Source organism: Lissotriton vulgaris, chromosome 12, assembly GCF_964263255.1.
Source record: "Lissotriton vulgaris chromosome 12, aLisVul1.2, whole genome shotgun sequence".
Lineage (NCBI taxonomy): Eukaryota > Metazoa > Chordata > Amphibia > Caudata > Salamandridae > Lissotriton > Lissotriton vulgaris.
Genome location: NC_141700.1, coordinates 56914590 through 56986678, shown reverse-complemented (window position 1 = coordinate 56986678; position 72089 = coordinate 56914590). Strand labels below are relative to the sequence as shown.

At 46.4% G+C, this 72089-nt stretch overlaps 1 protein-coding gene across 1 annotated transcript; it reads right to left on the bottom strand.

Moving 5' to 3' along the window:
- Positions 1–13342: 13342 nt before the first annotated feature.
- UBXN6 (UBX domain protein 6) lies at positions 13343–71798 on the bottom strand. The gene is made up of 11 exons (XM_086947066.1): positions 71131–71798; positions 55043–55200; positions 54858–54922; positions 51288–51413; positions 49275–49372; positions 24485–24560; positions 24310–24394; positions 22226–22445; positions 14701–14831; positions 14372–14517; positions 13343–13907 (listed from the first exon to the last, which is right to left on the bottom strand). Exons 1-11 carry the CDS (start codon positions 71211–71213, stop codon positions 13779–13781), a joined length of 1317 nt encoding a protein of 438 aa, XP_086803192.1. The 5' UTR covers positions 71214–71798; the 3' UTR covers positions 13343–13778.
- Positions 71799–72089: the final 291 nt, after the last annotated feature.

The window sequence follows — 72089 nt, the reverse complement described above, 5'->3', positions numbered from 1 at the left end:
CACGATTCCAAGCACTCTGCCTTCAGGATTGTCAAGGCTTGCCATAGGAGTGACTGATAGGAATCTGTGTGTCCATTTTAAGGTTAGATATAGGTATACTATATCTAAAGCAAAGGGTGATTACACCACCTTGCCCCAGCTGTCGTGCAGCCAGTTGTGTCAGATTTAGATGGCCAGCCAGGGGTGGCATAATACATGCTGCAGCCCCTGGTAGGCCCTGGGTACACCTATGCCCTGAGTTACAGGGTCTGATAAGGTGGCCCAGTACCAATTAGATATGTACCTAAGGTACATGGAATCCATTTTAGAGAGAGAGCAGTGGGCCTGGGGCCCTGAATAGCAGGGTCCCAGATCAACTAAGTCGGAAAACCAGCAAAACACCAGGCAAAAAGTTGGGGGCAACCATAGTCCGGTATCCACCTTCCTACACCAAGCCACTTACTACACTTAGCGGAGTCTGATGAAGGCTCTTTTGGAACAGCTCACTGCCCATTGGAGCTGCATATCAAGTACCAGGAAGAGGAGGATGATGATTAATATAATGCACAAGAATATCAAAGGCAACAATATGTAGAAAAATCGCATCAATGTATGGAGCAGTTCCATCATTTCGCTCCACCTAATGCACATGAGAGCATGGTTCAAGACCCCATAGCCCTGGTGCAAGACCCACAGGGCATTTTGCAGGACAGCTCCAATTGTTTCCCTACGCCGGCAGGGACAACATAGTCAGCTATGCATCTGCCCCCTCCAGCACCTAGATTGCCAGATCCTATGTCACCACCAAAGTGGAACATTGCCATGCCTCCTAGGCACGACCTCTCCTCTTCGGATGATGATGGAGTGGAGGGTGACATTCCGGATACCCAGTCAGTGGCCAATGAGTGGGATGACTACCTCAGCGCCACGCCTTCTCCTCTGGCACCTCAACCAATAGATTCTGCACCAGAGGATATTGGTAGTTTTCATACATTTATAGAACAAGCAACTACATTTGTTCAGCTCTCAATCCGAATGCTTCCTTCCTGATTTTAAGGAGGAGTCAGGGAAGACCGTTAGAGCAAGCCCTATAGTAGATTACATTTGGGAAGAAGGGATTAAAATAATGAAAACCCCAGCCACAGTGACAGATTCTTCTGAGAATCGTCAGTGGTAAGGCGCCTGAGGACTCTCCAGCATGTCTAGAAGGATATCCAAAACCAGACTCCGTTATTAATTAGGCTGCCCAGCGAATGTCAGCACCACCGGACAAGGAAGGCAGACCCCTTGATAATATAAGGAAACAGTTCTCCACCTTCACAAGCTCTACCGTATGTGCTGCGAACTCTCTGGCAATCCTGTGCAGGTATTACTGTCAGATTTGGTTGGACATTGCCACATATCTGGATTTTCTGTTGGATGACAAGAAAGGGGAAGCAAAAAAGATTGTGCTAGAGGGAGAAAGATCTACGTCAGAGGTCCTAGATTGTGCTACGGACATAGTTTCCTGAGGTTTCCGGCAGCTCGCAGGATCAGCAGTCCTTAGACGCCAAAATTGGCTTGAGACAACATATCGTCCTGAAGTCCCCCAAAAATCCTAGACATCCCTTATGATCGCAGTGCCATATCTGAAAGAGACACGTTAGTGATAGATTCCTTACCTTAGAATATCCCCAGGCGTCAGACTGGATCCGGAAATTTTTGCGTAGCAATACCCCTGCGCGCTGTTAGGCGTCGTCTGCGGCTCCGCGTCCGTCGTCGGCGTCGTGAGCGCCGGGATGACGTCATCGGAGTATATAGACGGCGCCCATGCGCGCTGACGTCAGTTCTTCTTTTTTCCGCGCCAGCTAGCGCAGATCCGGAAGAAGCTCTACCCCCAGTCACTTTTTGACTGAAAACTTTTTTGATCTTTTGATCCTACTTAGTCGATTCTCGACTGTCGGTGCCAGGGATGCCCGGGTTCAAGCCTTGCTCGAAGTGCGGCCGACTCATGTCGGTCACGGACCCCCATCGCCGGTGCCTGAAGTGCTTAGGCCTCGACCACGACGATCGAACCTGTGACGACTGCCGGGCCCTGACGTCGAAGGCTAGGCGGGAGCGGTCCCGCAAGCGTCTCGAGCTGAGGCAGTCGGCCCCGCGCCGCTCCAGGTCCCGGTCCCGGTCCCACGGGAGGTCGAGGGACAGGTCGCGAGGTCGGAGTCATCGACGCTCCGGGAGTGGTCACCGATCGTCTGGATCCAAGTCCTCAGGTAAGAGGCATGAGAGGTCGGAGCGACACCATCGGTCCTCCGACCCGCCCCGTCGCTCGCTCGATGCGACCGGGGATTCGGGCGACACCGCCCACGCGGCTCCGCGGGAGTCGCTAGCGTCGCCGCCTGCCCCACACCTTCGGGTCCCTGGGCACGGCGCGTCGCAGGAGGAGGTCGAGAGGTACCTCATGGCCATGAGGGCCCTCCCTCCTCAGTCGGTTCCCGTGGCGCCTTCGGGCCGATCGGCTCCGTCTGGAGGTCCTTCCGGGTCGGGCGCTTCGGCCCCGACGACGTCGGGTTCTTCGGGCCCGGCGCCGCTGGCGACTTCGGTCCCGGCGCCGCGCGACCTCGCTGGATCCGGCTCCGGATCCGGGACCTCGCCGGTCGACCTTACGACCTCACCGGCGCCGTCCCTTCAGGTGTCGTCCCCGGCAGCCGTAGTGGTTGCCGACCCCAATGCTTCCTACGGTCCGCCTCAGGCGTCGGAGGGGCGCCGCTGGGCGCCGATTCCGTCAGCCGTCGGAGAATTCTATCTCCACGAGGAGGCCCTGGCTGTTGATCCTGGTCTCCAGGAGCTGGGTGACGAGGAGCAGTGGGAGGGGTCCGAGGACCCTCTGGCACGTGATTGCCAGTCTCATCAGGACTGGACATATGAGCTTGGGGAGGCCAGTGGTATTGACACATCGCCAGACACTGGATTTACGTCGCCCCCGACTGTGGCTTCGGAGGCGGGTTCTGCCTACAGTGTAGTGTTGACGAAGGCAGCTAAGGCCCTACACCTTGAGCTCCCCGTCGCGGCCGTGAGGACTAATCTCCTCACTGAGGTACTCAAACAGCAGTCCGGCTCCGCGGAGCCCCTTCTGCCGTTCAATGAGGCCTTGTGTGACGTTCTGCTGGGCACTTGGTCCAAGCCCGCCACAGGTCCCCCTGTGGATAGGAACGTGGCCAGACGCTACCGCCCGGCACCGGGCGACCCTTGCTTTTTGTCCACCCACCCCACCCCCGAGAGCCTGGTCATCCAGGCCTCCACTTCCCAGACCGCATTCCCGACGGCCCCGCCCGATCGGGAATCCAAGAGATATGAGCAGTTCGGGAAGAAGGTCTTCTCGTCTGTGAGCCTAGGGCTCCGGTCAGTCAACACCAACTGTCTCTTGGGCCGCTACACCCACACTCTGTGGGACACGGTTGCGGAGGTGCTGCCACAATGCTCTGAGGAGGTCAGGGCTAAACTCAGCCAAACCCTTGCGGACGGCCGAGATGCAGCACGCTTTTCCATCCGGTGTGGGCTGGATACCACGGACTCACTGGGCAGGGCGATGGCAACGACGGTGGCGGTTCGACGCCACGCCTGGTTGAGGTCCGCCAATTTCTCGGCCGATGTCCAGGCTACTCTCCTGGACATGCCGTTTGATGGCCGTCGCCTCTTCGGCGACAAGGCAGACCATGCGCTGGAACGTTTTAAGGACTCCAGGGCCACGGCCAAGTCCTTGGGTCTTGCGGCCCCACGCCAGCAATCAGGTGCCTTTCGCTCCTTTCGTGGCCACGGAAGGGGCGCCCCACCACGGACCGTCAGCCACGCGCCGCAGAATGTTCAGCAACGCGGTGGCGGCCGTGGGAACCGCCGTGGCGGTGGTCGGGGCCAGCGGCGAGGCCAGTCCACACCTCCCTCAGCAGCCCCCGCCTCAAAACCTTCCTAGTCCGAGTTTTCAGGCCCATGTGACGCCTGTGGGAGGCAGGGTTCGCCATCACCTCTCCCACTGGCATACAGTCACTTCGGACAGGTGGGTGCTGCAAATTGTCCGAAGGGGTTTCTCCCTCCCCTTCGAGTCTTCCCCTCCATCCATGCCACCTCAGTGCCACCGTGTGTCGGGGGATCACTTGCGACTTCTGCAAGAGGAAGTTTCGGCCCTCTTGGCCAAGAGGGCCATCGAGCGCGTTCCTGGGCCAGAAGTAGGACGTGGCTGTTACTCCCACTACTTTCTGGTACCCAAGAAGGGCAAAGGGGGCCTACGCCCTATCTTGGATCTGCGGAACGTCAACGGCTTCCTCCGTACGGAGAAGTTCAAGATGCTCACTTTGGCTCAGGTCCTGGCTGCCCTGGACCCAGGAGACTGGATGGTAGCGTTGGACTTGCAGGACGCCTATTTCCACATCCCCGTCCTGCCGGCCCACCGGCGTTACCTGCGGTTCACGGTAGGCCACGAGCACTTTCAGTTTACCGTGCTCCCCTTTGGCCTTACCAGCGCCCCACGGGTGTTCACGAAGGTGATGGCGGTGGTCGCAGCCCATCTGCGCAGGCAAGGGGTGTCAGTCTTCCCCTACCTCGACGACTGGTTGTTGAAGGCGGGCTCGCCCCAGTCAGTCGTCAGCCACCTCCAGACTACGGCCGACCTCCTGCACTTGCTGGGGTTCTCCATCAATGTGCCGAAGTCACACCTGTGTCCCTCTCAGAAGCTCCTTTTCATCGGAGCGGTTCTCGACTCGGCGCAGTTTCGGGTTTACCCACCCGAGCAGCGGGTTCGGGATATTCAGGCTCTGATTCCTATCTTCGGGCCGTTATCCCGGGTCTCGGTCAGGTTGACGCTGCGGCTTCTGGGACTGATGGCCTCATGCATCCTTCTGGTGCGTCACGCCAGGTGGCGGATGCGGGCTCTGCAGTGGGACCTGAAGTTTCAGTGGGCCCAGCATCAGGGCAACCTGTCCGATCATGTCCTGATCTCGGAGGGCACTGCGAGACAACTGCAGTGGTGGCTCACGGATCGCGACTGGGTCTGTGGCAGACCCCTCTCTCTACCCCAGCCGGAGCACGTAGTTGTGACGGACGCGTCCCTCCAGGGCTGGGGAGGCCACATGGGAGAGGCGGAGATCAGAGGCCTCTGGTCTCCGGCGGAGTCCCGGCTCCACATCAACCTTCTGGAGCTGCGGGCGATTCGTCTTGCACTGAAAGCATTCCTCCCCTCTGTCAGGGGGAGCGTGGTGCAAGTGCTCACCGACAACACCACCGCCATGTGGTACTGCAACAAACAGGGCGGTGTGGGGTCGTGGACCCTTTGCCAGGAGGCTCTGCGCCTCTGGCAGTGGCTGGAACATCAGGGCGTGACTCTGGTGGTTCAACACCTGGCAGGTTCTCTGAATGCCAGGGCGGACGAACTCAGCCGCCGGTGCATGATGGATCACGAATGGCGTCTGAACTCGGACGTGGCGCAAGGTCTCTTTCGACAGTGGGGAGAGCCTTGGTTAGATCTATTCGCCACAGAAGAGAACGCGCAATGTCAGCAGTTCTGCGCGTTGGAGTTTCCAAGGCGGCACTCGCTCGGAGACGCTTTTCGTCGCGAGTGGAGCTGCGGCCTGTTGTACGCCTTTCCGCCTATACCACTTCTGCCCAGAGTGCTGAAGAAGATCAAGCGCGACCGGGCCCAAGTTATCCTTGTGGCTCCGGACTGGGCTCGAAGATACTGGTATCCCGAGCTACTCAGCATGTCAGTCGATCCCCCGATTCGTCTGCCTCTTCGGGAGGACCTTCTGTCGCAGCAGCAGGGGACGGTCCTGCACCCGAACCTGTCCAGTCTCCACCTACAAGCTTGGAGATTGAGCGGCGGCAGTTGAGGCCATTTGACTTGCCTCCCGAAGTCTGTGACATCATTCTGGCAGCCAGGCGTCCCTCCACAAAGTCGGTATACGCCTGCCGGTGGAATAGATTTGTGGCATGGTGCGCAGCAAAGGCTGTGGATCCCCTCTCTGCACCCCTTTCGGAAGTGCTGCTCTTTCTTCTTTCCCTTGCCCAGCAGGGCTCTGCTCTGGGCACTCTTAAAGGGTACCTCTCCGCTCTTTCAGCCTTCTTGAGGCTACCTGATCAGCCTTCTTTGTTCAAGTCCCCTATAGTGAGTAGATTTCTGAAGGGCATCACACACATGTTCCCTCCTGTTCCTTTCGTGATGCCCCAGTGGGACTTGAACCTTGTTCTCACCTATCTGATGTGTGCTCCCTTTGAGCCACTTCATAACTGTCCTCTTCGCCTCCTTACGCTGAAGACGGCCTTCCTGGTTGCCATCACCTCTGCCAGGAGGGTGAGTGAGCTCCAGGCTCTTTCTTCTTCTCCGCCTTTCCTGTCTGTTCATCCTGATAAGGTGGTGTTGCGTACACGACCTTCCTTTCTGCCCAAGGTTGTCACGGCCTTCCACATCGGGCAGTCTATCACCTTGCCCACCTTCTTTCCGCCTCCGCATCCCTCGAAAGAGGAAGAGAGGCTCCACCGTCTGGATCCAAAACGTGCGCTCTCCTACTACCTGGACCGCACTCGCCAATTCCGGGTGGATGACCAACTCTTCGTTGGTTACGTGGGCGCGAAGAAGGGAAAGGCTGTACACAAGAGGACCATCTCCAGGTGGATCATCTTGTGCATCCAAGCATGCTATTCCATGGCGAGGAAGGAGCCCCCGGCTGGATTGCGGGCTCACTCCACTCGGGCCACGGCAACGACAACTGCCCTGGGCCGCGGTGTCCCCCTGCAGGACATCTGTCAGGCAGCCACGTGGGCCTCGCTGCACACGTTCGCGAGACACTACTGCCTGGACAGTCAAGTCCGGAGGGATGGCTTCTTTGGCCGTTCCGTCCTCCAGGACTTTCTGGTGTGATATTGGTTCGCAGACCCACCACCGGGGTTGGTATTGCTGGGGTATCTATTCTAAGGTAAGGAATCTATCACTAACGTGTCTCTTTCAGATGCACAAGTTACTACTTGTGTAACGATATATCTGTAAGAGACATTAGTTAGTGATAGATTCCTTACCGCCCTCCCATCCTCCCCGTTCTGCGAACCGATAATTAGGGTTAAGGTCATCCCCTTTCAGGGCCCTAGTTTCAATGGCACCAGTGTTGGTTCTATCATGGCTCTGCGTATCTGGCGCGGAAAAGCTGTGTTATCAGAACTGACGTCAGCGCGCATGGGCGCCGTCTATATACTCCGATGACGTCATCCCGGCGCTCACGACGCCGACGACGGACGCGGAGCCGCAGACGACGCCTAACAGCGCGCAGGGGTATTGCTACGCAAAAATTTCCGGATCCAGTCTGACGCCTGGGGATATTCTAAGGTAAGGAATCTATCACTAACTAATGTCTCTTACAGATATATCGTTACACAAGTAGTAACTTGTGCGTTTGGCAATCACACTGACGATGCCTTACAATCAAGACGGACACCGCACCATCATTGGATATCTTACAATTTCGAAAAACACCTTTCAGAGTGGTCCACAGAAGAGGTACATATACCTATCGTTGAGGATACCAACTTGATCAACAGCCCTTTCAGACTGCTCATCAGAAGCACCAGCCATACCGTGCACCACCACCCGCCGACTACTCCATGCAACAATCCGGGAGGAAATAAACAATACCAGGAAGAGACACTGGCAGTAAACAGTGACAACATCTTAGTGCCGGTTACACCCCATTCTGTGGGAGCACAAATTTCCTAGTGTTAGCATCAATGGCGAAAGATCACAACGGACAAATGGGTCCTGGATCTTATTACATGAGCATTCCCTGGAGTTCACAAAAAATTACACCTACCAATCCACCAAAACGAGTGCCTACACCCCACCTCCATCTTCTCAGGAAAGAGGCACTAGTCATGCTGAAAAGGATGCCATAGGGAAAGTCCCACATTCTCAGAAAGGAATGGGTTTCTATTCTCGTTTTTTCCTGGTCAAGAAGAAACCGGGAGAATTCTGGATCTCAGGAAGCTCAACAAGTAACTGAAAAATAAATCCTTTTGGATGGTCACTCTTCAAGAGATCCTGCAGCTCCACCATCACTGAGATTTCATGGCGAGTCTGGATTTGCAGGATGTTTTTTTTCCATGTCCCTATCCATCCGTATCATCACACGTTTCTCAGATTTGCGGTGGCCAGTCCTCACTATCAATTCAAAGGGCTTCTCTTTGGTTTCAGGTCAGCCCCTCGGATATATACAAAATGTCCCAGTGGCAGCCCATCTAAGACAGAAGCCTTCAGGTATTTTCATATCTCAGTGACTGGCTCATAAAAGCACCATTTGTCCAACAAGCGTTGAAGGCTACAACAATGTGTCTACAGATGTTTCAGGCCCTGTGGCTCACAGTAAACACAAAAAGTCTCTCCTCTTTCCCTCAACAATGATACATTTCCTAGGAGCAATCCTAAATACATTACAGGAAAATGTATTCTTGTCCACAGACAGGCAAAACTCATTACACTGGTTCACACAGTCTAAAAAAGAAAGTCTGTTTCTGTTTGTCTTCTCAAATCCATTCCCGGCATGATGTCATTGGCCATTCTCACAGTGCCTTGTGCTCGTCTAAGAATGAGACCATTCCAGGAAGAACTGGAATGGTCCCAGTGGGTTCAGGTGGAAGGCTCCTTCGATGATGTCATCCTGATCACACTGGATATACAAAAGGCACGTCCTTGGTGGAAGAACTCCAACAATCTCTCCTCAGGTCTAATGTTGTGATCTCCAGTTCCCGATTATGTAATCACAACAGATGCTTTTCTGGAGGAGTGTGGGCATCTTCAAATAACTAGCAAACGGAATCTCTCAGTCCAAAATGATCATATACTTCCTAGAACACAGGGCGATTTCTCTTGCCCTTCAAGCCTTTTTACCCAGAATACATGGATCATCGGGGTTGATACGAACAGACAACACCACCAGTATGCATTACCTCAACAAACTAGGAGGTACAAGATCTCAGATCCTGTCTCTGGAGGCACAGGAAACCTGGAAATGGGCATTATCGCACTAAGTATCCATAAGAGCGGGACAGCTTCTGAAGAGAATCGGAAATGCGTTTTCATTCAGCTAGTCAGGGAATCTATGCATATGCTATTCCCCCTCATTCCCAGGCTCCTCAGGAAAAGCGAACCATGTCGGCTGATACTCATTTTACCATGGTGGCCCAGACAGCACTGGTCGACTGAGCTTCTGCTGTTACTGGAAGACAATAGCATTCAGCCGGAGCCCCTGAAGGATTTGATCTCAATCAACTGCTATCCGACTTCTCTGAATGTATCGGCCTAGCTCCTGAAACCATGAGTTGCAACACCTAGATATTTCGGAGGACTATAGAGATATCTAAGCAAGAGCCTGAGCTGACAGTACAAACAAAACTTATCGCCTGAAATGGAAGTGGTTATGCCTGTGGTGCCCGCAGTCTAATGTCCACCCAAATTCTTCTCCTCCAGAACATGTTTTGCTATACCTTCTCTCCAGATAGGGCCTGGTGAATTCTTCCACTAAAGTGCATTTAGCGGCTATCTCAAGGTACAGATGAACATCCAGTTTGCTCCGGGCGGCACAAGTTATGGTGGAATCGCCAGATCCCCCTCCAACTCTTACATGTGTTTGCCCCTGCGGCAAAGAAACGCAGGAATCGCCAGCACCCCTATCCCCCCTGCGGCCGCTGCAAAGTGGCAAAGACAGGGACCGCCAGGGGCGGCAAAGTGTTGAGCTACACCACTGCCGGTCTCCTTCTCTGTGGTTTAACAGACTTATCACGCAATTTCGTAAAGGCTTATTCAGGATTTTTCCTCCAATAAAATCACCTCCACCAACCTAGCAACTGAACACGGTATTGTCACAACTGATAAAGAGTCCTTTTAAATCTATTCACAGGGCAGAACTAAAATTCCTAACGTGGAAGGTTGCTTTGCTTTGGGCTTTTACATCCCACAAGTGGAACTCCAGCTGTCACAATAAAGAAACCTTTTTACAATTCAATAATAATATTGTGGGTCTCCTAACTAATCCCAAATTCATACCTAAAGTTCCAATAGATTTCCATCTCCACTAACCTGTTGTGCTCTAGACTTTTTCCCCAGATTCACAAACTTTGCAAAGCCTTGCTATAAAAAGGTGCTATCAGTTCTGTTTGCATTGCACAAAGCATCTGTGCATTACAGACCGGATATTTGTGGCATATAGAAACCATAACAAGGGAGATCTGGTTTTTATAGCCACCATTGCAAGATTAATCTTGGCAGCCATTCAGTTCTGCCACTCTGCCTTGAAGCGGAAAGGCTAAGGCACACTCGACCAGGGCAGGCTACAACTGCGGCCCTGTTTGCTGGAGTGCCTATCGAGAGTACATGCCGTGCTGCAACGTGGAGAACCGGGCATACATTCACCTTACATTATGACCTGGATCCGTGCAGCGATTCAGCTGTGGGGAAAGTGGTGCTTCGACATCTTTTCCACATATATATATATATATGTGTGGGAGAGAGAGAGAGAGAGCATATATACCCACCATGCGCTTTTGGATTTTATAACATGATTTTACAATATATGGTATGTGACTTTTAACTATTCTGATTTGCGTATATGAATCTATGAAAGATCCAATACTGGAGAAACTTGTTACTTACCTATAATTCTCATTCTTAAGTATTAATATCTTTCATAGCATCACATGCGACACACCTTCCTACCCTTGGAGGTTCTCCTTCTTGGCAAGTGGTGATCCTTTCCACTTGTGTTAGAAAATATGAGGGAAGATGCCTCTGCTGGGAGTGTTCCACAGGGTGCTATTGCATGATTGGCTGGAGCTTAGTTCATTATAAAGGATATAGCTAAGCTACTAAAGTCAATGTCTTTTACCACTGTAAGCTATATATGTTACTTCTATTGCTTTAGAATGTTTGACTTAAACCACAAGACAAATGTCAAAGATGTGACGCAGCACTGCAGATTTCCTGGACATGTCCCCAAATCCATGAATACCGGCCGGAAATTACAGACACACTCACAACTATGCTGACGGAATTGATACCGAATGCACCGCTTATCTGTTTATTAGGAATTTACAAACTTAGACCAGCGAAGAGACGGAAATTTCTCGCTGTTGCCCTATTGCTTGCTTAGCGATGCATTTTCAATCAGATGGGGAAGTAAGCGCCCCCCTAGATTTAAAGACTGGCTTACTGACATGACATACTGAAAGGAGACACTAGAGGTCTATGCGGAGGAGTTGCTGCTGGCGTCCAGACCCAGAGATTTTTGGGAACCTCTAACACAATACCTTCAGGCAACACAGGCGGATGACTAAACCACAGCATAATGTTAGATCGTATATGGTATACTTACACTATTAGTTTATACAAGCAAAATAGAAGGTTTCTACAACAGTTGTTAATATCAAAATGTCCCTAATGTGTAAAAAGGTTACGAACTGCGTATAGTTATTAATGTTAGATGTTCGTGATATGCTAGATTCATGTGTAAGTTTTTTTAATGTCAAGACTACTTATGCCTTTCGAATACGCCATTCTGTGGAACTGCTATATATGTATATTTTCATTCCTGACTGGAATAAAAAAAAAGGAAATATTGAAAGCAAAAAAATAAATCAAAAAAAGAATGTATCATGGGACTCCCCCCTCGACAACTGGGAAGATTTAAGCATGTGAATCTATGAAAGATACCAATGCTGGAGAACAAGAGTTACAGGTAAATAAGTTTTCATATCACATAAAAAAGTAATTCTAACTATTTCCAGTACCTCTACTCTGCAGTCCGCTTTGGTACTATGGACTCGCCACACAATATAATGCTCCAGGCAAACCTGTATTAGATAATTTGTTATTCATGCCCTAATGATCTTTGAATACTAGTCTGTCTATCTTTGGTAGTTTAAAGTGATGATTTGCTATTTAATCACATTGTGTCCATTTTTCTGTGGGTGTTTTATATCTGCTTCAACATAATGTTTTATCAAACAAAATCTACTTTTCAGTTTTTAAAATAAACTTGAAACCTCAAGTGAAAAAAATGATTACAACAACAGTGACTGTCTTTTGGTACATGGAGTAAAGCCTATTTCGGAGCAGAGAAATTTGACTCCGGTGTTACTTCCATTACTTTATCCCAACTTGGGACATTTCATGCATGACATGATAATTTTGTCTTTGAAGGCTTTTTTAATCATTATTAAGAAAATGCTTCCTGACGTCTCTTCAACTAAGTTACACTTATCAGGGCAAAGCTTGTTATTCCCTTTGATCTAGTCCTTCTGGGAGGAAAGGGCTGATGTCCTGCATTGTTGCCTACACTTGCAGTCTGCAAATCTTGGCTCGTATTTCACAGGAACAACAGAAAGAATGTCACCCTTGTGCTTCGGTCGCCACTATAGTGGGTAGACCCCGCCGAAAGACTGTTTTCTTTGGATCTGTTGTTATACCAGGCAACTGGTGCCAGATGCTTCTTTGAAAGGCTGGGCATGTTTCCACCTATTCAGTTGATAGCAAGAGGAAGGTCAGAGCTTCAGAATCAACCATAAGTGTATTTTCAATAATTTGGCAGGTAGGGAAACCATACTTTGTACTACGTGGTCTCGTCCTATCCCACTACCCTGCAGATAGGACTTGTCCAGGAACCATGGCAAGATTTTTCTCCATTTAACAGACACTTTACATCTACAAATGAAGTGTAGGAAGTTTCTGAATGCGATGAGGCGTCCTCCCCACCCCCAGACCTGCTGCTCACTGATGCTTTGCTTGGTGCGTCTCTTCCTCCACCCAGTGTAAAACAATTTTTTGCATTTGGCTAATAGTCCAGTGGCAGTCTGAGCACAGATCCTTTTACGCCATTTGCCATTCATGACTTTCCCAGCACTGGATCTTTTGTAGGTTCCCATGCTTGATCAATTCTCCATCGGTGGTTTACAATAATGTTTTATAGTAACATACTTGAAAAGCTGCTTTGCATTTGACTAATCACTTTATGAGGAGGGCATAAAAACTTCAACCAGTGAGGTACGCATGTGCTTAATTCCGCACTTCTGAAGATGTGTACTGCATATATTTTGTATTTCATGGGCATGTCGAAAAGAATTGCTTAAAGCCGGGACCAAGAATGATCTTAATTAGTAGACTTTATGGCTGTATCACCCGAGGAAAGTACTTTTTAAGCCTTGTGACTGTGAGGGTAGGTCTTCCTGTCCAACGGATGCAGTCTTTGTTGGTATCACAATTTCAGGAAACTAAAGTCAACTACACCACATCGCACTACACAGCATGATGTTCCAACAGTCATTGAGCAAATGAGAGAGCAATGAAAACATTGTACACACAGTGTTACATATTGTTATTTTAGTTAAAATAAATTACGCTGCATCAAGTACATAAATATATTTGTAGTGTTTAAACATTCTGGTTTTAAACTCATTTTACAAGCAAAGCCATGGGTCCAGCTACATCCAAAGCTTTGGATTAAGCGTTAATACTATCCCTCGATGGGACTGCGCACGGGGACTTTAAGCACAAGGTAAAGCGAAGCCTCAGAGGAACACTTCCTGTACATCATTTGCAGTGCACTTGGCATTCAATAACCTGTAGACAAGGGATGGCATCTCACATCAAAAAATAAACACAGGCTGCCCACAGCATTTATTCATTTCTAAAAGTTATGCAAGACATCCCTTGAAGGTATTGTTATGTCTTTTGCAATTACAAAAAGATGGGGGAATCTCACGACGGGAAACCAGCCTCCGAATTAAAGGTCAACTTTCTTTCAAGACAGTGTCTGGACATCAGAAAGTAGTTCCGGCTTCAAGACATTCATACCGCTTGTTGCTCCAGCAGCCTCCACATCTTTTATCACTGCAGTGTCCCACTGAAATGTGAGCAAGGCAGCTGGAACCTGTAGCGAAATCAGGAAACATAAATTAAAAGATCTCCCATGATGGAGACACCATTTAGAAGCCTTGAACATTTGTGCTCCTGCAAAGATGCACAACAACAAACTGCAGCATTCAACAGAGAGGAAGACTGATGAAAATCACAATAGGAACAGTAACACAGACTGGCAAGTTGCTGTGAAAAACCATCTCTCGAGAGACACCAAAATCAGTGATCAGGAAAACTAGAAAGCAGTCCCTGTGAAAGAGCATGGAACCAAGCATTTATCTGAAACTAATAATTTGAATACATTTGAAAATTGAAAATAAGCATGATCGTGAACTCGGAAAATTTCCTTTAACGGTTTGGAAAAAAATGACTGTCATCCACAAATTAAAGTTGGACTGCTGCAAGTGCAATTCCCTGGCCTAGGCATTTTTCACTGACGTTTTTTTTCTTGGGTTTATCAAGCAACACATCACTTACTAGTCCACATTCATTGAAATGGGTGTTCTCATCCTCCAGTTTCAGTCCCCCTGGGCCGAGTAGCTCAAAAGGCATCCAATCATTCTCTAGCGCTGCCCTCACAAAATCCATGAGAGCAGAAATACGCTCACGGGCATAGAAGGTTCCTGAAAGAGCACACAACAGAACATGAGGAATCCTTTGACGATTTCAGGAATGATTCTTCGATCAATTGCAACACTACCTAGGGCTCTAATAAAACGATGTGATGGTAGCTTGCAATGTAAGTTCACTCTGCACCCAGATGCTAGAGAAGATGGCGTCTCTGTCAAGACAACTTGCTTCTTTACCTTGTACGATGAGTCCATCAGGTAGCCGGACTCGGAGCAACGTGTAATTATATTTTCTCATCTCCCTCTTCTCCTCTTTTTCGCGCATGGCTTTTGTTCTCAGCATGGCGTTTCTCTCAGTTGCTTCGGCCCTTCATAGAAAGCATACTGTTAGTTATCAAGGCAAGGATGTCTGCATCAATCAGAGTAATTTCCAGTTATATTTGCACCATCCACACTTCTGGCTTGCCTACCTTTTTTCAGTTTTTTTAAATATTGAAAAAGAACATCTTGTACATATGAACATTACAAGAAAGTTCAATTTCCTTACAGTGACCTCCATTTAATAATATGGTCTTCCACCAACAACATTGAGTTGAATGGGGTAGGGAATATCAAAGCCAAAATATCGATGGGTCACAATATTGCGACAAGAATATCCAGGGACAAAATAATCAAAGAGGTAAGAGCACTGTGGGTGGTATAAATGTACAGTTCTCAACTCTACAGCTACGTACCTTGACAATTTTATATATAATATATATATATATTATATATAGTGATAGACATAGAAAATCTATACAAACGTACATTTCAATATTGTGTCCTTTGATGCTCTTTTCATGATATTGGGCCTGTCGATATTCTCGGTTCAATATACCCAGCCCACACCGAGAGGCACTCAACACACATATCTCGTATATTCAGAATGTGAGAACAGACAAATATGCTGATAGTTTCTATTCCCACATGTAGATGTCATTTACCATTTGAAAGCAAGTACTCACACTTCTGTGCACACCAAACTGCAATGTTTAGGTCTCGCCTGTCGATGCGCATGCGCATCGAGCAAGCGAGAGTATTGGGACTTATCCACTCTTTATCCCAACTTGCAAGGAATCGTGGCGATTCCTTGCAGTGCCCGTGACTTTTAAGCTCAATGCGCATGCGCATTGAGCTTAAAAGCGCGTGCACATGCCCCCAGCCGCCTGCCTTGCCTACTCTCCCGCCCCCTCACTGCTTGATTGCACGGCCGCTAGGCCGTGCCTCCCCTACTCCTCCTCCTACTCTCCTCCCCTCGCCGTCTGTTCCCGCACTCCTCCCACACCCCCGCTCCGCCCCCTACCCTGCCTGCTGCGTCGCATTTGTCGAAACTGGTGAGTCTATGTCTCGAGGCAAATAGGCCGACATGTGTAATAGCCGTTTCCTCGAAGCACGTTTAGATGATTTCGCTGTGTGTGTTTTGCTTGGTGATTTGTGGCGTTTGTGTGGGGGAGTAGAGTCAACATAACCATCAGAGCTCTGCACTGTTCTTGTTTCAGAAGGAACGAGAATGTCAACAGAAGCAATGCCAGGGTACTCCCACAAAAGCAAAGCACAATGTTATTTACTTTTTGCGTCCCGCATTCCTTTGAGCATGGGCCGCATTAGTCTTCCCCGTGCTACAGGACACCCCTATTGAAAACAAAGTCGAACTTCGTCCCTTCCCCGCTGCTCCCTTCCCACAGCCGATTATTTGGTTGGTTTGCGATGAATCCCCTCGCCGTCTGTTCCCGCACTCCTCCCACACCCCCGCTCCGCCCCCTACCCTGCCTGCCGCGTCGCATTTGTCGAAACTGGTGAGTCTATGTCTCGAGGCAAATAGGCCGACATGTGTAATAGCCGTTTCCTCGAAGCACGTTTAGATGATTTCGCTGTGTGTGTTTTGCTTGGTGATTTGTGGCGTTTGTGTGGGGGAGTAGAGTCAACATAACCATCAGAGCTCTGCACTGTTCTTGTTTCAGAAGGAACGAGAATGTCAACAGAAGCAATGCAAGGGTACTCCCACAAAAGCAAAGCACGATGTTATTTACTTTTTGCGTCCCGCATTCCTTGGAGCATGGGCCGCATTAGTCTTCCCCGTGCTACAGGACACCCCTATTGAAAACAAAGTCGAACTTCGTCCCTTCCCCGCTGCTCCCTTCCCACAGCCGATTATTTGGTTGGTTTGCGATGACTGGCAGCCCGCTCCTCTTTTCAGCGGCCCTTACAGTCGTCTCATTCCAGCCCTATAATCTTGTTACTTTTTTGTCGGCACGTTTTGTTCACGAACAAAAGAACCGATTATAACCATTTTCTTATCAATGCGAAATCAGCCATGTACTTCCTCAGTGAATTCTGCATGTCCGAACACTAGCAAACAACGGAATTCTTTGAACCGGTGCAATGTTAATGGTTGATAAAACACCCGGCGCATATTACATTTGTGCCAGGGATCTGTGGGTTTTTTTGCATCCCATTCCGGTGAGATAATTAATGTCGATAAGTTGCGCAAACTGATTTTATACCCTTTTCAATCGGCAGCGCATTATTGTGAACATGTTTGGTGGTCACAGCTGCGTGCCTGGTTTTCTGCAACTGCACTGGCTAAATCGCATGCATTTCTCTGCACGCCAGTTACAGCTTGTATTGCAGGATAAATTAAGAGGATTAATCCCCCGGTCGGCGGAGCTCGCTCACATGGCGGCCATCTCGCAGCTCGGCTAGCCACGCCCCCCCAATGAATCAACGAACTTAGTGGAGAAAAAGTGAATCACCCTCACACCCTCAACCCTTCACCCTCAACCTCTCACTCACCCTCACTCACCCTCAACACCTCAGCCTCACCCTCACTCACCCTCAACCCCTCACACTCACTCACCCTCACCCTCACTCACCCTCAACTCCTCACCCTCACTCACCCTCACTCACCCACACTCACCCTTCCTCAACCCCTCACCCTCACTCACCCTCAACCCCTCACCCTCAAACCTTCACCCTCAACCCCTCACTCACCCTCAACCCCTCACTCACCCTCACTCACCCTCACCCTCACTCACCCTCACCCTCACTCACCCTCACCCACCCTCACCCTCACTCGCCCTCAACCCCTCACTCACCCTCACTCACCCTCAACCCCTCACTCACCCTCAACCCCTCACTCACCCTCACCCTCACTCACCCTCAACCCCTCACCCTCACACAGTGCAATAGGTCTCGGAGCATTTGAGTTGGAGCTTTTAGAAATGTTTATGGCTTTTTTTTTTGTAATTCTTTAGCATTGGCTACAGGAAACAAAAATGCTAAAGATTTACAAAAAAAACCCATAAACAATTCTAAAAGCACTAACTCTAATGCTGCGAGACCTATTGCATTTCCAATGCTTGTTTTCATCATGCAACTTTCATTCATATACACTTAACAGTTCCATCAATTAGCAAGTTCTGGAATTAGTGATTTAAAATGTAAACTTCTTTTTCAAAAGGAACTGATTAATAATCACTCTCATTGTGACCAGGAAGTTTAAAACCTACATTTCTTCTAAAGAATCCACATTTACAGTCATATGACCAATTAAGAATTTCCAATTCGTTGGTAGAAAGCCAAAACTGCAGAGAATGTTCCTTGAAGCAGTCTTGCTTTAGGAATCATTGGCTTGGCTTTTAAAAAAACAGTCTCAAGAACGCTGCAGGATAAAAAGTCTGTAGTAGCAGATTTTGTCACACAACTTAGCTGATAGGTTTCTTTTTTTTTTTTACACAAATCAAGGATACATTTCCTGTATTTTTCTAAAGCTGTAGTAGAAATTTAAAAAAAATTATAAGCTGATCACTAGATTAAAAACTCTTCGAAAAGCTTGTCTTTGTAATAGAAACAAGCATTTGCAATGCAATAGGTCTCGCATTAGGAAAGTTTGAGCTGTTGGCATTGTAAATGACATTTTTTTTATTTATGTGTTGGTTTTCAAAATAGCGAAATTAATAGCTTTGTCATTTACAATGCCAATAGTTTTAACTTTCGCAAATGTGACACCTATAGCATTTGTAATGCAATATGGGTTGTATTTACGTGACTTAGACGTATTGATATTACAACTAACAATGGCTTTTAATTTTTTTTAAAATAATTAATACTTAAATAAAAGTTATTGTAATTTATAATGGCAATTGCTTAAACTTTTGTAAATAACGTTTGTAAAGATTATGTTCAGTGTATTTTATAGTGACGAAAATCCAAAAACAGAAGTGAAATAGTAACATCTTTTTGTGACATTTGTAATAAAGCCTGAAACATTGAGAGAACATATTTGAACCAGTTGTTGTTAAATGGTTGCACAGATTGAGGCTGTGGTGGCGCTGAGTGATGTTGTGGTGGTGCTGAGTGATGCTGTGGTGATGCGATAGATAGATAGATAGATAGAATGAGTGCGATAGATAGATAGAGTGAGGGCGATGATAGATAGAGGGAGGGCGATTCATAGATAGAGGAGGGCGATAGATAGAGTGAGGGCGATAGATAGATAGATAGATAGATAGATAGATAGATAGATAGATGGCGCGAGGGCGATAGACAGATCGAGTGAGGGCGATAGATAGATAGATAGATAGATAGATAGATAGATAGATAGATAGATAGAAACAAGGGGGGGCGGGGCGGCACATAACAGTGGGATACGAAAAACAATAATTACGCGCATTCAGTAAAGCAGAGTTTTGCGCATGAAAAATACAGTGAGAGAAAGCCCCGTATGTTCAAACCGATCATAATAAGCACATAATAGAAGGGCAAAGCCTTGTGATTTGAGTAAACTTCGTAAGCAGCTATAATACGCAGGGGAGGCGGCGCGCAGTAGTGCAATGGCAATTATCAACAAGCAACAAAACAAAAATGTTAAAGGGCGCCGCCGCGCTGCCCGCGGCGACCCGGAAGCTCTTGCCCGGCCGGCCAATCCGCTCGCGGCCGACCGGAAGTCCCGCCTCCCGAGGTCCGCGAGCTGCCGGCGCATGGAGCGCCCTGCCGTCCGGTGTAGCCCGGGTCCCTAGGAGGGGGCCAGGGAGAAGGAGGAGTGATTCAGATGAGGAGACGCGCCGCGCCGTGAGGAGCCCCGCCGGAAGAGCGCAGTTGGTGAGTGGGGCCCAGGGCTGATGTGAAGTGCGTGCGTGCGTGCCTGTGTGTAGGGCGGGGGAGGGGGGCGGGGGGCTTTGGGGGGACGGGGGAGGGGGGGGGGCCGTATGCGCGCCTGTGTGTGTGTGTGTGTGCGTGTATGCAGAGGGGTGGGGGCTGCCTGTGTCTGTTTGTGAGGGCTTTGCACCGCGCATGCGCAGCTACCAGACGCTCGCTCCCGAGGTGAAATCTGACCTCGTCAAAGCGCGCGTCTGGTAGCTGTCCACATTCCTAAATACGGGCCACAATAGGTCTGAAGCAGACACCTCAATGCTCACGCATTGAGGGTTAGGTCTGCTCGACCTAAAAACAATTGAGGAAAACTCTGTCATTGTAAATGCAGTAGGCGGGAGAATCATCCCAGAATGCAGTCCGAGTAAATGTTCAGTGGCCAAGGGCTATAGCTGAGGGTTTCAAGGATCTGTAGGTGCTGTTTATGAATTTAACGACAATGCCCTAGGTAAAGAGGATTCTGGTATGTATATATTTATTTTCCATTAAAGGACTGCGATTATTATTTGTTAACACTGAGCAGCTGATGATGTAATGGTGCATATCTGCATGAAATTCAGTCAAGTAGGCTTTGCAGAGTGGCCTGAACCGAATATGTGAATTGGAATACCAATCGTACCAATCGTGGAGTGGTGTGGCTCACTGGTTAAAGGCGGCAGACCCGGGAGCAGAGGACGGCCCCGGACCAGGGTTCAATTCCAGACGCGGCAGGGTCGTGGACCAGGGTCAGCGGATTCAATAATTCTTGCCTCGGTGCCTACTTTAACCAGGGATCACACTTGGCAATTCTGGGCATTAGCTTGCCTCATCTCTACAACGGCTCCCCACATACGCCGGGGATGCCTGGTTTCACCTTGGAGATAAGCAGTAGGGACCAACTCACAGGGATTGCCAGGACGGGTTCCCCAGTGGTCTATTGTGCAGAGATACTCCTTCGGGAGTCGACTCTAGCGCGTTGGAAACCCGTAATTAATTAATCCAGTAAAAGTGATTGATGTCGAGAAAACTGATCCCCTTTTGGCAATGTACAATAACCTAAGCTGAAACTATACAAAACCAATTTCTAACTAGACCAGTTGACACCCTTACACCAAAAAGGCAGCTTATAGTCTAGGGAAAGAATAGATGCCATCACAACTGTAATTATAACTTTACAGCAATTGCAAACATTCTCACGTTGGGGATCTGAAGTGTCCGTCCTGCAGCAAAGGATAAATTCGGTAAGAAAAAAATTGAAGCTCATTCTGTAAAAGATAGAAAAGCATCTAATAACAGGTTTGGACAGAAAACAAAATTCCCTATCATCATATATTTTTTTTAGCGTGCAGAGTGAGGTTTTGAATCCAGTAGCTGTACTATTCTTTTTCATCTTCTATAGGTAAATGTGCAGCATATAGAAATATGAAAATGCAGCCCACTTCCTTTTAGTGTGGCAGTGCATCAAAGTTTTACTGCTTTAAACTGCTCTGGCCCTTTTCCTGTCTTTAACATCATATTTGAGCCTATGACTGAGAGCATCTACCTCAGATCACCTAAGACGATGAAGAACAGGGATGAGAAATGGAAGTACAGAAGGAATTGGGAGATCATTCACAACAGAAAAATGAAAGTGAATTTAAGCTTCTACATCACTCCAGTAATCCCAGCCTTTCCTTTCGGCCTCACAATGTCCATAAATTCCAACATTCCCTTCACTAGCATGGATAAAGGCTGATGTCATGCCAAGACACCTCCAGGGCTACCAATAGTCTGCGTCTTTTATTTTGGGGTTCGGGAGGAGGGGGGGGGGGGGGGGGGGGAGGTCCCTTCAGGTCCAAGGTAGGAAGTGTCTCATTTTTTTAATGTTAGTGTTTTGTTTATCTGTTGTCACATTGTGCATCTTGGCAGACACCTTTTATCTAGACATAACTCCATTACTGTTGCTCTGGTATTACATATTTACAGTGTCTCTCCTCTGAACCTCAGGCTATGGCACACGCTGGACCCTTGGGACTTCCACCTCTTGGACATCTGCAAAGGACTGGGCTTGCTTTCGTCCATGAGTGGCCACTTCACTGGATCCCAATGTGTTAGGAGGAGAAAGGCCTCTGCTCAGTGCTGTTCCCGCGGACAATCCAGGGAATCAAACTATAGCTAGCCTGGAACATTGCAGCGGTCACTGCTCTGCAACACTATTTCCAAAAAACATGAAGGTGTTTTGTGTTGTAGGGTTTGGTTGCAGAATAGAGCCGCAACCAAGAAACGGACAGATCTGCAGCAGCTATTCAGTAAGCTTCACCCATTAATTATTGAATATTCTAGTTTAATTTTTAAAAGTCAGGATGATAGTAATTTTTAATAGATACGCCTTTCTTGGGTGGCGAAATTCAGTATTTATTACTTTAATGAAGATATTTAGAGTGGTGAAATGGATTACAGGTGTGTCAACATTTTTTAGAACAATAATTATGGTCAATTGCACATCACCTGAAAACAACTGTAATCTTTTCCCTGAAACATACCTTCCCGCATTCTTAGTGAAGATAGGCATGGGTCACATTTTTACATACATGCTTTGACATAGACTGCTCACCTTAGCTTTTGTTCACGTTCAATCTCTGTTATGCTGAGATTGTAGAAATCATCTGGCAACTCAAACAGGGACGCTTGCGTGGAGGGCTGGAAGATCTGCATGTTTCTATCTAGCATGGCCCTTACAGGTTCTGCACTCAGCAGGTTCTCCCGATACTGCTCCAGGTCACTTAGTTTTTCACAGACCTCTTCTTTCAGCACAAAGAATTCTTCCTCTGATTCTGCAAGAACAAGGTCCCTTTAACTTCTCAAGGCAACCTTTTTGCAAACGCCTGCTTTCAACATTTTATTGCTCTGAGTTCTTATAGTAAAAGGTGAAACTGCAGCTTGGATGGGGTCACACTGTTGTTGCACTCTTAACTGAAGACACATCTGCTTAGTCCGGCAAGCAAGCATTAAAAAAAAAAATGATGCAACACTGCGCTACAGGCTTTCTTTAGCCTATAGTTTACACTGTTGGGTATAATATTGCATATTCCATAGGGGTCCCAGACCAGTCATTGGAGTCTCCCATGAATTGCATACTCCAAATAACAGATAGCTTAAGAAATTAGTATCACATCCGATTCCCTTTACACTAAGTATGATAATGAGTCAGAATTACCAAAACACAATTTGCAATATTAACATGGGAATTTAACTGATCTGGATTCTCCCCACAGAAGGTAAATATTAACAACATATCCTACATAACCAGTGGTCCTTGCTGCTGAACATGTCTAAGAGTAACAACCTACTCTCCCAGGCAAAATTGAACAATATTGATTCTTACTTACTACAATAAACTAGTATAGTATATCATTAATGTTACTGTTACAATATATAAAAATTAAGCTAGAAAAAGACAAATCAAGTGCAGAATAGATTGTTCACAGTCAAAGGTTCTTTAACTAAATAGAACAAGATAAACATACCTCAAATTGTGGCAGACAAAAAGAATCAATAGAGAAAACAATTGGTCACAGTAATTATTTTTATCCGTACCAGGTCTGGTGCTGCACGGTGGAAGAAGAGTGAGTGTGTATACAAGTGATCTCAAATGTTGAGCAGGGAATGGGTGAAAGGTGATTGGTGGGAAAATGTCAGAACATAAGACGTGGTAGTTGGGTGTTGTACTGCGGCACAAAAGTGCTCCAAGGAGGAAAATAGATTGAATAATAAGAAAGGGTGGATGGAGAGGCCAGATAAGGGTTTGAGTTAGAAGCCTGACCAGACTCAATCCTAAATTCAAAAGCATCCTGAAGCATGTTCTCCTTTAGGCAATTTAGGATTATCATAGACTGATGATTAGCTGTTGTCAGTACAAGGCACTCCGTGTTCATGACCCCTTATTCGTGTCCTTGACCATGGCTTGTTTAACCAATACTTCTGTGGATGACCACAAAGCCAAAAAAGCAGCCAGGGTCTCTTTATGGTTATAACCAGTTCCAAACTATGGCCATTGACCTTGACAAAGTCCCAGTACCTGTGCCTAATACTTGGGGAGAACCAAGAACAGAGGTATGTCCACGAGAGGAAGGATTAACTATTAACCGCATCGCTGCTGCGGTGATTTTTGCGCTGTTCGGCATTTTTAAAAATACCGCGTTACATGACGAGCTCAGCTCGTCATCAGCACACGCCACCCGTGGCTGATGACGAGCTGAGCTCGTCATCAGCAGCGAAGGGGTTAATAACATTTTTAAGGCAAGAACCAGAAACATGCTCCTGCTTTGTAGAATGCAGATCCTTGGCCTCATTTAATAAATGTCGGGTCACTTGTCATGACCAGAAATATCACTAAAGGCAGGTTTATGGCCATAAGTTAAAACAAAAACATGTCCCTTTGACAATAATGAACCTCCCGACACATCATTGGCTGTTGCTCAATGCCCACAGGTGTGGCAAGTACTTGCCTCTGCCCAACCGTCAATGTAAACTCTGATTACATCAAATTATATCATCATTGGCACACTGTAGCCATGACCACCATACTCCAGCAATAGTATTTGCTCTCCTATGATTAGTTCCTATCGTCTATATGGCTGGCCAGCCGGAATGTACCTTATTTTCACCATACTCCTACATGTATATAAATAATCTGACCTTTTCCTTCTATAGGCATCATCTTCTTTTCAAACCCAATAGCCTGAAAAAACTCCTGCGTTCCCTCCAGGCACGCAATTCGTTCCTAAAGAGAAATCATCAGGGTTAGCAGAGCTACATTAGAGAAAAGACGCCAAATCAAGTAAAGTGAATAGAAAGGTCTATTGTGTCTTACCTGAAAAACTTTATTTGTAATTCTAATCTTGCGGTATTTCTCCTCCTCAGGGTGCTTGTGGATGTTCTCCAGATACCTAGGGGAAGACATTCAGATCACGATCATTGGCATTGCAGGCATTTCTCAGAGGGACCATACGGTTCAAGTACCAAAATAGTTTGCACTGGGTATTTAATTCATTTCCAAGCCTAATTAATGTCTTAATCAAATATGTTCTTCTTGCCAGTGAGACATCTTCTGTAAATCCCACTTTTTTTTTTAATCAATCTTTATTTACAGTTTTTATGTGGCATTGGAAAGGTAGAAATGCATCTTAGATGACATATGCAGGTATGGAACGACAATGACTTTGTTACAAAGCATACAGAACAGAGGCTCACCAAATAGCTAGATGTACATTTACAGTAACATTCATCTCTCATTAGAATAAGCATCACTAAGTCTTTCATAGATATCAATAGTGTAGCCCCATCTCGAGGCAGAGCTTATTGTGTGCGGTCTGTTGAGTCATCCTCCTCCCCATGATACGTATGGACTACGGTGGCAAATGCCCAGCCTATCCAAAACCACAGATATGTCTAAGGTGGTCTGCATTTTTGGTAATCGTGCAAAAGGGTACTAACATTTCCTCAAATTTGTTAATTTTGTCAAGTACCAATGGCAACAGTTTTTCCTTAGAGAAAATATTCCCCATTTTTGGACCACCACATGTTTAGAGGGAGTGGGTTCAGCAAACATAAAATGTGTGAGACTTTTGCCTGTGTGAGTACTTAGCTAGCATTCCAAATCATCGCCCTTCGCACCCTGAAGCAACATCAGGGGATTCATAGGTAACTCAGTGGCTGTTTTTAGGTTTATTTGTTCTACCTGGATCCCAGAGTTTCATGGGGCAAATCCTTTGTTCAAGTCCACTCTCTGCCCCTTACCTGTCCATTTCACTTCCATCACAGCTCCCTCTTCCATCAACTAAACTTCCCTGCTACCTGAACGCTTTCTACTGTCTGCTTCCCTGTCCAGTCACCTTTTCTGCCCCCTTTGTTGTCCAACTCCTTTTCTTCTCTGACTGTCTCTTCGCCATCCTCAAACTTACATCGGTTTCACCATGTACCACATTCCATCCACTCACTGATTTCTTCTCTCCCATCTGCTGTCTCCTGGTGTACATGTTCAGGAGATAAGTCACCCATTCTGAAATCCCTGCTGCAGAGGGTGCTCTAAGCTGCTCATAATGGTATCACTGACAGTACTACAGTATCGCCCAAACAATGATGGTATGAAAGTTTTACATTCCAATTTGTGTAATAAATTGTTGGTTCCAGCACTCAACCAAATGTTTTGGCCTTTCAAATATTCTTCAAAAATCTGTGTTTAATCAAACCCAATGGCTTCCACACTGTGCTCATCACTAGGCGATGTCAAAGTATCAGGAGACAGACTAAGTAAATGACAAGCATTTAGATTCACTGAATGTAAATGTATTCCACGTGGATAACTTGAAAATGTGTTATGGCTCAAGGGTGAAGGTTGCACACAACTAAGCCACAACTCATTTGTGTGAGAAGTTGGCCTGATATGTAGTGTTTCCAATTCTGGAACCACTTGGTATCAGTCCAAACAAACCCCAAAGATGTCAGGTTGTAAGTCAACCTTGTTAGACAAGCTATCCTAGTGGTAGCATGGACTAAGCAGCCTTAAAGGCTTAACTTAAGAGGTCGTGTTAAGCGTGCTGTTTTACCACATACAATCCTGTAATACCAAATGAAAGGACACCACACAAGTATATATTATATAAATATATGTATTTATTTCTAAATTACTCCCCAGTACTCTTTATGAGGAAAGGGGCACAAGCGTTAAATCAAAAGCACTGTTACACATATAAAGTTGCACAATTATGGATGAGGGCGGGTGGCCACTCAGACCATATACTAAAAAAGTGGTATAAGTAACACTTATCGAACAATGGTTAGGCCTAGGGCCTAGAGATTCGCTGGGAGCAGTCAGGACTAGCAATGATGAAGTCGGGAGTAGCCCACAGGAGACAGGTGCAGCACGGAAAGTGCGGCGCGCACCAATGCACTGTCAATGGTGCGTAAAAGTCAGTTAAAGTGAATTAAAAGATACTTCCGCTGAACCTAGGAACACAAAACTTTAGTCACAGACCCGAGAGGTGTGTACCAGTGTATAGACACCGGCGTTGCAATGTTACCTCACCCACAGGCCGTGGGTGCACAGGGTCGAAGTGGCGTCGGGTTCTGTCACGCAGGTTCTTGGTGCTTGAAGCTGTTGCAGCTGCAGGCGCTGTGAAGCAGAAGTGTCCGGTGCGATCCAAGGGTGGATCGAAGTAGAAAAGTACCTGAAAGCAGAGGGGACAGAGTCTGGGTCACTCAGCAGTGACCAGGGTGGAACCAGGACGGAACCAGGCAATGTCGGGCGCAATCAGGCGGTTGTCGATAGGCTTCTCTCCGCTGTCACGTGAGCTCTGGGGCATCTGCGACGTCCAGGAGCAGGTCACGATCTGTCCCACGTAGGCTCTCGCCGTCAGCACCGTCGGCTTCAAGATTGCAGCAAACAGCACTTGGCAAAAGCAATCCACGCGGAACCGGGAGATTGCTTATCACTCGAACCAGGAGGGTCAGAGTGGGTGCTCCTTTTCACAGGAGCTGGTGCAGATCTGGAGCAACCAGAAAAGCGAGTCGTATTTCAAGTTTCGTCGGCACAGGGGCCACAAGCCAGCTGGCAAGTGACCGGGCCAACGCGTCGAGCGCACACAAGCAGAAGGGTCCCACGCAGCACTCGTCGAGTGTGGAGGGGTGAGCTTTGGTGCAAGTGGAGCTCGGGGCTGGGGCTTCTCAAACCCCGGTGTACAGCTTCGAGGATCACTCGTGGGCTGCACGGTCAGCGTCTCGTGGCCTTTTCAAGATGGCGTGCCCCACGCTTCCGGTCGCCTCCACGGGTCTCAGCTCTGCAGGGACTGTGGATCGGGCAGGTAGAAGGCAGGCAAGCTTGATCTCGTCGATCTCTGTCGCTCGAGTTCCGGCGGGAACTGCAACAAAGCAAGGGTCGAGGGCTGGATGGTGCCTGTTTGCACAGGGTGGTCACTCCTTGACCACAAGGGAGATTCTTCAGTCTTCTCACGTCGTGTAGAAAGTCGAAGGGTCCAGAATTCGTTTCTTATGTTTCTTCAGGATGATCTGAGTTCCATTGGGACTGCTCCCCCTCTTATTCGAATCTCGGGGGTTGGACATCCTGCTAGGTCCCCTCCTATGGGTGGGACCCAGGAAGGGGGTGGTTACACCCCTCTCCTTTGATCCTGGCCGCGCTGGGACAGGGGCTGGGAGGCCCCAGAACCGGTTTGGCCGGATTATGCAAGGGGCAGCCTTGTGCTCCCCAGGCAGTGTCTGGTTTCTTTGAAACCTCCCTACTCCAATCCACTATCTCCTGTCTGGGGTGGTTTGACACCGCCCTGTGACAGGAAACTCTTTGTCCAGGCCTCCTCTGCCGGGTTTCGGTCAGCAGCAGGAGGCCAGACCCGTGTCTGTGGCAGGGGCATCCATTTTGTGGATCTGAGGCTCATTTTAAATCAACCGCGTTTCAGTAAAGTAACATGTCTTCTCCCTCTAGAAGGGTGGAATGCTACCCCCGTCGCCAGAACTGGCGAGGGGGTAGTATTCCAATTCGTATGACACCTTACACGACATGTTTTGATAAAGCCAAACCAAAGTTGCTATATAACCGCGAGGATTATAAGGCGCTTAAGAGTATATGGTATGGCATTATCCCGGATCAGCTTAGGGAGTTGTTCCCGACAGCTGCAGACAAGCCAGCTCATGCCAGAGCACCATCTCACATAAAACCACGCACTCTGCCTCCAGGATTGATGAGGCCTTCCATAGGAGTGGCTTACAGGCTATATATGTGTCCAGATATAGGTTGAGATATAGGTATACTATATCTAAGCAAGGGTTGATTACACCCACGTGCCCCAGCTGAGTGATCAGCCAGTTGTGTCAATTTAGATAGCCAGCCAGGGGTGGCAAAAGATATGCTGCAGCCCCTGGTAGGCCTTGGATGCACCTATGCCCTGGGCACCTATAGTGCTCTGTACAGGGGCTGATAAGGTGACCCAAGCCAATCTAGTTATGCACCTAGGGTACATGAAATCCATTTTACAGAGAGAGCAGATAGCCTGGGGCCCTGATTAGCAGGGAACCAGGCCAACTAAGTCGAAAACCAGCTAAACACAGGGCAAAAAATCTGGGGTAACCATAGTCAGGTAGCCACCTTCCTACATAACCCCCCCCCCAAACGAAAGGAGATAAGGCTATCCTTGGCCAGGTAAGCCTTTATTGCCTGAGTGGCCATATAAGGAAGTACCTGCACTAGCATGGGTACCCCCTGTCTCATGGTCCACTAAGCAGTCCCTCACCCTAGGGGTATTAGAGGGTCTCCACCATAGGGAATCACTACCTTGGGTGTGTTTATGCAAAGTTAAAGGCTGGTTTGGATATGGAGTATTGAAGTGAGGCTCCACTATTTTTGGGCTCAACTTCCTCCAATTATCTTTCACCATGTGTGCCTTTCTTTCTTCAACTGAGTTGCACTGAGCTCTCAGGGTCAACCTCTGGCTACCTAAAGCTGGAGGCTGGGTCCCTCTGTTTGGCTTGCTGGAGGGACAGTTCAGGTTTGGGCCCTTTGGGTCCCAGGTTTGGCTGTGCCCAACAGAATCCATCTGTGGGAGGTCCCTAACTGTTTTTAAGGGGGCTCCCTCAGGAGTTTTTAAAGTTTTCACCTTCCTAGGCCTACTAGTTTTGGTGCCCCTAATCTGTTGATGGGGGTGCTTTATTTGACAGGGGGCCCTCTGGGTCTCACTGTCCTTCTTGTCCTCTGCAGCCCTGGGCTGACTAAGGCAAGGTAGAGAGGGGCAGGTTACCTGCTCCAGACTGGATCCCACCTGAGAAGGGTCCACTGCCATCAGAGGCTCTGTCAGGCCAGGCCTAACAACCTCTGGGGCAGTTCCTTCATCAGGGGTAAGATCAGTTCCCTGAGGAGGCTGATCCTGTCCTACTGTCTGGTGAGGGGGAGATTTCTCTTCCTCCTCCATGCTCTCAGTTTGGGTGGAGTGATCCATCATTTCAGGCTTCACAACACACATATCTGTTTGAGTTTGGGCTGTGGCCATCACAGCCCCACCAACCTTTTCAGGAGGAGACTCAGTTTGGGTTTCTGCTGTGATCATAACAGCTTTGCTATTCTGGTTTGGAAGAGCTTCTGGTAAAGATGGGGCAGAGAGTTGCTCAGCCCTACCAACCCTTTCAGGAAGGACATCTTGAATTGGGGCTATAGCCAGTACAGCCCCACTAACCTTTCCATTGGAATTTACCATTCTAGAATGGATTTCCTGTTCAACCTCAGCCCAGGCTGAGATTTCCAAATCATTACCCAGTAGACAGTCTACAGGCAAGTTTGGTGACACTGCCACTCTCTTTGGGCCAATGACACCTCCCCAGCTGAGACTTACTACTGCCATGGGATGATTTGTTTGGATGCCATCAATGTTTGTTACCTGGTATGTGACACCTGGTAAAAGTTGCTTAGAGGGGACTATACAGTCAGCCACCATGGTGATGCTAGCCCCTGTGTCTCTAAAAGCTTCAACTTTCAAACCATTGATGATGGGTTCTTGTCTATATTTGCTCAAGGTATTTGGGCAAACAGAGAAGTTGGCAAACCCCATGCCAGTCTCATAGACAAGATCATTTGGGGATGGGGATCTGGATAGGCCAGGGTCCACCTGGGCTCCAAAAGTAAACCCACCCAGATTCCTGGGTGTGCTCCCACTTCCTGGGGTATTACTGCTAACAGTAACAGGAGGTGTTGGAGCTGGCTTTGGAGGTATGTTTTCTTTATTGCCATTTTTGGGACAACAGCTGTCTGTTTTGTAATGCCCAACCTGTTTACAGGCATGGCAGTAAGGCTTTTTCTCTGTTGAAGAAGTGTCTTGGGACCCACCCCCCTTCTTGGAGTTTTGGGGCCCTGGGGAAGTGTTTTCTTTACTTTTATCCCCACCCTTATCTTGAGGCTTGGTAGACTCCTTCTTCTGGTTATTGTCCTGATTCTTAGGCCTAATCCTGGTTCTGACCCACTTATCTGCCCTCTTTCCCAATTCTTGGGGAGAGGTCAAATCTGAGTCCACCAGGTGCTGGTGTAAGAGCTGGTTCTGACAATTACTAAGGATCTGCTCCCTCATAATCAAATTATACAATCCTGTGAAGTCATGTACTTTGCTGCCATTCAGCCAACCCTCCAGAGCCTTAGTTGCACAATCAACAAAATCAGTCCAGTCCTGAGTCTGTGTCTTCTGGGTATCTCTGAACTTTAACCTGTACTGTTCAGTGGTTAAGCCAAACCCATCTATCAGAACACTCTTCAGGACTTTGTAATTGCTGGCATCCTCATGTCTGACAGTGAGGAGCCTATCCCTCCCTTTCTCTGAAAAGGAGTATCATAAGATTGCTGCCCACTGTTCCTCAGGAACCTGCTGTACCATGCAGGCTCTCTCCAGAGCAGTCATCCATTTGTGGATGTCATCCCCTTCCTGATAGGGGGGGCACAATCTTTGTCAGGTTTCTACTATCATAGGACCTGGGTTTCTCTTTAGGAACTTTGCTGCCACCAGTGGCATCTAAGCCACACAATTTTCTTTCCCTTGCTAAAGCAAGTTTAGCTTGGGCCAAGGCTACCTCTTCCCTTTCTATTTGGAGTTGGACAGCCCTCATCCTGGCCCTATGCTCTTTTCTCTGGGAGGAAGTCATCCCTCTTGAAGATTCTCTTGAGGCACTAGAAAGATGAGAGTCCCCTGATGGAGATCTCACCCTCCTGTTGCCTGGGAGAATTTGGTTATGAGATCTGGAGTAGTGCTGGCCCTCTCCATTCTCATGTAGGTCCAAGTTGGCCTGGTTAAGCCTGGCAACCTGTACCTGGTTTCCCCCCTGATCCTGATCTTCAGGCTCTTCTAAATCAGAGTCTTCCTCCTCCTCCACTACTTCATCTGGAAGATTCTCATTCTCAGGGGAGTTTATCCCTTCACCTGATTCTAAGGGAGCCTGGCTCACCTTATCTAGGTCATCCTTTTCTAGGAGAGCTACTAGGGAAGGAATGGTAGGGCCTCTGCCCTTTTTTAGCCCCCTGGCTGTGCACAAGGCACTCAGGTCTTTGTGGCTAAGGTTGTCATATCTGGATGTTGTCCCTATAGGATCAACTATTACAGGAGCAGAGCCTGAGGCTCTACCTGTATCAGACATGACTGCTAGTGAGGTGTAAGTGATGCACTTACCTACACTAAGTGGTTTCCTACTGTACCTTGCTAGTGAGTTGTAGTCAGGGTGTGCTAATCCCTTTAATCTACAACTACTAAGTTCAGTAGAACTTAATATGCTAAGCTTTTGATTTATATGTACCTAGAGGTACTTGATGTGATCTTTCAATTTGATAAAGATTGCAATGGTAAAACAAACAGCAAGCTCAAATCCGCACCGCTGCACACCAATGTGAGAAGTTGGCCTGATATGTAGTGTTTCCAATTCTGGAACAACTTGGTATCAGTCCAAACAAACCCCAAAGATGTCAGGTTGTAAGTCAACCTTGTTAGACAAGCTATCCTAGTGGTAGCATGAACTAAGCAGCCTTAAAGGCTTAACTTAAGAGGTCGTGTTAAGCGAGCTGTTTTACCACATACAATCCTGTAATCAAATGAAAGGACACCACACAAGTATATATTATAAAAATATATGTATTTATTTCTAAATTACTCCCCAGTACTCTTTATGAGGAAAGGGGCACAAGCGTTAAATCAAAAGCACTGTTACACATATAAAGTTGCACAATTATGGATGAGGGCGGGTGGCCACTCAGACCATATACTAAAAAAAGTGGTATAAGTAACACTTATCGAACAATGGTTAGGCCTAGGGCCTAGAGATTCGCTGGGAGCAGTCAGGACTAGCAATGATGAAGTCGGGAGTAGCCCACAGGAGACGGGTGCAGCACGGAAAGTGCGGCGCGCACTAATGCACTGTCAATGGTGCGTAAAAGTCAGTTAAAGTGAATTAAAAGATACTTCCGCTGAACCTAGGAACACAAAACTTTAGTCACAGACCCTAGAGGTGTGTACCAGTGTATAGACACCGGCGTTGCAATGTTACCTCACCCACAGGCCGTGGGTGCACAGGGTCGAAGTGGCGTCGGGTTCTGTCACGCAGGTTCTTGGTGCTTGAAGCTGTTGCAGCTGCAGGCGCTGTGAAGCAGAAGTGTCCGGTGCGATCCAAGGGTGGATCGAAGTAGAAAAGTACCTGAAAGCAGAGGGGACAGAGTCTGGGTCACTCAGCAGTGACCAGGGTGGAACCAGGACGGAACCAGGCAATGTCGGGCGCAATCAGGCGGTTGTCGATAGGCTTCTCTCCGCTGTCACGTGGGCTCTGGGGCATCTGCGACGTCCAGGAGCAGGTCACGATCTGTCCCACGTAGGCTCTCGCCGTCAGCACCGTCGGCTTCAAGATTGCAGCAAACAGCACTTGGCAAAAGCAATCCACGCGGAACCGGGAGATTGCTTATCACTCGAACCAGGAGGGTCAGAGTGGGTGCTCCTTTTCACAGGAGCTGGTGCAGATCTGGAGCAACCAGAAAAGCGAGTCGTATTTCAAGTTTCGTCGGCACAGGGGCCACAAGCCAGCTGGCAAGTGACCGGGCCAACGCGTCGAGCGCACACAAGCAGAAGGGTCCCACGCAGCACTCGTCGAGTGTGGAGGGGTGAGCTTTGGTGCAAGTGGAGCTCGGGGCTGGGGCTTCTCAAACCCCGGTGTACAGCTTCGAGGATCACTCGTGGGCTGCACGGTCAGCGTCTCGTGGCCTTTTCAAGATGGCGTGCCCCACGCTTCCGGTCGCCTCCACGGGTCTCAGCTCTGCAGGGACTGTGGATCGGGCAGGTAGAAGGCAGGCAAGCTTGATCTCGTCGATCTCTGTCGCTCGAGTTCCGGCGGGAACTGCAACAAAGCAAGGGTCGAGGGCTGGATGGTGCCTGTTTGCACAGGGTGGTCACTCCTTGACCACAAGGGAGATTCTTCAGTCTTCTCACGTCGTGTAGAAAGTCGAAGGGTCCAGAATTCGTTTCTTATGTTTCTTCAGGATGATCTGAGTTCCATTGGGACTGCTCCCCCTCTTATTCGAATCTCGGGGGTTGGACATCCTGCTAGGTCCCCTCCTATGGGTGGGACCCAGGAAGGGGGTGGTTACACCCCTCTCCTTTGATCCTGGCCGCGCTGGGACAGGGGCTGGGAGGCCCCAGAACCGGTTTGGCCGGATTATGCAAGGGGCAGCCTTGTGCTCCCCAGGCAGTGTCTGGTTTCTTTGAAACCTCCCTACTCCAATCCACTATCTCCTGTCTGGGGTGGTTTGACACCGCCCTGTGACAGGAAACTCTTTGTCCAGGCCTCCTCTGCCGGGTTTCGGTCAGCAGCAGGAGGCCAGACCCGTGTCTGTGGCAGGGGCATCCATTTTGTGGATCTGAGGCTCATTTTAAATCAACCGCGTTTCAGTAAAGTAACATGTCTTCTCCCTCTAGAAGGGTGGAATGCTACCCCCGTCGCCAGAACTGGCGAGGGGGTAGTATTCCAATTCGTATGACACCTTACACGACATGTTTTGATAAAGCCAAACCAAAGTTGCTATATAACCGCGAGGATTATAAGGCGCTTAAGAGTATATGGTATGGCATTATCCCGGATCAGCTTAGGGAGTTGTTCCCGACAGCTGCAGACAGGCTCAGCTCATGCCAGAGCACCATCTCACATAAAACCACGCACTCTGCCTCCAGGATTGATGAGGCCTTCCATAGGAGTGGCTTACAGGCTATATATGTGTCCAGATATAGGTTGAGATATAGGTATACTATATCTAAGCAAGGGTTGATTACACCCACGTGCCCCAGCTGAGTGATCAGCCAGTTGTGTCAATTTAGATAGCCAGCCAGGGGTGGCAAAAGATATGCTGCAGCCCCTGGTAGGCCTTGGATGCACCTATGCCCTGGGCACCTATAGTGCTCTGTACAGGGGCTGATAAGGTGACCCAAGCCAATCTAGTTATGCACCTAGGGTACATGGAATCCATTTTACAGAGAGAGCAGATAGCCTGGGGCCCTGATTAGCAGGGAACCAGGCCAACTAAGTCGAAAACCAGCTAAACACAGGGCAAAAAATCTGGGGTAACCAGAGTCAGGTAGCCACCTTCCTACAATTTGCTTGCCCAAAGTGTCTCATACATCCCATAATGTCCTTCAGAGTTCTTTTACAATGTAGCATCAGTATGCTTTACTGAACTTTACCAACGTTGCAGTGAGGAAATATAACTTTTATGGTCAAGAAATGTTCCCTAACGTGTACCCCACCGTCTCCATGTACAAGCTTAAAGTGCATGTAACTTCCCTCCTGTGCCAGCTATAAAGACGCAAATACATTTGCGTCCAACGTTAACATGTCCTCTTTCAGATCCACCCTGAACGGGTTGAATATTCCGTTCCTAAGTATGCCTTGCCAACGTCTTTATGTGGTGTACTTTACACGTTTTCCAGCCCAGGCGAAGTAGGCCCTGAATTCTGCCATCGAGCCTTTTCCTGCCTTCTGACTCTGAATGCCTCAGCCTGGGGCTGCCTCTGTACCCGTGACCTCTGCCTTACTCCCTGCGCGGCTCACGGCGCTTAGCTCAGCCTGTTGCCTGCCAAGACTGTATTCAACCTTCGAATTATCTGCTCCGCTCCTCAGAAATACATTCCTGCCTACTAGTTCAAGTAAACATCCTTTCAGCTGCAGAGCAAAGGGCCCGGCCTCACTGTCTCCGTGCAAGTAATTCATAGCTCCTGTTACCATGGTAGGCCCATGCCCCCTCGCATCTCATGCAGACACGTAGACGCTTATACACGCACTCACAGTCAGTATAGAATAGCCTCTGCCCAAGAGACCTTTCCTCCTAGATAACATGGTTCCCAAACATCAGATATCAGATATGATATAGGGACGAGTTGATCTGACATGCCAGACTTCTGTCTCTTTCCTCTAGTGTAAATGTCAAGTCCCCTGCACCCTCCAGCTTCACGTCAATCACACGTCATGCAGCGGCGCGCGCATCCAGATCTCAGATTTCTGCTGACATTGCAAGACTCTGCTATGTACCCACCCACTTGTGACACTTTCATGTGACGTTTCTAGCACACACCTCTGTGTTCACGCCTAGTTCACGCCTTCTGCTTACGTATTGCTAGCACGTGTGTGCTCTTATCTTGTTTCTCTCAGCTGTTACGCCTACTGTATTGGTTTCCATTATATGATTTGAGTATAAAAGTTATGTATTGTCAATAAAATGTTGCTCTATCCCTTCCTGAACCCCAGTGGTGTCAGGAACCCGATATCCGGTTCAAGAACCATTCCTTTTTAAGGAATAAAACCCCTAAGAACTCTAACACCACGGACTCTGCGTCTTTCTTTCCGATTGAGTTATTTTATTTTGAGTACTTACCTGCATAGAAATTAGGACGGTAATTAATATTTACCACATTATTTTGGCGCCCGAATAGGGACCCCTCCCCCACCCCACGCGCCGGTTGGTGCGTTGCAGCCTTTGCCCCCTGCCACAAGTCAAGACGGACAATTACGCGTACCCGCAGGATTTCCTTTATCTCCCTCAGGCCTACGGAGGTGACGGAGACTGCGATCAGCACCCAGACGAGGCGGTGAGGAGTGCGGAGGATCCCGACCAGAGCCTAGCCGAAAGAAGCAAGGTCCGAGGTGTCAAGAGGCCCACCAGTTCCGAAGTATTGACGTATCGAGTCCAGTCCAGTCCGGTCCAGTCCAGTCGATTTTTCCGAGGCCTTCTGTTCCGTGCTTCCCGGTGAGTACCATTGCTGGGGACGCATCTAGACGGGTGCATTTATGTATCCGGTAAAACGGGTTTGGGTACACAAACACGGTCTGCACTGTTTTAGACAGTGTATCTGTACTGTTTAGCAGTACATCAGGCATTCAAGTTCTTGCACTGTTTTAGACAGTGTATCTGTACTGTTTAGCAGTACATCTAGTATCAAGGGTAGTCATATGTGTTCAAAATGTTTTCATGTGATTAAGGTCGTGGTATGAGTGATTGTTTGATGTACATTCCTGTGTTTTTGTGTAACTAGCTGTGTTCAGAGTAAGCAACAAGTGTCGAGTATCCAGTACTAAGTAACAAGATGCCGTTGTTCAATAAATTAAGACAGATAGGAACTAGGAAGGGGATTCTAGAAGAAGCAGTGCCTGTCCCCCCTAGGGACACTCCGGGAAATTTTATGTACCATAAGCATGGCTTAGATGCCATACTGTACCTAGATTTATGGGCCGATTATACCAAGCACTTAGAGGAGAGACACAGGTGGCCCGTTACAGGAACATGGGATGCCGAGAGCATCTTGAGAGTAGAGGAAGCGTTATGGAAAAAGAAAGCCAGACAATCCCAGAAAGATGCCATAGAATTGTGGCGTAAAGAATCACATAAACGTGCCGAAAAAGCACTCCGAAAAGAAGATAAACATAGAGAAGAGTTGGATGCAGTCCGAGAAAATGAATTAGTTAATGAAGGGATCCGAGTAAAAGCAGAACAAGTAGACCGCATGCGAAACACTCTTGCAAATGGCATGTACTTTGTGGCCGAGGGTTTGCCTAAAGCCACTTCAGAAATGCCGAAAGATCTGCCGCCGCCATTGGTTCCAACTAAAGTAAGTCACAAGACCACCAAAGACATATTCCTTGCTTCCTATCTAGACGATGTAGCTCCCGCTTACACCAATTCACGTGCCCACGTACCGCCTACTGACGGTGACGGAGGTGGCAATCCGCCCCAAGACAATGTCCCGCCATTACCGCAACAAAGTTCACCCGTTCGACAGTCTGCTCCACCTGCCCCTCCACCTCCACCACTTCCCACACCTAAGATTAATACACTAAATCCGTTTGCGCCTGATCCTAGTAAGAGACAAGTTCAGGTACAGATACCGACTTCACAGACACACAATGCCCAAGCCTCCGTCTCAGGAGGTGCGACAGGAGGTCTCCAGACTCCGCCAGCAACCCACAGATTGAATCTTAGGGACATAATGAAGCAACGTACACCCCAAACACCACGTTTCGACATGCTTAAAGAACCCCTTCCAATTTGCAGATATGATCCAGTACCCGGTAAAGACGATAGAATGTTGTTAGCATCACTACGCTTACGAAAAGTTGCAGATTACCTAGTGTTATTTCCGGGAATGACTGAACACTTAGATAGAATATATCATTTTATCCAGACTGGGGAAAATCCTGAAAGTATTAAAGAGGCCCTGGCTCACCACAAAGTTGACACTCAAGGTTGTATATTACGTTTCTTTATAAATTGCTTAGTAAGAGAACGAGACAGGCCTGGAGTAGACAAGGAAGAAATGGAAGCACTAAACAGGTGGGGTCAAAATATAGCCGACGGAAACCATGATAAACTCAATTGTATAGCAAGCATGTACAAGAAAATCAGAAAAGCAGTAATAGAAATACACGAAAATGAACAAGAAAAGGAAAAAGATAGCGACAGGAATAACTCCTCCGAGGAGGACGAACCTGAAGAATCTGGCACAGCTAAAGAAATTATAGCGTATGTGGGTAAGGGAAATTACCTTAGGAAAGGCGTTCGCCCAGAAAGCAAGAGAGTTTTTCTCTCTGGCATATCAAAACCGAGTTCTCCTGAATATCTGTTTTAGGGTACCGATAAAATTCTTCAAGAACAAATGGGGTACCATGTACTCAATTCTATGGATGAACAAGAACTAGCCCGGTCAGCAGTACTATGGGCTGACAATCCTAGCACATACAATGATGATACAGTAGCACAGACATTTCTGAACCTTTCTCCAGACAAGCAGAAATTAGCTGGTGTGTACATGATTCAGCATCTCATTACGTTATACAGACAACAACATTCTGATCCAGGTCCCTTACCTGATACATTAGAAGCACTACTTATGAATAGATGGAGAGGCCTAAGTGTGAGAAGGTGGCCTGATATGCAGTGCTCACTATTCTAGTGAACACTATGTATCAGTCCAGCAACCCTTATTGATGATTGGTTGTAAGTCAACCTTATAGACCAGCTATCCTAGTAGCGTGGATACGAGCAGTCTAAGGCTAAAGACTCGAGAGGGCGTGTTAAGCCAGCTGTATATCACACATATACCCCTTGAACACCAAGTGAAAGGACACCACACAAGTGTTATGAAAATAAACAAGATATTTATTAAGAATCACAACAGCCCTGTACTCTTTATGAGGACAGGGTACTAAGCACAAAACAAAACTCTTACGAAAATACTTAAGTTAGCACAGTATATACAAATGCCCGAGGGGCACGGAAAACCATATACTCTGAAAGTGGAATGCGAAATTACTAGCAGGTAAGTACAGTACTAATAGGCTTAGGAATCGCTAGGACTTGACTATAGAATCTTTAGATTACTTCTAGGAGACCTAGGGGACTCGGGTGCAGAGTGTGCACTCTCACGCATGATGCGGGACAAAGTCTATGGTAGCTAGTAATGACAAAGTTAGTGTTCTCGGGCGAACCCGACCTGGTAGGAGGAAAACGAAAGTGGATTCTGACCCTTGGAGAGTGAGGCTATGCGGGGGACAGAAATGCCGAAGTTACCTAGCCCACGGGCTGCAGCTGCATAGGTCTCAAAAGACGTCGGGAATCCTCGTAGACGGACCAGGAGCCTGGAAGAAAGAAGTTGCTGGCAGGCGACCAGTGAAGTAAAGTTCGATGGATCCAAGCCTGGATCGAAGGAAGATGACACCTGAAAGCAGAGGGGACCAAGTTCGAGACTACTAGCCAGTAGTCAGTGGGCACCAGGAGGGCACCGGATGGTAGCCACCTCGACTAGGTGAGTGGGTGACGCTGTGTTCGCAGATCTCACGGACCAGGAGGCGTTGTCGGCGACCAGGATGGAGGAGCGAGCTGTCCCACGATGGATGAAGCTGTGGGCGTCGCTGGACCCAGGATTGGGCAACAAAGCCTTGGCAAATTCAAGCCCACGCGGTGGACTCAAAATGGCATCTGGAGTGGACCAAGAGGGTCCGGGGTGCCTCTCTTGAAGAAGGAAGCAAGGGCCAGTCTGGAGCAACCAGACCAGCAGCAGTGATGTCGTCGGGCGTCGTGAAGAAGGCCACAAGCCAGCCGGCTAGTAGCCACACAGCGCGGTGAGCACGCAAAAGCAGAAGGGCCCCACGCAGATCGTGGGGATGCTGGAGGGCTGATCTTCGGTGCTGGAGCTGCTCAGGGTTGGGGCTTCTCGGACCCCAAAGCACTCACCAGTGGAGCACACGGTGGGCTTGTTGCAAAGAAGTCGTGCAGTCTTGGCGATCGTCGGTCACTCGAGGTCTCGTCGTACTCATGGTTCTCAGCTTTGCTGTAGAGGTGAGTAGAGGTCAGAGGTGCCAGGGAAGCCGGGTCTCGTCGAGCTGGGTCGTCGGATTCGTGAAGAAGGACTTGCAGCAGACCGCAGTGTTCTTAGGATGGTGCCCGCTTGATGCAGGGTGACTACTCCTTAGCCACAAGGGAGAATCTTGAAGAAGAAATCTTGATGTCCTTTCGCAGAAAGTCGTGTCTTGATTCCAAAGATGATCTAATTTTAACAGGGGGCCCGCTCCTATCTTTATACTAAAAAAGGGGGCTGACCCGGTGACTAGGTCCTGCCTATGGGTGGGACTAGGAGGGGGGTGGTTACACCCCTCTCCCCTGCCGGACATTCCCCAGGCCAGGGGCTGGTGTGCCCCTGGAACTGGTTCTGACTGGCCTATGCGTAGTGAGCACCGGGGTGCCACTCAGCAGTCACCTTCCTGTAAAGCCCTGCCTACCCAGGATACACAAAACCATGTCTGGGACGGTGCTAGCACCGCCCCTGACAGGAAACCCTTTGTCCAGGCTCCCCTCGCTGGAAGGACTCCCAGCTGCAGGGGGTCAGACTCGTGTCTGTGGTGGCAGCATCCATTTTGTGGAGCTGAGGCTTCAGTTAACTTTAACCGGGGTTCACAGTTACATACATGTCGTGTCCCTCTAGAAGGGTGGAATGCTAACCCCGTCGCCAGAATTGGCGAGGGGTTAGTATTCCAATTCGTATGACACCTTACTCGACATGTTTTGATAAAGCAATACCAAAGATAGCATTTAACCGCGAGGATTATAATGCACTTAAGAGTATATGGTATGCGATATCATGGAACAGCTATTAGGACTTGGTTCCGCAAGCTGCAGACAGGCTCAGCTCATGCCAGAGCACCATCTCACACGATTCCAAGCACTCTGCCTTCAGGATTGTCAAGGCCTGCCATAGGAGTGACTGATAGGAATCTGTGTGTCCATTTTAGGGTTAGGTATAGGTATACTACACCTACAGCAAAGGGTGATTACACGACTTTGCCCCAGCTGTCATGCAGCCAGTTGTGTCTAATTTAGGAGGCCAGCCAGGGGTGGCATAATACATGCTGCAGCCCCTGGCAGCCCTGGGTACACCTATGCCCTGAGTTACAGGGTCTGATAAGGTGGCCCAGTACCAATTGGAAATGCACCTAGGGTACATGGAATCCATTTTAAAGAGAGAGCAGTAGGCCTGGGGTCCTGATTGGCAGGGTCCCAGGTCGACTATGTCCAAAACCAGCTAAAACACAGGGCAAAAAGTTGGGGGCAACCATAGTCAGGATGTACCTTCCTACACTAAGTACCAAATTAATTCAAATAATTCTAGAACAACGGCACAGATATAACGCTTTCTTAGGCCCACAATATGTTTCAGCTCCGCCCCCAGAAAGAAAAATGTTTCATTTTGACAGACAGAATCCTTTACGAGAAGTACACCCAGTTATGAATGCCAATAATACCTTCGAACGTGTGTTTGTGTACACACCTTTAACAAAGTTGGAATTGTTAGAAATGAAGAAACTAGTGCCCTGTCATGATAAAGACCCTGCAGGTTTTCACCGAGAACTTAAGGACATGTTACTCATGGGAGATTACACGTATACGGATATTATGAAATTGTTAAAAGTACTGCTGCCCACCGGCATTTACGAGAAACTCAAGGAAAAGGAATGGGAGGTGGGAGATAAAAAGATTATTTGGACTGAAATAGAAGACGAGGAAAAAGCTCGTACTCCAGGGCTAGGCCTTGGGGACAAAGCTAAAGCATTACCAGGTTTAATAGTACAGGTTTTGCCAAGATTATTGACAACTAAAAAGGAAGACTGGGACGCAATCTCAGCCTGTAAACAGAAACACGATGAAGATACTAGTGACTTCTATTCAAGATTCGAGAAATGTTTCATTATTAATAGTGGCCTGAAACCAGGTAGCGAGTCATACCCACATCTTTTTGTAACAAAATTAGTCGAGAACTCCCTGACACAAGTTAAGAATCGTGTATATAAAGTTGAAAGTACATGGCAAGCAAATACGCCATCCCAGATGTTACAAATGTTACAATATCACCAAAACAGAATTAGAGAAGAACAGGATCACGAACAGAGACGTATGAAAGACACGAAAATGAAAATGTTAGTAGCCCAGTCGGTTCCAGCCGACAGTCAGAGAAAGGGAGCGACCCAGACAGGTAATCCAGCAGCTCCCGTTAAAGGGACATGCAACTATTGCAAACAGCCAGGTCACTACGTACATGAATGTCCAGTCCTGAAACACAATATATCAACAGGCAAAACTAAAGAAAGACCGCGTCAGCCTAGACAAGACCAGGCCCAGCAACAGACTTCACAGAATATACAGCCTATGCATGCTCCACCACATACAGTACAGACCACAGCGGTATCACAGCCACAGCCCATTGCCGCGACGCAGCAAGTTTCACAGCAGATGTACCAGTATGCCCAATCTGATTATCCCGATTATCAGCGATACAGGGAGGTTGGCTTGCCTCTTATTGAGATTCCTGTAGATCAAGAGGGTCCTTATGTACACAGTCAAGTATTGGGAAAAGACAGAAAGTTTTTAATTGACACAGGGGCAAGCCGCACAACGATCAGCCATGATGAAGTCCCAGGGGCACCCCTCTCAGGCTCACAGAATGTTTCCCTTGGTTTTTCAGGACAGCCTATTGTAAACGAAGTATCAAAACCAGTCCCCCTAGCAGTAGGTCCATTATCACGCGTTACAGACTTGTTACTCACGAAATCATGTCCAGAAAACTTGTTAGGTATCAAAACATTGAAGGCTCTAGGAGCAGTGATATGTTGTTCTCCGGAAGGAGTTAGACTTTTTCTGCGTGACTTTAAGGGTCACTATGTATTACGAGAGTTTGATGTCAGATTGAAAAATGTACCGAAACACCTGTGGGCACAAGGCCCAACCGATGTAGGTTGCATGCACATCACACCATACCGTGTTACACTCAAACCAGGAGTTGTTTTACCACGAATCAGACAATACAAGTTACCACCCGATGCTGTAGTGGCTTTACTGGAAATCGTTGAAGAGCTGATTGCCCAAGGAGTAGTCGTAGAAACCGACTCCAATGTCTGTAATTCTCCTATCATTCCGATTCTTAAACGTACTGATCCCAATGCACCGCCAGTATATCGGTTGGTGATTGATTTACGAGAACTGAATAAATGCATTGTTCCACAGTATCCTGTGGTTCCTGACATCTCATCCTTATTGACTGCTATTGATTCAGAAGCGACGTTCTTCACTGTAATTGACCTCAAGAACGCCTTCTTCAGTGTACCCATTGATCCAGAGAGCCAATATCTCTTCGGATTCAGTTTAAATGGCCGAAGTTTCAAATTTTCACGCGCACCTCAAGGATTCACAGAAAGCCCCAGCATCTATAGCCAAGCACTGAAAAGACAACTTGACTGTATCCAAATGGCAGTTAACACTGCCTTACTACAGTACGTCGATGATCTGCTGATCACCGCACGAAGTGAACCCGAATGTGAACAAGCATCACTGACAGTTTTACATTTTCTGGCCGACAAGGGACACAAGGTGTCTCCTTCGAAGCTACAATTCTGTGTTCAGCAAGTTGTGTACCTGGGTCACTTGCTGTCCAAAGTGGGGAGACAGCTCACTCCTGACCGCATCCAGTTAATTGTAAACATGCCACAACCCCAGACACAAAAGGAAGTGCGGGCCTTTATAGGCCTCACCTCGTACTGCAGACAATGGATTCCTCAGTATGCATTTCTAGCTAAACCACTCATTCAGTTGACAACACAGGAGGCAGCGACTTCGACTGCCCTCCCTTGGACTCAGGAACATACACAGGCTTTTGAGGAATTAAAGAAAGCTTTATGTCAAGCACCAGTTTTAGCGACACCATGTTACAGCAAACCTTTTACACTTTTTGTTACAGAACGTGATGGTACAGCGTTGTCTGTCCTCACACAAGATCAAGCAGGTTCACATAAGCCTTGTGCTTATTTTTCAAGTACATTGGATTCAGTGGCTCAAGCCCTGCCTGCGTGTTTAAAGTCAGTCGCAGCGACAGCCCTAGCAATCAGACAGAGCGATTCAATAGTATTAGGACATCCATTGACAGTACAAGTTCCACATTCTGTAGAGGTCCTTCTAAATCGAACACAGACTCAACACCTGACTATAGCACGACTGACAGGTTATGAATTAACGCTATTCCAGCCACACATAGAAATCAGACGCTGTAACATTCTAAATCCTGCAACATTGTTACCTTCGATTATGACAGATTCAGCCCCGCATGATTGTATAGAGATCATTAATGCAGTAACAAAGCCCCGACGAGACTTAAAAGATGTCCCGCTGACAAATCCAGACCTGACACTTTACGTGGATGGTTCATGTATGAGAACTCACACAGGAGAATTAGTAGCCGCGTATGCAGTGACTACTGAAACTGAAGTCAAAGAAACACATCGTATAGATACATTGTCCGCTCAAGCAGCAGAGCTTATTGCCCTGACCCGAGCCTGTATACTAGCCAAGAACAGAAATGTTAACATATACACCGATTCACGTTATGCTTTCGGAGTCGTACACGACTTCGGAGTGTTATGGCAAGAACGTGGTTTCTTGACCTCTCACGGTGCCAAGATTCAACACGGTCCCCTCATTCAAGCACTGTTAGAAGCAATACATCTGCCTTCAGGCATATCTATCATGAAGTGTAAAGCACATACTAAAGTTACAGACTCTATTTCCCAGGGTAACGACCTGGCAGACCAAACAGCAAAACATACAGCATTGACTCACACCCAGACAACTGATGTAACAAAGATCATAGTGCCGACACATTGTATGACAGTTAGGGATCCCACACTAGATGTAATCGATATTCAGACACATGCTACTCCAGATGAAATAAAGAAATGGACTGAACTAGGAGGGATCCAGACAGATCAGGGATGGATGACGAAGGGAAAATCTACATGGTTTCTCCCCGACTCTATGGTTCAAGTCATAATAAATACAGCACATAGTCCAGCACACCTAGGAGAAAAAGCTATGTTAGACAGTTTACAGAATCTCTGGTACAACAAACATTTACGAGCAGCAGCAAAACAGAAAGTGCGTACTTGCATGATCTGTTGTCAGTTCAATCCAGGTAAAAGCGTCCCTGTAGAGCAAGGTGGATTTCATCCTCCCGATCACCCTTTTGAAGTCCTCCAGATGGATTATATCCAGATGGAACGTTGTCGAGGATTCAAGTACGTCCTCGTAGTTGTTTGTGCACTTTCCCGTTGGACCGAAGCATATCCAGTCCCAGATTACACTGCCCCGACCACTGCCAAGCAGCTGGTTCGAGAATTCTTCCCACGGTACGGCTTGCCTCGTATCGTGTACTCAGATAACGGACAGCCATTCTCATCCGAGCTCATGAAGCAGGTTTCACTTCTGCTAGGATACCAGTGGAAATTCCATTGCGTCCGACATCCCGAGGCAGCTGGCCTTGTAGAAAGGCACAATCAGACACTGAAAACACGACTTGCAAAAATATGCAGAGAGAAAGGGGTCGACTGGATAGTCGCCCTGCCAGTTGCACTATTCTACATGAGAATGGTCCCACATTCGAGGTCAGGACTATCCCCGTATGAGGTGATCTTTGGCCGACCACCAAATATGTGGGGGACGCCCATGCCTAAGAAAATAACCGATGTTGACTGTAATATGCTGACAGATTACCTTGCCTCCTTGATGTCTGCACTCCAATCATGTCGTTCACAGGTTGCCGCAGCCTTTCCCGACAACACTGATGTGAAGCCACACGATGTCCGTCCTGGAGATACTGTATTGATCCGAAATTTCGATAGGAGGAGTCCGCTGGAGCCCCGTTGGCAGGAACCGAAGCTCGTCCTTCTGACCACGAGGACTGCAATCAAGGTTGAGGGCCGAAAAGGGTGGATCCATACAAGTCATATCAAAAAGTGTAATGAACTGTTGCCAAAGACTGACTCTCCCACCCCCTCAAAGGACTGCCCCGATTCTAGTGACTTTAAAGCTCCCATGAGAGAGAAAACTCCGCAAGAGGAGTATAAATTAAAGCTGCTGTCTAGTAAGTCAGACAGTTTAATTGTTTAAGTCCTCCCCTAGGTGAATCGGTTAAATTAGTTTCTGACATGTATCCCCTAGACCGAGATAGAGAGAGAGAGAGACAACTCAAGAAACGTGCATATTGTAAATCACTTCGTAGTCACTGTATAGTGACATTATTGGTTATGTTTTTTCTGAGCCTTCTGACGATTGCTGCCAGTATATTGTTGCATCTATATTACCCTATCTTCAAACGTACCCAATCTGCTTACAATGTTACTGCCGAACATTCTTTTAGTGAATTACCCCTACATGAGTTATCTTACAGACTTGCGCTGCGCAACAACACATTCATTAGTATGTTACATCACTCCCATCAGACTAATAATGCTACAAACTGTTGGATATGTGGCTGACTCCCTCCCTATCAGAAATACAAGGGAGTTCTGCCTCTCTTTCCATACCCGTTCACTCACAATGGCTCCTGTGGAGCATGGTTTAGATTAATTAATTCTTTAGATTCTGATATTGCTGTTTTCGAAGGAAATTGGGTTTGGGGAAACCTGAACTTAGTTTTACTTAAAGCCTGTTACCCTGACAAGAAGGGACTTCCCACTAGGACAGGAACTGATCTAGAAAATGAAGTATATGGATTAGGTAATTATACAATTAACCTCATGATTCTTACTGTTGAATCCGAAGCTGCACCAGTTCTCCCTGCTATGTCAGTACTACCAGTCACGGGTGACTTATGTGTCAGAAAGAAGGGTTCAGTACATTTAGGTCATAGTAAATGTACTACTGTAGTCGAATTCAGTGATCAAGGCAAGTCTACATTTAGAGCTACTCGCCATTCCTACTTTGTTTGTGGCCATACCGCATACATAAGCTTACCTCCAGATTGGGATGGTACCTGTTACATTGCATTCCTTCTGCCACCTGTTTTCCTAGCCCCTCCTGATTACCACAGAAATACAAATCTAGTAAATAATAGACTCCGAAGAGATCTCCCGATTGTCGACTATACTGAAACGGCATGGGAGCAATATACAGACTTCAATAAAGGTTTCTTCCCCTACTTAGGTACTGTCTTTAATAGTAAACTGATACGTAAATTAACTAGAACCCTCGAAGCAGTAGTGAATGAAACTACTTCCGCTCTAGGCAACTTAACAGAGGAGCAATCTGCCATGCGGGTTGTTGTTCTTCAAAATCGTCTTGTTATTGACGTCATCTTAGCAGATAGGGGCGGAGCCTGTAAGGTCATCGGGTCGAGTTGCTGTGTTTTCATTCCAGAAAACGCGCCAACAGTATATAAGGCTATCACACGTCTTCATAAAATTGCAAGTTTGATACATCAGAATCCAGGCACCTGGACTTGGTCCGGTTGGTTCTGGACAACGTTGACCGCTTGAGGATGGAAGATCCTATCCTTCCTAGGCATTGCCCTTCTCATAGTATTCAGTTGCTGCCTGTGCCTACAATGTGGGCCAGCGATTTGTGGTCTGTGCGCCACATCATGTATTCCGCATTCAAGTTTCCACTCAAAACGCGAAAAGAAGAAAGAAGAGCAAATGATGTTACATGAACAGACTGATCGATTCATGAGGATCGATATATCATGAAGGGTCCGTAGGGAACAAGGAGGGAATGAGGAAATATAAATGTTATGGTTAAGAAATGTTCCCTAACGTGTACCCCACCGTCTCCATGTACAAGCTTAAAGTGCATGTAACTTCCCTCCTGTGCCAGCTATAAAGACGCAAATACATTTGCGTCCAACGTTAACATGTCCTCTTTCAGATCCACCCTGAACGGGTTGAATATTCCGTTCCTAAGTATGCCTTGCCAACGTCTTTATGTGGTGTACTTTACACGTTTTCCAGCCCAGGCGAAGTAGGCCCTGAATTCTGCCATCGAGCCTTTTCCTGCCTTCTGACTCTGAATGCCTCAGCCTGGGGCTGCCTCTGTACCCGTGACCTCTGCCTTACTCCCTGCGCGGCTCACGGCGCTTAGCTCAGCCTGTTGCCTGCCAAGACTGTATTCAACCTTCGAATTATCTGCTCCGCTCCTCAGAAATACATTCCTGCCTACTAGTTCAAGTAAACATCCTTTCAGCTGCAGAGCAAAGGGCCCGGCCTCACTGTCTCCGTGCAAGTAATTCATAGCTCCTGTTACCATGGTAGGCCCATGCCCCCTCGCATCTCATGCAGACACGTAGACGCTTATACACGCACTCACAGTCAGTATAGAATAGCCTCTGCCCAAGAGACCTTTCCTCCTAGATAACATGGTTCCCAAACATCAGATATGATATAGGGACGAGTTGATCTGACATGCCAGACTTCTGTCTCTTTCCTCTAGTGTAAATGTCAAGTCCCCTGCACCCTCCAGCTTCACGTCAATCACACGTCATGCAGCGGCGCGCGCATCCAGATCTCAGATTTCTGCTGACATTGCAAGACTCTGCTATGTACCCACCCACTTGTGACACTTTCATGTGACGTTTCTAGCACACACCTCTGTGTTCACGCCTAGTTCACGCCTTCTGCTTACGTATTGCTAACACGTGTGTGCTCTTATCTTGTTTCTCTCAGCTGTTACGCCTACTGTATTTGTTTCCATTATATGATTTGAGTATAAAAGTTATGTATTGTCAATAAAATGTTGCTCTATCCCTTCCTGAACCCCAGTGGTGTCAGGAACCCGATATCCGGTTCAAGAACCATTCCTTTTTAAGGAATAAAACCCCTAAGAACTCTAACACCACGGACTCTGCGTCTTTCTTTCCGATTGAGTTATTTTATTTTGAGTACTTACCTGCATAGAAATTAGGACGGTAATTAATATTTACCACAGCAGTTTGCATTACACGTTTAGCATGCTTAAATCCACCATGCAGAGACTAAGATTTAAATGTGTGCAGGCCCTAAACTATCCCCTGGCCTACTAAGCAGGAATTATATGTACTCATAAGCAGTGTGAAAAGCAAGAACTAGGAGAGAAGGATGATAAGGACCAGTGGTCCCCAGATGGCAACGTTTACAACAACAAACCCCACTTACTTCACAAAACAACAAATTCTATATGTACTAGGCAAGCTCACATATTTGCAGACTTTATGTGAAGAACCATGTTTGCACATTTGCATATTACACAAGGCACTTACTTTGCCATGGTCTCTGTTCCTAGTTTCACTTTTTCACTATCCTTGTTAAACGTGTGGACTTTCATGATTGACGCAGAAATAGGGTCTTCTGAGAAATACTGGATTGAGAAGCAAACAAGTATATTAATCTTCTGTGATTAATTAAAATCAGTACACTGACAAGATCAAACATTTGAAATAAATAATTCTATCATATAAATAAACTAAAATATTATAAGCCTTCGCCGCAATTTAGCTACAACAACATATTACATTATAAAACATTTAATAGCCCTATGTTTACTATAAACATAGTCACGTTTCCTGTCATCATAAAATTATGACCACTTAAAACAAAGATAGCAGATTCCCAATACTTTTAAATATGACATTTTCTAAACATGGGCTTTAGCAAGTGTTTGTCAGACAAACAAGCTCTCGGCATTGCTGTGGCAGGTCTGTGAGTGGGGAGGGGGGAAGGGGGGAGGAGAAACGAGAGACGCGGCCGTGAAAGTGAAAGCAGGGGGTTAATCAAGTTTTAAACAAGAAGAAATGGTAGCAAGATCTAACCTTGTTTAAAATATAAATGCCAAATAACGAAGAACAAATGGTGGTGTAACATGTTTCAAGAAGTCAGAGACTGCACCCCAAAGCCTATCCCACCCGACTTTTCGTACGAATGTGAACAGCCTATACAGGGTCAGTTACTTTAACAAGACGGAGGGCATTGCTGTGGGGAGGTTAAGAGAAGAAATGCGACACGGCCGCAGCAGGGGGCGGAGCGGGGAGAGCGGCGATGAGGGAGAGACCTGGCCTGGCGGCCGTGAATAGTGTGAAGCAGCAGGGGCCTTTGAAGTGAAGCTAAGTTTCACTTCAAAGGTGTGGGAGGAGTGCGGCTGAGGCAGAGCGCACGCTGGGGGAAGCTTGTGGGGCGGAGCGGGAAGAGCTGCTGGTGAACAGATGGCTGGTGATTTGATGCTGTGCACGCGCATTTTAGGTCAATACGCTTGCGCATTGACCTAAAAGCGCACGGGCACAGCATCAAATCGCCAGTCTAGTTAAAACTCTGTTTAAGCCCCTATAGTCTCGCTCCGCTCAATGCGCATGCGCATTGAGAGGCGAGACCTAAAAATGAGGACAAATACAGATTAAATGAACCACCACCTTTTATTTTGTACAAAATCTGGAATTTCCATTTGAAACATTGAAACATTGAGAACTTAGGTCTCATATCATAGATGGTGATGAACAAAAAGTGTAACCTTTTAAACTTCATCATGCTTCATTCACATGCCCAGAGGCAAAGTAATATACAGGACAGTGCTTGTGGTTGAGTTTTTGCAAGTAAAACATTCTATGACACACAAGCGTCACACAATCTTAATAATCCCAAGGAATCTGGGCATTCTTCAAGAACCTGGATTGTTCAAATCATGTCCATCTTCTAAGTCAGACCAGATACATGCGTACCTTTCAAACAAAATAAATCTATTCATAGCACGTCATATTGTAAATGAAATTCTACGCTTACTTGCAAATGAGAGTGAGGGTGAGGTTATTGAAATAACCATAAGAAGACAATTTAGCTGGCTATGCCATGTGACCATATAGCAACACAGAGACTAGCTGTGCAAATACTACTGACAGTAGTGGGATTAGAGAAGGGGTACTTGGGGATGAATTAAATAGCTTCAATGTATAGACCAACAAGAAAAAGGACTGTACCCATAGCATCATACAACAATACCAGTGGAAACAAAAAGCATGATGCTGAAAGCCAAACTAGGGAAACCCGATTTAGCAGCTACCAGGTAAAGGAAAATTCCACATCTTATGCACGGTATTGAATTACACCTCTACTTAAAAAGCTCAAGGAGCTAAGAGGTAAATGAAAAAGGCTGCTGGATGAAGACAGTGTGAACTTTAAGTTGCTTGCTGGATTCTCAGATCCCTTACACCACCACCAGGTGTGTCTCTCACAACTATTTAAAGGACCTGGTTTTAATGGTCAGCCGAGAGCAGCAGGCCACTTACCAAAAGAATTGCCTCTCTGATGTGAGCATCTCGCTGGTTCTTACGTAAGGTGGCTCCAGTTAATGGGCAAGTAAAGTACACACCGGACACAGAGAAGCCACAGGTGTCTTTGTGTGCCGTAGGCTCCTAGAAAAGGGAATAAAAACATTCCTTGAGAGGGACCACATGAAACATGACCTCTGTTCCTCCTGAATGGAAAAGAGCTATTTTACCATCCAAATACAAATAACATTCGTGAGTAGACAAATGCAAAGTTCTTACTACGTTTTCAAACTAGGTTAAAGCAACTAGTTAAATGCTTGTAAACAGCGATTCCCCCAGTGGATCTCCGATGAGCTTTAGAGGTTGTAATACCGGTCATCTTTTTCAGCAACAGAAAGCAAAGCTTGCCTCCTGGGGACTTTAGTAAGTGGAAGCCCACTCCTGAAGTACATTTTTTTAAATACATGCATGTATGTTTGTATGCAAGGAAGCACGATTAAAAGATAAACATTGTTGAGGAATGTGTGAGGGAAGCCAACATTAAAATACTACCCAATGGTTGTTCTTTTGGGACGTGAACAATGAAGTGGGAATGAAACTTCCGATTTTTTGTTGCAGCCTGATCAAACTGAGAAAGTGGTGTGTGTTTGGGTGGTTATTGGGGTTGGGATGCGAGCATAATGGAGAGTGAAGCTCAGATTCTGCTTCGTGGAATGTCTTGATATTGAGTTTTAAAGGAGAAAAAATTACTGACTGTGCGGTCACACTTTAGGGGCAAATGGAAATTACTTTCAGATTCATAACCTTTCAGTCATTAACTTATAATAAGTAACATAATGGAGTGTACTAGAAAACAATATTAATGTGACACCGATGAACGTTTGTAGCAATACATTTTATGTTGTTTGCCCCCAAAAATATATTCATAAAAACAAGGAGAGTTTTTATTTTGGCGACATGTAACTGAATTATTTCTTTATTCATAATTAGGGCTCCCAGTTTAATGATATTTATATTTTTGTCATTTCCGTCTGTATTTGTCCATATTTATTTATTGCAAATTTTACCTGTATTTATCCATATTTATTTTAGTTTTGTGAGAAAATGAAGCTGAAATATGTATATCTCTGCATTTATTGAACCAGTTAATGTACACTAGTGCCTGAACGCCTGACCGGTTTCAATGATATATACACATTCAGATGATAATCTTGGTATCAAGGTTGTGCAAATGTACTGCTGTTTAAGGCCTTTTACTAAAGTTCCTTGAATTTTTTTTAATCCCTTGTCTGTCAATACGCACTGCTTTTGGCCTGGCAGTCATGATTGACAGCATTCAGAATCACTAAAAAAACCTTCTGTTTTTATCCACATTTTAAAAATAAAAAGTCAGGAAAATAAATGTTTTTCCGTCTGTATTTATCAGTAAAAACTGAAAACAGGGAGCCGTATTCATAATTCAGTTGCCAATTTTCTAAACAAGCCTTTTCTGCTAATTACTTTGTTATTTAGGAACACTCACATTCAGCTAAGATTTGAGCATTAGAGCAAATTACACTTTATTCAGATTGTAAAAGGCATTCATATTTAGGACACAGACGGTCACTACAGCAGAGGTGCCCTAGCAATATGGCATAGATCTGGCCCACCTGGACAAACGATTGTCACCTCTGCTTAGGTTTCATTGTAGCAGAAAATAATGGATGCACTGATCATAACACAATAAAAAGCTTGATTGCGTCATTTATTATTTAATTGATTTGTTACACACTATAAAACATGCCACAAACCCACACTTTGTAGAGCTAGGTGAACTGGTTCAGAGTGATAACCAATCTAACAAGACTGGTGATGGAATAAAGAGATTAAGTAATTTGGCATGCATGATCAACTGTAAATGAAAGAAATAAGTCACACGTCATGTAAGGTGTTTTTGTCCTCACAACTATGTCATTTGATCACTTGTGAGACAAAGAAAACCACAAATCATTGGAGACATGGATAGCAATCTCTACTGCTGTAGTTACATGTTGCATGTTGAGGAAAGAAGAACCTTGTGATAGCAACAAAGAATGGCTGAAAGAGTTCCTGTCAATGGCATTATATGAATGAAAGAACCAAATAAAACCTAATCAGAAGTGTGGCTCAATGGTTAGAGTGGCAGACCCTGATGCAGAGGTCTAGCCCGGGACCAGGGTTCAATTCCCGCCTCGGCAGGTCTTGGGATCAATTTCCGCGGACCTGATAATTCTCGCCTCGGTGCCTATTCTAATCATGGGTCCCACTCTGCAACTCTGGACAATAGCTTGCTTAATCTCCACAACGGCCCCAACAACGCTAGGATGCCTGGCCTTCACCTTGGGGGTGCCCAGGAGTGGACGCCTCACAGGGAAAAGCCGGGAAGGGTTCCACAGCGGTATGCGTGAAAGCGCCTGAGATACCCCTTCGGGGTCGATTCGGTGCGCTATACAAATACTACTACATTTACATTTACATCATACAAGACATTTCCAGAAGAATATCGGAACCATTGTTTAGAGGTTTAATGGCCTGCAAAAAAACACTGAGGCTGAAATACACACAGGAAATAGATAACTTTACTGATATCCTGTTTTCTCCACGTACTGACAGCGCCAGAGGGGGTCTATGATGGTCAGAATTTGAGAATTTCAGCCCTGGTTCTATGCCCTTTCCTGTCTGCCATTCCTCATCAATTCTCTGGTAAAATGTATTTCTTTTAAGAAATGTACCCAGAAATCTTGTGGTGCCCATCATTAAAATGGCCTGTTTAGCTGGGTCTGCAGAGGTTGAAGATTTGTTAGGACCTCCTTCAGGTAAGGCACTAGCATTTGTAGTGCAGCTTTTTCTGCCACATAATTGTTGGTGTTACTGATATGGGCATATTACTAGGGCAGTGTGGGAGGAAACACTGGCAGCCTTCATGTGTATCTCCAACTGTTTCTTTTCTGGTGGGAGTACTGAGGTAAATAAATGGAGTAAAACAGGATAGTGTGCAACTGATCTGGTGGGCTAACATAAATCCCCCTTTACTTAAAACAAGGCTGAACTCCACTTTGGGTTCAGAATGATCACAAGCAAATTTGTTAAGCGAGTCTACCGCCTTCATTTCTATGCTTGGTTCAGAAGACTCCCACCTACACACTCACAAGAGGTTTTCAAAAAGTCCCCCTTTGTGTAGTGACCCCAGGATTATGGCTACTGGGTGCTTCCTTGCAGAGAGCCTCAGATAAACATTCACTCATGGGGGACTCCCAAGTTGCGCCCCCTTCATTCCAGTAACAAACCACATTTCTTCTTCTTCCTCCACATATGTAGCTGAAAAAAACTCACACTTCTGATGGACACAAGTCCTTCTTCTACTCTCTCTAGGTATTTCATTACAATTTGTTATGTGTCCAAATTTTGATTCTGATCAGTTTTGATTCACAGAATATGTGTCTACCCTCCCTCTCTTGATTAGTAGCCCTTATATTTTTCTCCCTGGCAAAATGGCTTTTTGGAATGCTTTCTCTGTTCTGCCCGGTTGTATCAACTCAGGTCTTTCTGCCGACAACTGAAGATCATTACCTCTTCGGAGGATGAAGTCTTTGGCTTAACTGCAGCTGCTGCTTCCGCTTCCAACTCCTTTTTCACTGTAAACAGGAAAATGTATGTAAGTACAACATAAAAAACACACAAGATTGTCGGGTTTTTTGGCGAGCTGAGCAAACAAAAGTATTGATAGTAATTAACTTACAAAAACTTGGACTCACCCTTTGTTCTGATAATTTCCTGGGATGTCGGGAGCTTGGATTTGGCCTGCTTCGACTCAATCCTTGCCAGCGCTGCGGTTGCAGCCATCTGAGCTCCCTCTGAGGTTGTGTGACGTGACTTGGAGGGTTCCTTGGCAAGCTTTTCTTTGGGTACTTCCCTGTAATGAAACAGACTAATTTCCAAAGGAAACGAAGGTTGGTGTAGAGGAAGAGTGTGTGAAAGGCTATGGGAAGTAGTAAGAAACTGCAGAATCAATAGCAGGTCAGCTACACTGTAGATCATGGTTAACATTTTATCAGCACCAGGACTACTATGATTCAATGTTTTCGTATTCTATGTGCACAAAAGAATTGCTAGCAAGACATAAACCGTTCAGTGGCCCTCTGGTCCACAAGACTTAACTCCTTGATAAATGTATGCTTGAAGTGTATCATTGGCAAGACAAAGTGTCGATAGGGCCAATTAAAAAAATAATTTCATTAACTGTCTTGATTTTAGGAGCAGCAAATAAAAATAAAAATAAAAAGAGCTTTGCATCACTAAATACCTCAAAAGATGAGTCTTCTGTATTGTTTAATTGGACACCTATAGAAATGTCTGCTTTATAATATAAGATAACCCTGTATCCCACTAAGAACTTGTGTACAGATTTCAAAAGACACATTATCTCAAGAAATTACAAGCTATTTTATGCCAGGCATCTGCAATAGAAGCCAACAAGGTAATCAAAAGATATTATTAAATTGAGCTTAGCTTAACAATAAGGATGTCATTTTGTATTGAAATTAGCGCTGGTCAAGAAATGTACAGGACAAACAGCTCAAGGATTGGAGAGTGTACATCAAAGACAGTGACAGTGCTGCACAACTGGTTCCTAGGTAATTAAGATGAAAATGTACAGAAAGACATTGAACAAATCTTTTATCCTCATAGCTGCTATGGAACGTCCAGCTCCAGTGCTGGACGTTCCATTGTCCAGGTGCAGTTCGAACGTTCAACGGCCGACGGAAACAGTACGGAGGTAGTGGTGCCGTCGGCCAGTGAACGTGCGCAGCACTTAAGGGGTTAACAAACAAAAAGCTCCATGATTGTCTATGCTTCTTAACGGGATATTACAAATGGGGAGTTACAAAGCGAAAGCACATGCGTTTTAATGTAGCCAAAGGATCGACAGGCGAGTCCGTGAAAAATATGCGTTCGGCCCATGCATCATATCGGTAGACCACGTCCAGAGACGTTCAGATTTCAGATCATTAGCAGTTGAACACTACTCAAGGTACTTTAACTAATTTTAAGGAGTATATGAAAACTCACAATTTCATTGTCTGTGAATGACAATTAAGGCATGCTGTAGCAGCAGGAAAAATATCAACTGCAATCTTCATGCAAGCCTGAGGTTCCCAACTCAGCATTGACAACATTCTCGAATTATATTACTGAAGCTCATATTTTCCCACACACTCATCTTGTTTTCCTTTTGTTCCCTCATTCTACATAAGGCATCGTGTACAAAGCCTTTTGGCAATAGCAAGCCATGTGAAGGGCAAAAATCACAGTGTTCGAGACATCAAAAGTGCATTTCTTTATGTACAAAAGCCCTTTTATGACTCAGACAATTGTTTCTGATTTGTAAAATTATTCTTGCAAAACCTGTTAACCCCTTCCACGCTGATGACGAGCTGGGCTCGTCATGGCGTAGCCTCCTCGCACGCTGATGACGAGCCCAGCTCGTCACGTAACATGCATTTTAAAAAATCTCAGCGTGCGAGCGGAATTCCGCTAGCGCGCATGAGGTTAAAATAGGAGAGGCTGAGAAAAGGGCACGCCAGTTCCATTTACGAGTCAGAGAAACACGTTTCAATGATTTGTTGATTATCTAGGACTCACCCTAACAGAAAAAATGGTCTGGGGGCCACAAATAGATAAAGCAAGTCTTAAGCTCGCAAAGACCACAGATGGCCTGGCCAAGCTCTAAAGAAATTCGTTTCATAACTCTATAGGCCTAAGCACTAGAGATCTATAAAACCCAACTCAGGGGTGCTGTTTTGTATGGGGCAGAACTCTGGGGGCATCGCTCTCCCGAAACTATTATCAAGACTGAGAACAACTTTTTTAGACAGCTCTTTGGCCTTCCAGTGAGTTTACCACTCACTCCCCTGTGTTTGGATATAGGGGTAAGACCAATCGTAGAGGAATTTGGTTATAGACTCCTAACATTCTGCCGGCGATTATGGTTGACACCTGAATATTCTGAGTATAGAACGGAGTTAAAGGAGGTCCTCGGCTCCCTAGTATACGGAAGCTGGCATGGATTGCCTATATCAAGGCAGGTCTTCACAATCCAGGTAGGGAGAGTCTGTGGAGAAACGCGGAGGTAGCCTGCTCTGGGATATCGCGCAAAGAGTTAGTAGTTGTAGGGCGAGTAAACTCATGCAACTTTATGAAAACTCAGCCACTGGCCCTCTAACAGACAACTTCTTAAAAGATAAGGATACCTATAACTTGGAGCAATGTCTAGATGAGATAAAACCGGCATTAGCCAGGAAACTCCATTTACAGTTTAGGCATGGCTCGCTTCGCGCATGTACTAATAAATGGGCTGGCAGCTCTGTCTTCCCTGCCCGCAGTAGCCTATAGGAGCCTGAACTACATGTATTTTTCTTTTGTCCTGGGCATAATAAAATAAGGCAAAGATGCATGATTCAAGTGTGCAAGAACCTAGGCACTAGGCGCTATGAAGAAGCATTTAGACTTCTAAAATACAACACCCAGATGCCAAACGTATATGCTGCATCAGGTTTTTTAATCTCTATGTGGCGGGCGTATAAGGTTTTTCTAGGAATTGAAAAATGAATTGAATGCGGATTGAATTTTTTACACACGTGTAGTATCAATTTGATCTATTTTTACAAGGTCCATGATCATGGGGGGAACCGAGTACAGAAGTGTCAGGTTAGCATCAGTGATGTTCAAAATTCAACCACTTTCACCCCACACCAGTAGAAAGGGCTATTGTTCTGTACATGTATTAAAGGCTTTTGAAAGCATCAGATGATTTTTCTTTTATCGAAGAATGGTACAGGGCATGCACCACACCACAAATCAGCATGCTTGTTTTCAAGTATGGCCACTGTCTGGAGCACCTCATGTAAATAAATATGTGTTCAAAAAATAAAGAGGATGGGAGAGGAAGACGATTCGAGTTAGCCTTTGGTTTTCCTGTTTTTATTTTGTTCTACTTTACTATTCATTACATGAGCTCTCCATAAAGACCGTAGCATTTCATAAATGGTTACTTTGTTACATTTTGTGTTCTCATTAAGTTTTGGTTGTGAGGCTCAAGTAGACCTGTTAGAATAGAGCCAGTGTTTGCTCTTTGATATATTTATGACAGCATTGTATTTGCTGGTTTTTGTTTTCCTTATTTAGGACATGCTTGCTGTTTGGATGCTTTAGCCTGTGATAAAGCCACAGTGCCATTGACTAATCTACCTATGGCGTTCATTTGGTGCTCTTATTATAACTTGTTGTAGGATTTGCATTTATTTCGGTCCACGAAACAGAGACATTCACGCACATAGGGTTTCTTAAAGAGGTCTAAAAATATTGGCCTTTTATCAAATGTATCTACCATGCAATGTAATGTGTATTATTTTTAAAGTCAGCGCCTACAATGCAAACTCCATCGTATGTTTTGTTTTCATAACACTCTTTGTTGAAGGAAGTGCTTAACTCTGCTAATGGAGTCTGTTGAGGAAAAGGGCCCTGCTCTCAGCTTATATACTTTTGTAGTCCACGATGATGCTTCAATATAGGATTTTCTCTGTCGGACAGGTTAGGGCAATACAAAGGCGCACAGTCACCCAAGTATTACTAAACATCACTCTTTTAATAAAAAAAAAGCCAGACCTATTGTCTTTGAGAATGCTCGTTTAAAAAAAGATCCTTGTCCAGTGAATGTTTGATTGGGCAAAACACATGCACTCTAATCAATACCAGGTCATTTTTGGGCAGCTGGAATAAAAGACCAGAATAGTAACATCCAGAAAATGAGTCACGTAGTGAAAAGAAGCGATTAGATAAAAACATAAAAGAGGAGGAGTGGAAATCAAGAGGAACAACAAAATAAAAATGGGTGGAAGATAAATGAATGAAAGAAGAATAAAACAGCAGAAAATGAACTTCAAAAATGGTTATGAAAGGCAGAAAGAATGTCAAAATGATGTTATAAAGAAACAACATTGAGCAAATAATACAATGTGGGAAGCAAGACTCCAATGTAAGCAAGACTAACAAAAGAATCTGAGAGACTATTTTTCGTAGTAGGAAAATAAATATTCTAGACAATGGCAGTAAACATGATGCGAATTATTATATACAGAGAATAAAAAAACAAAAAGCAACCATGAGAATTATTATATACAGATAACAAAAAAATAAAAAAGCAACCAAAGGAGAATGGGCAAATAACTAAGATAACAAGACAGGTAAAGTCACGAAAGTAAAGCTAAACAACTAGATAACAATATTTTACTACAGTGAAATGCTACTTACCACATGCCTCTTCTGTCCCTTTTGTAACAGCCCTTCTCTAGAAGCAATGTAAGGCAACTGGAAGACAACCTCTTGCAAGGAAGCTAACCATAAACAGATGACAGCCATTCAAATGGTCAACTTCAGTACGATGACAACGGCGAATATTGCTCCTTGTCTAGCTCAATTGCTTTGCATCCTTCTAATTTCCATTCAGTAAGCCCTACATAACTCTTCCCTCCAGAATGGATCCCTCCAAAAGCCTCTTGCCCTATGGGAAGAACAAAGGCCATTTCATTCCAATGAGCTCTCTCAGAACTTATCCCTAATCATGTAGTCTCAAACGCTGTCCAGTGAGAAACCTGCAAATGGGGACTCTTGGAGTTCTCCTGACCAATGATGACATTAAAATGTATCAGTACGAAGACCATACTTCTCACTTTACCTGAATGTAGAAACATACACCAAACTGAACCAGGGGTGTGGAATTTAACAGAATTTATACTTGTCCAGGGGGCAGGTTGCTTCATAAATCTACTTGTCCTATAACAAAAACCACTTGCCCCTTTGGGGCCATGTAGTGCAGCATTAAATTATGGTAGCAATATCATTACATAAGAGATCTGATACAGCCTCTCTGATTATACCATTTCAGTGTTTTAATACTTGCAATACCCTTATGTTACTACATTTCCGCAGATCTAGATACTGGGACTGAAGGTAGTGGTAAGCAATAGTTTCAGGGTTAGAATACCCTTATGAATCTGTGCAAACCAGGTAACTTGCATGTTCTAAGGGTTTTCAACAACTGTTTTTAATGTTTCCACATACTGAGAAATGTTGGAAATTTACTCCTGACATTGGCACATGTAAACCTTCCAGAGTTGGGAAAAAAGTGGCTGGAGGGAAAGTGAACTTGCAAACACTCAGATGTTCACATGAGCAAATCTACATATGCATATTTGCTCATGCTAAAATGCAGTTCACAAATATTTTCTAGGAGTACTATTTCTTGTCCTACTTCTGTAAATTATTGGGAATTCACGAAAGCCGTATAGCTGCACCATCCATATACCATGGGTGCACTTTTGAGACTTTCTTTAATAAATCGGCCCTTAATTTAGTCTGGCGTTGACCGTGACCTTTTGTGTTTATTAAAATTCTGCCTCTCTCTCTGTATCGCTGGCTACTTCAGGGCTGGCTTCACCGTGACTGACCGCATTCTGCTATTTCACAGGACAGCAGCCGCCAAGGCAAGGCTGAATGGCACCCTACAGTACCTAAAGGCTCCAAAAGGGGTTTTGAAAGAAGTGGGAGATTTTGAATCTTGGTGCAATTCAATTTGGTGGTCGGTGGAGGAGAGGCAGATAACACTAAAGTACCTGTCCTCCCCATTTATGCTGATCATTGTATTTATTATAGGTAATAGGAATCTGCCCACCCAGATGTTTGCATTTAGGTCTCTTAAATCAACGCACAGTTGCAGACCCCATACTCCAGAATTTTAGGTTACCACAGTCGGACCAAGCCAGAAGGAGCTCTCGATTGGTTCTATGACACCTTTCTTTACCAATTTAACTCCTCCTGCAGTGGTTCTTGCATCAAAAAGGGTATCGGTCTCATCCTATGCATCACTGGCACAGCCTTGTCCGTCAGCTTAATTTTATGCTGCAAATTCTTTAAATGGCTCAACTCCTCCGTGAACAATTCATGGTAAGCGTCACACACATTAACACTTGCATTCATCTTTTTTATCGCCATGATTGGTTCTACATTAGTCGGATCATGCTTGATGCTTAACTCTTTCTGGGCAGCATAGGGTTGTGTGCCAGGGGTATGGACGGGGCATAGAGAATAGTACTGCCAGCTCTTCCAGAACTCATTCAACGCCTACCACAAGGTCTTTACTGTGTCTAGGCCATCTCTAGGACTCCTGTAAGTCTGATATAAAGCGACCTGCATGGGGAACAGTGCCTCAGCATCTGTCTCCACAACCACATGGGGTTGAAAAGGGGTCAGATGTACCCAGTGGTGCAGAAACTGACCCGGAGCGTTCCATGCATACAATTGCATATCTGGGGCTCCTAACCCACCCTGACGCAGAGCGAGTGTCAATCGGTCCCAAGAGACTCACCCCTGCCCTCCCACCCAGACCAACGAGATCACGAGGATCTGAGAGATTTAAAAAAGTCCTGCATGAGGGGAATAGGAATGTTGACTAATAGATAAAGGAAATTCGGCAGAACTATCATCTTGACCAATGCTATTTTCCCTGCTTGGGAAAGCGGGAGCTTAGCTCACGCAGTGACTTTCCCTTCCAACCATGTTATGGCGCGCCCGTAGTTCATGTCCCATATGTCCTGCACATTTCTACTGAGCCATATGCCCAGATACTTCACAGGTTTGTCCGCCCATTGAAGGGGAAACTCAGAGGAAGCTGGGTAGTGGCGTCAGTTAAAGGAAAAATAATTGATTTAGCCCAGTTAATTGAGATGCCAGAGAGGCCACCAGACCTAATAAATTCCAGAAGTAATGGATATCTCCCCTATTTTCTTCCTTAAAAGCCTTGTCTAAAAGGGCATCCGTCGGTAACCGCCACATAAACATCCAAGGAACGGAGTTGGGAAGTACTAGGCGCAGAAGGCATGGCGCGTGGTCTGACAGGGATCTAGGGAGATGTGAGACCTCACTGGTCCATGTAGCCACATCCTGTGACACCAACCAGAAGTCTAGTCTTGACCATGCTTTATGGTACTCAGATATACACGTCCCCTCCTTAGTTTGTGGGTGAGTATGTCTCCAAATGTCCACCAAGTCTCCGTGTAAAAGGATGGCATTCAATGCAGTGCTAGCTGATGGGTGTAGCGTTAGAGATATCCCTTTCCGATCTACTTCGTCATTCAGGATTGCATTGAAGTACCCGCCCCAAATAATGGTTTCACAGTTTGTCGCCCTTACTCTGGCCCATATATCTTGCAAAAAACTGGGGGAATCAACATTTGGGCCATATCTTGCAACCAACACAACTGGAATCCCACCTAGGGTGCCCATTATGACGTATCTACCCTCTGAATCAATTTGTAGTTCACCATCCTTCCATTCAAGAACCCATCTGATCAATGCGGCCACCCCCCTGGCGTAATTTGAGTAAATGGATGAGTACATTGAGCCTCATCTACTGTGCCTCAGCCTGGGAGAGGGTGTAACACTGAGATGTGTTGCCTGTAACACGCATACGTCTATGTGATGTCTTAGCAAATGTGAGTGGACCAGCCTGGATTTCCTGCCGTCATTTAGCCCACGGATGTTCCATAATATAAAATGTAAACTGGTCATAGGACGCCCACCACAATATTATGAAAAATTCCCGTAGGAGCAAAACACAATATTGTGTGGTGGCACCCAGTGGCGGTAAGCCAAATTGTACAGCAATGATTTGGCAAGCATCATAACATCAACCTACCTCCCCCACTCCAACTCCCAATGAGGTTGTAGAATACCCGTCCCAAACATCTTAAAGAAGAAAGCAACAAGAGGCAATTCTCCCATGGGGGCGCAGTACCACTAGCGTTCTCCCCTGTCAACACAGGGTGGCCAAGGAAACTGTGGAGGGCTGTGCCTATCTCACAAGCTGTGTAAAGAATCCCAGTACATGATAGTTAGCAGTTCGGGAACAAACTCCGGCTACGTACCCCAGAGCAGTGAGAGTCCCAGAGGTCCCAGCCCATCTCAGCCCGCTGTGTAAGCAGCCAAGCCTGGCTCGTAAACATTTTAAGTGAGAACCAACCCCCGAAACAGAGAGACCTGGCACACACAAGTGTGAAAAACCACCCTTCCAACCTACGAAGAGCCTCTCGGGTCCCAACCCATCTCAGAGCATAACTGCTCCAGCGCGGGTCAGTCATTGTCACTCAGCCGGTCCTCGGCGGAATCCGCAGACTTGGAGTTTTGTTTGGACTTCTTCCCACCAATGTGTTTAGCAAACTTGAGGGCTGACTATGCATCCGTGAAGAAATGTGCGGACCCATCGTATGTGACCTTGAGCTTGGCGGGGTATAGTAGCGAGTAGGGAATCTGGGCTTGCATCAGGATTTGTTTAGCAGTGAGAAACTCGCGCTTTGCCGACTGCACTGCAGGCATGAAATCTGGATAAAATTAGGTTGTTACCTTTGCGCCTGATAGTCCCCTTCCCTCGGGCCAGGCGCAGGATAAGATCTTGGTCCTGGTAGTTCAAAATTCTTGCCAGGATGGGTCTAGGTGCAGCTCCGATTGGAGGTTTGGGAACCAAGGTACGGTGTGCCCGCTCCACTGCGGATAGGTTTGGATCAAAGAGCTCATGAAGCAAGTCTGCTATGTAGGTCACTATCTTGTTGATGACTGTCGTCTCCGGTATGCCAGTAATTCGCAGGTTATTGCGGCAGGACCTGGCTTCCAAGTAGTCGTTCTCGGCGCGAATGATGCCTAACACTTTATCCATTTGCAGTAACTGTTCCCTGGTTTCAACTAAGAACTCACAGAAGGCCAAGGCCCGGTTTTCAAGCACATCAAGTCGGGTCTCGTGCGAACCCACCTGTGTTTTGACAGCATCTAGTTGGGTAGTTAACGCATCCAACTTGGTGTCTATGTTCCGAAGGCTAGATCTAATTTCAAGCATCAGGGTGCACAGATCCTCCCCTCGGTCTTCCGTCTGGACTCTGACGGCCTCTCCGCGCCGACTTCTGGATCCGACCTAGTGAGTCTCGTGGTTCTCCTCTGATCAAAGGTCAGCTTCGGCTGCTTCGCGTCCTGTTTAGTTAGGTCTTGCCAGGTGTCGCAGGGTCTCCTGCAAGATCCACTGGCAGGGTGCGGCGTAAGCAGTACAAGGAAGGGGCATCAACCGCCAAACTATTGCACCAATGGCTCGTCTGCAGTTACTCCTTAGATTTGACGTGGGCCTACATGCAACACAAGCACACAGGACCGTTCAGGAGGCAAGCATCGGACTAGCGTCCAGGTCCCAGCCAGCCGCTCCAGATTCAACTGTTTATTCTTATACTGTACCGGGCATGGGCCTCAGACAGCAAGAGCTCCTGTAGGCTAAGCACACTCTCCAGACGCAGCAAAGCAGGGTGTGTCCCTACAGCTGGAGTAAGCAATGTGTCCTGCTCTCCTGGGCTTGCCCAAGGTGCATGCTGCCGTCAAATACTTCAATGCACCCAGAGCGATCTCACTGCTATGACCGCCTCGCTCAACGCAGAGACGCGTCACCTCAGAATCTCAAAATGGCGCTCAGGGTCCTAGTCCAGCTCCAATTCCCCCGGCCAGACAGACCGCTTCTGGTCCACCTGAATCAATAGCCCTTCATGCATTTCTGGTGGCCCGGTATCCCAGCGCTGCCCCGCGAGCCTCCGCTACGGGCAGGAGATCCAGCCAGCCCCCCGCATAACCTCCGGGTCTGCGCTGTCCCAGTCTGCTCCTCAATGCTGCCTCCCTAGCGTGTGTCTACCCGCTGAGGCAGATTCAGCGCAGCCCGATGATGATTGGTGGGCCGGCTCCTCACCGATTCAACTCCAGGGCTCCGCTCTCACCTCCCGGTCCCTGAGTCAGCCAGCAATCTCCTGCGTAGAGTGTGGCCCTCAATGTCATTAGACGCCTCGGGCTCGAGTTCCGGTGTAGTTGGCGAGCAAGTCAGTAGCTCCAGAAAGCATGGCCAGGCCCTCCGCCGGGGCGCACCCCTCTGTTCCAGAGCCGAACTCAGGGACGTGGATTAGCACACTCAGTTCCCTGCGTTCCAGGCTGTGTGTAGGAACACGTTTGGTGCGGCAACACCTCTCTAGTCACACGGATCGATGCAGGATTAATTCTTGGCCGGCGAAGCTCGCTTAGCTAATGGGCATTCCACAGCTCAGGAGGCCATGCCCCCCCCCAAATGGAGACAATCCTTAATTATGTAGTTAAAACATTGCATTGTTAAATTGTCTGCTGCAGGGAAAGATGAAGGTCGTTCTCGTTACGTGTCTAACAGTGGGCACTGTCAGCAATTAAACTGTTTAGGTTTTGTTTACCTTTCATTAATAGATTGTTAATGAAACAATGGGCCATGGTCAGTCGTTTTAGAATTGTTTGACTCGTCGTCTGCCGCGTTTACACCATAGTTATGGATTAATTTAATTTGACACATAATTTGTCAACCACTTTAATGGCCCTCTCTCACCTCTAACTGCTTAGCCGCCACCTCTCAGGCTATCATCCCTTCTTGGACTGCAAAAACAGGGATCGATACCAGACTCTTAAAGCCAGCCAAGACATCCCCATCTTTAAAAAACCTACACTGGATCCTGCTTCACCTGACAACTATAGACCTATATCGAATATCCCACTCCTAGCTAAAGTTCTGGAGAAATGTGTGCAACAGCAGTTGAGCCAACACATCACCAACTTCCATCTAGACGACTTCCAATCCGGATTCAGACCTGGTCACAGCACTGAAACCACCCTCCTCCACATCGTGGATGATGCCCTCCAAGCCCTTGTCCAAGGCAAAACCTGTCTCCTAATCCTCCTAGACCTATCCTCTGCTTTCGATACGGTCAACCACCAAGAACTCCTTGAATGCCTCAAAATCAGGATGGGACTGGAAAGCCCCGTTCTTAAATGGTTTAGGTCCTTCCTCCAGAATCATTAACAGAGATTCCTAATCAACGGTAACTTATCTGCTCCCTCTCCGATCATGGTTGGAGTCCTCCAAGGATCAACCCTGTCCCCCACCGTCTTCAATCTCTACCTGGAACCACTCGCAGAAGTGCTACGCACTGCCAATATCTCCTACCACATGTATGCCGACAACACCCAGATCTACATTAAAATCTCTTCTCCTGAGCACATTCTTTCCCTGAATGAGGCCTTGAAGTTGACTGTCCATTGGCTCACCTCTAACCAGCTCAAACTTAGAGCAAAAAAATGAATTTCTTCTAATCTACCCATCTCAAACTAGCCCTGACATCCAGGAATGGATCCGGGAGATCAGAGCGTTAAACTGCCCACCAACCATAGTGGAGTCTGCTAAATCCCTTGGAATAACCCTAGACTGCAGCCCAAGATCTCCCTGGCACCATTAAAAGCCTGCCTCAACGCTGCCGCCAGACTCCTTATAGGTTCAAAGAAATTCAACCACATCTCTCCACACCTTAAAGCTCTGACCTGGCTTCCTCTCGAGGCCAGAACCCAACTTAAGCTGGTTTGCATCACTCACAAGGCTCTATACTCTAACTCACCTGCATTCCTTGCCCAAAAACTCGTGGGATCCGGAAAAGCCAGAAACTCCTGGTCCGCCAAAGACCTCTTGCTCCAACCCACACGCTTGCAGGAAAAAAAAGGCCAAAACGTTCCTAATGGGCAAATTCCTCTCCTAACGCTTGCATTCAATCACCTCAGCGACTTTGTTCTACCTTCTGTTATGGCCTCTCCTTGGTGTTCCGGACCATATCCACCCAGCACCTCTGGGCATCCCACACAGCATTCGAGACCCCATGTTTCTTATAAAATGTATCTACCTGTTTTTATCCCAAATGTATCCACTTGTTTTTATCCCAAATGTATCCACCCCTCCTAAGTCTTTTGTATACGACTTGTCAATCCTGTAAAGCGCTCCGATACCCTTACGGGTCTGGTTCGCGCTCTATAAAACACAAAAATAAATAAATAAATAAAATTCCTACCAAGAATATAGGATTGTTATTGCATCCCCCAGCTTGATTTCAGCCTTTTGGAGGACATACCCCTTTGCCCTTAAATTTCTCTTGAAATACATTGTAATCAACAAAAGCATAGGGTGAACACGAATCAGCATGGACTTGTATGATTGCTCCATCCAATCATATATTATGTGGGATCATTATGCTCACAATTTCATTGGTTGCTACTTGGAACACACATTTACTTACACCCTCATCTGCTTCTTCAACCAAATGCACGTTTTTTTCTGTACCTTCATGTTCTTACACACTCTAACATAATGTCCCCTCCTATTACATTTTCTACAAACACAGGGGTGTGCAGAAAAACTAGGGTTGTTTGCTAGACGGTTGTAGTTCTCACAATGGTAACACTAGTTTTTCTCTCCATTTTAGTCTTCTACTTTCTTTTTGAATTGTGACTCACGTTTTTTTCCCTTCTTCAACATCTTCTGTCTGTTCTTCCTTACCAGAACGATTCCTCACCACATGAACTGTGTTTGAAACATTGCTTTGCTTCATTTCCCTCATTCACTCTGCTGTATGCTCTACACTTTTGCCAATGCCCACAGCTTCTTTTAAGTCCGGATTCTTTGCCAACAGCTTCTCTTGAATTTTGGGGTCGTTTGTGCACCAAACTAATTGGTCTCTGATTAAGGAGTTACACAAAGGACCAAATTCACAAATGTTGGCATACCTGTTAGACATGCAATGTAATCTGTGACTCTTTCAATTGTTTACATACCCCCTGCAAAACAAATGTGTGTCTTTCTAAAACAATATTCACCCTCAGACCAAAGTGTTACTCCAGTTTACGATAAGTCATCTGATATAGGTCTTCTTGAACTTCGCCTTCCTCTCCATTATAATCTGAATCCATTAAATTCTCATACACCTTCCTTCCCTGGATTCCTAACTGAATCAATAATATGTGCTGTTTTCTTGGTGTTAAATATTTCTCTTCACGAATTGCTATAAGGTATAACTGGAAAAGTTTCACCCACTCCCTCCAGGGGTATAACAGGTTCTCCTATCATCTAAAAATAGAGGAGGCTGGGACATGCTTGCTGCAGCGATATTGTCACAACTAAATATTTATTTATTCACAGTCACAAATATGTATATGCTGGAAGTTTAAAGAACCACACGTGTATAATCAAAAGTAAGCTATATGTGCCCAGATATTGTACCATAGAATAAAATTATACATATCCCCTTTTTCTTATTGTGCATATGAGGTCTCTAATGTCTGTGGAAACCCTGGATGCAACCTACATATAAGAAATGTCATTACCTTGTTCACCAGACACAAAGGTAAGGTGTCCCAAACACTTGGTATGTGAAGCAAACAGTAAGAAGGCTGTTCCTCACTTGTTACCCGCGTAAACTGAACTCTACTATGCCGACAGAGGATTTGGCACAGCAGCCAGAACTGTCGACTTGGGAGCTGGGGATCCTGGTTCAAGTCTCGGTATTGGCGCAACATCCTGTGATTCTGGGCAAATCACTTCATTTTCCCGTGCCAATGAACAGTGACTGGGTACCCTTACGAGTGATAAGCTGCGCTATACAAATCTGCAAACTTTACTAAACCTCTGCCAACTCAGGTTCTTGAGACTTCTGCAATATATGCAGTGCCACCTCCTGAAGATAGCTGTGACCCTTGATTTGCTGGCAAGAACGCTGTCCACATCGGTACCCACGCACTACTTCAAAATTGCCTACAGCGTCTGTAAAGCAGTGAGGTGCACTGCACATCACCCGGGCTGTAGATGAGTGCTGCTCCCAGCACAGATTGCTCTGCGCAGCGAAGCCAAAAGCTGTGAAGTAGACCACGTATAGCCCAGGGTACTGAAACAGAGCTGCTCACATAGACCCCTACAAGTCAGTGCAGTGAGGCAGAAAGCTTCGACACTCCCAATGAGTGAGCAGCAACCCACTCATGATCTGGTCATAACCTATACACCAGGTCCAGATGTGTAAAAATCAGCTCTATGGCACACCACAGTGAGTCTCTTAAGCCTCCAGTGGCATTCTCTCGGAATACACAACTCATCGAATACCTCACCTCGGCTGACAGTTACCAACATATAAAGTGAGGTATTTATTCATTACTCATAACTCCAACACGATACAGCCCTTTGTCGCTTCATGGAACAGTGGTGGCTCTTGTAAATTTGTCAGGGGAGAGGCTGTCACTGGCTGCACCCTGCACAGCTTAATGATCCCATCCTCGTCGCCATTGTATTAGGTAAAAAAAGCACTCCTTAAAAGGTTCAAAGAGCACTTTATTCAAGTTACTAGGCAACAACTTCTGATCCACATCAGCTGACTGGCTGCCACTCTGTCATCCAGCTCTCAACAGAACATGGCATATACCAACTGGCGGAAACAACGTGGGGGAAACTGGGAAAGAGTGAGAAAGGGGCACAGGGGGTTAAAAAGGACTATGGGCTAATAAGGTAACATACACTTAAATACCATCAATTACATTGGTATACATTACAAGACCATCCTTTTTTCACATTTCCCAAGTCATAACCAGATGCAGGGTCTAGCGGGCCAATGTGTCCACTAAAGGGGCCTGTGTTTGATCTAATGGGCACAGGTTCAAATCCCGGATGGTCCACTCAGCCTTTCATCCTTCTGAGGTCGATAAAATAAGTACCATTGAGTTAAGTAACAATAAACAAATGTTTTCAGCGCCAAGATGCCCATGGGTGAACAAGCGCTTTACAAATACACGTTATGTTATAATCGATAATCAATATAACTCACACTCTCCTGCGCTGCAACTCCATTCATTTAGTTCCCTTCCCCTATTGTTAAACACGTTCAACCTCTATAAACCTTGATTTTGTATAGAAGTCAATTGCTTATAGTTATGTTTGTGCTATAGAGGTCGCACACACACACACGCTATTTAAGATTAAAGCTATCACTCCTAATTAATGTGAATAGATCTGTTAATTCTATACATTTTTCAAACTGTCTGAAGCGCCACACCATTTACTTAAAGTTAAAGTGATACTCCAGTTAGAAGGAAGCATGAAATAAAGATTCAATCTGCTTCAATCCACTTAATATCACTAAAAACAGTATCTAAATTAATTTCTGATTCAATCCAGCAAGTTCGATGTTTGCTAATCTATACTACACATCAGCAGTATATTCACAGATATGTGCCTAATAACACGTAGGTTGTGGTGTTCCTCAGTTCATTATAAAGGGCAAAGCAGCAACAAGAGTGGAAGAAAAAAAACTTCAGGGTCACTTACATTCACAAGTCAACTTCCTGGATGGACTTGGCCTTGGGGCATTGTACATTCTCCTGTGCAGAATACTATCTGCATTCCATTGTGAGGTTGCAGTTTTTATGATGTCATACAGGCCCTTGACGCATACATGTCTCCATGGTAGTATCTTACTGCTAGCCGGTCAGAGGTTTGCAGGACGCTTACTGGACCACCAGGTTAGCCTGGTGATCCCAAACCACAGGATTTACACGCAGACAGCAGACCCAGTCCCTCGCGCCTCTGACGTCTCGTGTAGGCTATCAGATGTCCGGAAGATGACAGAATAAAGCTTCTAAAAGGAGGTAATGTCCCCCACTCTGTGTGCCTGGGCCCCCAGATCCTGTACCTGTGTTTCCCTGCGTCGGCAACAACCCCCTAGATCACCCTGTGTGTAGCCCATATTCTTCTACGTCAATACTCCCCCCTCTCCTATGTATACAACAGCTATTGCACCTGTGCCCCCCCCCCCTTTTGATCCCTGTATATTTATATTTGCATTCTTATGGTTTAGTCCTTCCCCGTTCCCTCTGTGTTTCGAGCAGTTACCTGGTTTCCTCTGCCAGCTTCTGCCCGGGTCCGGCCGATTTAAACTTGATGTCGCTCTTGATACCCTGGAAGAATTTCTTCATGGCTGGTAGATGGCTGTCTGTGCCAGGGAGAGGGGGTGGGGGCAGCGCCCCTCTGGTTGTTCACAGTTATTGAAATGCGGGTACCCTCCTATCTTTGTGGGTTCATTCCTCGCTAAGTGGTGGCTCACGTGATAAGGGAGGGATTAAGTAGACAGGTCAGCTCCAGCCTATGTGTGTGCAGGGGAAGGGGGGGCTGGCAGGTACCATAAAGGTATCAGACCTCCTTGAAGGGGTGGGGGTCTCCTATGGGGGGCAGTCTCTACCGAACAGAGCTGGCCATCTCTCCTCCATGTGAAAGGAGACCTCGCCTTGTGAACAAGGAGTTGCTTCTTTTCTGTTCTGCTAGGAGTGTCTCACACTATGGAGTTTCACCAGCCCCTCCCTTCCTCTTCACAATGCAATGCACCCCCGGCTGGGACTAAACAAACCCAGAGGCGCCCCACATTCTCTTCTCATAAGAGGGGGGGGGGGGGCGGTGGCAGGAGCACTGTTTACACCGAGGCCAACACCTGCAACCAGCAAATCCTTCCAAAGCACCTGATATCTGACAACCGGAAGTGAGCTCAATCAAAACAGGAAAAGGACGAGCCGCCGCCAGCATAGACATAGAGAGGGGACTCGGCTGCGCTGACACATACACATGGGGGTGAGGGGGAAGTCACGTGAGCTGATGAGACAGACAACTTAAAATCTAAATAATGCCTGCTTTATTCAGAGCGGGAAACCTGTGGGGAACCACCGGAACGTTTCAGGGCAAAAAAAATCACTCGGCATGCTTGAGCGCAAGCGATAGCCATTTTTGTATTTATCGAGAATAAACTGGATTAAATAAATCTTTACAATAAAGTATATTTGTTTGCATGCATAGCTTTATGA

Coding starts and splice junctions, on each gene's coding strand:
- UBXN6 (XM_086947066.1), bottom strand. CDS start 71,213: ATGAAGAAATTCTTCCAGGGTATCAAGAGCGACATCAAGTTTAAATCG. Junction 24,561..49,274: donor GGAACAGAGACCATGGCAAA/GTAAGTGCCTTG, acceptor GTCTTCCCCTAG/GTATCTGGAGAACATCCACA. Junction 14,518..14,700: donor TGATGGACTCATCGTACAAG/GTAAAGAAGCAA, acceptor GTGCTCTTTCAG/GAACCTTCTATGCCCGTGAG.